Source organism: Spea bombifrons, chromosome 9 (assembly GCF_027358695.1).
Source record: "Spea bombifrons isolate aSpeBom1 chromosome 9, aSpeBom1.2.pri, whole genome shotgun sequence".
Lineage (NCBI taxonomy): Eukaryota > Metazoa > Chordata > Amphibia > Anura > Pelobatidae > Spea > Spea bombifrons.
Genome location: NC_071095.1, coordinates 25,514,255 through 25,586,343, shown reverse-complemented (window position 1 = coordinate 25,586,343; position 72,089 = coordinate 25,514,255).

The window sequence follows — 72,089 nt, the reverse complement described above, 5'->3', positions numbered from 1 at the left end:
CTCTCTTACACTCTGTTACTGTCTCTTACACTCTCTTACACTTTGCTGCTGTCTCTTACACTCTGTTACTGTCTCTTACACTCTGTTACTGTCTCTTACAATCTCTTACACTCTCTTACACTCTCCTACAATCTGCTACTGTCTCTTACACCCTCTTACACTCTGTTACTGTCTCTTACACTCTGTTACTGTCTCTTAAACTCTGATACTGTCTATAGCACTCTCTTACACTCTGTTACTGTCTATTACACTCTGCTACTGTCTCTTACACTCTCTTACACTCTGTTACTGTCTATTACACTCTGCTACTGTCTCTTACACTCTCTTACACTATGTTACACTCTCTTACACTCTGCTGCTGTCTCTTACACTCTCTTACACTCTGCTGCTGTCTCTTACACTCTGTTACTGTCTCTTACACTCTGTTACTGTCTCTTACACTCTCCTACACTCTGTTACTGTCTCTTACACTCTCTTACACTCTGTTGCACTCTCTTACATGCTGTTACACTCTCTTACACTCTGTTACTGTCTCTTACACTCTCTTACACTCTGCTACTGTCTCTTACACTCTGCTACTCTCTGTTTCACTCTGCTTCTGTCTCTTACGCTCTCTTACTGTCTCTTACACTCTACTACACTCTCGTACACTGTTACTGTCTCTTACACTCTGTTACACTCTCTTACACTCTGTTACTGTCTCTTACACTCTCTTACACTCTCCTACACTCTGCTACTGTCTCTTACACCCTCTTACACTCTGTTACTGTCTCTTACACTCTCTTACACTCTGTTACACTCTCTTACACGCTGTTACACTCTCTTACACGCTGTTACACCCTCTTACACACTGTTACTGTCTCTTACACTCTCTTACACTCTGCTACTGTCTCTTACACTCTGTTACTGTATCTTACACTCTGCTACTGTCTCTTACACTCTGTTACTGTCTCTTTCACTCTGCTACTGTCTCTTACACTCTGCTACTATCTCTTACGCTCTGTTACTGTCTCTTACACTCTACTACACTGTCATACACTCTGTTACTGTATCTTACACTCTGTTACTGTCTCGTACACTCTGTTACTGTCTCGTACACTCTGTTACTGTCTCTTACACTCTGTTACTGTCTCCTATACTCTGTTACTGTCTCCTATACTCTGTTACACTCTTACACTCTGCTGCTGTCTCATATACTCTGTTACTGTCTCTTACACTCTGTTACTGTCTCTTACACTCTCTTACACTCTCCTACACTCTGCTACTGTCTCTTACTGTCTCTTACACTCTGTTACTGTCTCTTACACTCTGTTACTGTCTCTTACACACTCCTACACTCTGTTACTGTCTCTTACTGTCTCTTTCAATCTGCTACTGTCTCTTACACTCTGCTACTGTCTCTTACACTCTGCTACTCTCTGTTTCACTCTGCTTCTGTCTCTTACACTCTGTTACTGTCTCTTACACTCTACTACACTCTCGTACACTCTGTTACTGTCTCTTACACTCTGTTACTGTCTCGTTCACTCTGTTACTGTCTCTTACACTCTGTTACATGCTCTTACACTCTGTTACTGTCTCTTACACTCTCTTACACTCTGCTGCTGTCTCTTACACTCTGTTACTGTCTCTTACACTCTGTTACTGTCTCTTACACTCTCTTACACTCTCTTAAACTCTTCCAACACTCTGCTACTGTCTCTTACACTCTCTTACACTCTGCTACTGTCTCTTACACTCTGCTACTGTCTCTTACACTCTGCTACTGTCTCTTACACTCTGCTACTGTCTCTTACACTCTGCTTCTGTCTCTTACACTCTGCTACTGTCTCTTACGCTCTGTTACTGTCTCTTACACTCTATTACACTCTCGTACACTCTGTTACTGTCTCTTACACTCTGTTACTGTCTCGTACACTCTGTTACTGTCTCTTACACTCTCCTACACTGTTACTGTCTCTTACACTCTCTTACACTCTGTTACACTCTCTTACACGCTGTTACACTCTCTTACACGCTGTTACACCCTCTTACACACTGTTACTGTCTCTTACACTCTCTTACACTCTGCTACTGTCTCTTACACTCTGTTACTGTCTCTTACACTCTGTTACTGTCTCTTTCACTCTGCTACTGTCTCTTACACTCTGCTACTATCTTTTACGCTCTGTTACTGTCTCTTACACTCTACTACACTGTCATACACTCTGTTACTGTATCTTACACTCTTATACTGTCTCATACACTCTGTTACTGTCTCTTACACTCTGTTACTGTCTCCTATACTCTGTTACTGTCTCCTATACTCTGTTACACTCTCTTACACTCTGCTGCTGTCTCATATACTCTGTTACTGTCTCTTACACTCTGTTACTGTCTCTTACACTCTCTTACACTCTCCTACACTCTGCTACTGTCTCTTACACCCTCTTACACTCTGTTACTGTCTCTTACACTCTGTTACACTCTCTTACACTCTGTTACTGTCTCTTACATTCTCTTACACTCTGTTACTGTCTCCTATACTCTGTTACTGTCTCCTATACTCTGTTACTGTCTCCTATACACTGTTACACTCTCTTACACTCTGCTACTGTCTCATATACTCTGTTACCATCTCTTACTCTCTGCTGCTGTCTCTTACACAGGTTTACGATGTCTACGCGAAGAGATCCCCAAAGACGTTCACAGTATACTGAGATCATTTGGGACTATGTGATCCTAGAGGACGGTATATGCCATGTGACACTCTCTTACACTCTACTACACTCTACTACTGTTTCTTTCACTCTGCTACTGTCTCTTTCACTCTGTTACTGTCTCTTACACTCTGTTACTGTCTCTTACACTCTGTTACTGTCTCTTAAACTCTGCTACTGTCTATAACACTCTCTTACACTCTGTTTCTGTCTATTACACTCTGCTACTGTCTCTTACACTCTCTTACACTCTGTTACTGTCTATTACACTCTGCTACTGTCTCTTACACTCTCTTACACTATGTTACACTCTCTTACACTCTGCTGCTGTCTCTTACACTCTGTTACTGTCTCTGACGCTCTGTTACTGTCTCTTACACTCTCCTACACTCTGTTACTGTCTCTTACACTCTCTTACACTCTGTTACACTCTCTTACACTCTGTTACTGTCTCTTACACTCTCTTACAATCTGCTACTGTCTCTTACACTCTGCTACTGTCTCTTACACTCTGCAACTCTCTGTTTCACTCTGCTTCTGTCTCTTACACTCTGCTACTGTCTCGTACGCTCTGTTACTGTCTCTTACACTCTACTACACTCTCGTACACTCTGTTACTGTCTCTTACACTCTCTTACACTCTCCTACACTCTGCTACTGTCTCTTACACCCTCTTACACTCTGTTACTGTCTTTTACACTCTCTTACACTCTGTTACACTCTCTTACACGCTGTTACACCCTCTTACACACTGTTACTGTCTCTTACACTCTCTTACACTCTGCTACTGTCTCTTACACTCTGTTACTGTCTCTTTCACTCTGCTACTGTCTCTTACACTCTGCTACTATCTCTTACTCTCTGTTTCTGTCTCTTACACTCTACTACACTGTCATACACTTTGTTACTGTATCTTACAATCTGTTACTGTCTCGTACACTCTGTTACTGTCTCTTACACTCTGTTACTGTCTCCTATACTCTGTTACCGTCTCCTATACTCTCTTACACTCTCTTACACTCTGCTGCTGTCTCATATACTCTGTTACTGTCTCTTACACTCCCTTACACTCTCCTACACTCTGCTACTGTCTCTTACACCCTCTTACACTCTGTTACTATCTCTTACACTCTGTTACACTCTGTTACTGTCTCTTACATTCTCTTACACTCTGTTACTGTCTCCTATACTCTGTTACTGTCTCCTCTACTCTGTTACACTCTCTTACACTCTGCTACTGTCTCATATACTCTGTTACCGTCTCTTACTCTCTGCTACTGTCTCTTACACAGGTTTACGATGTCTACGCGAAGAGATCCCCAAAGACGTTCACGGTATACTGTTATCATTCGGGACTATGTGATCCTAGAGGACGGTATATGCCATGTGACACTCTCTTACACTCTACTACACTCTACTACTGTTTCTTTCTCTCTGCTACTGTCTCTTTCACTCTGTTACTGTCTCTTACACTCTGTTACTGTCTCTTACACTCTGTTACTGTCTCTTAAACTCTGCTACTGTCTATGACACTCTCTTACACTCTGTTACTGTCTATTACACTCTGCTACTGTCTCTAACACTCTCTTACACTCTGTTACTGTCTATTACACTCTGCTACTGTCTCTTACACTCTATTACACTATGTTACACTCTCTTACACTCTGCTGCTGTCTCTTACACTCTGTTGCTGTCTCTTACACTCTGTTACTGTCTCTTACACTCTGTTACTGTCTCTTACACTCTCCTACACTCTGTTACTGTCTCTTACACTCTCTTACACTCTGTTACACTCTCTTACACGCTGTTACACTCTCTTACACTCTGTTACTGTCTCTTACACTCTCTTACAATCTGCTACTGTCTCTTACACTCTGCTACTGTCTCTTACACTCTGCTACTCTCTGTTTCACTCTGCTTCTGTCTCTTACACTCTGCTACTGTCTCTTACGCTCTGTTACTGTCTCTTACACTCTACTACACTCTCGTACACTCTGTTACTGTCTCTTACACTCTGTTACTGTCTCGTACACTCTGTTACTGTCTCTTACGCTCTGTTACACTCTCTTACACTCTGTTACTGTCTCTTACACTCTCTTACACTCTGCTGCTGTCTCTTACACTCTGTTACTGTCTCTTACACTCTGTTACTGTCTCTTACACTCTCTTACACTCTCTTACACTCTCCTACTGTCTCTTACACCCTCCTACACTCTGTTACTGTCTATTACACTCTGTTACTGTCTCTTAAACTCTGCTACTGTCTATAACACTCTCTTACACTCTGTTACTGTCTATTACACTCTGCTACTGTCTCTTACACTCTCTTACACTCTGCTACTGTCTCTTACGCTCTGTTACTGTCTCTTACACTCTGTTACTGTCTTGTACACTCTGTTACTGTCTCTTACACTCTGTTACTGTCTCGTACACTCTGTTACTGTCTCTTACACTCTGTTACACTCTCTTACACTCTGTTACACTCTCTTACACTCTCTTACACTCTGCTGCTGTCTCTTACACTCTGTTACTGTCTCTTACACTCTGTTACTGTCTCTTACACTCTCTTACACTCTCTTACACTCTCCTACACTCTGCTACTGTCTCTTACACCCTCTTACACTCTGTTACTGTCTCTTACACTCTGTTACTGTCTCTTAAACTCTGCTACTGTCTATAACACTCTCTTACACTCTGTTACTGTCTATTACACTCTGCTACTGTCTCTTACACTCTCTTACACTCTGCTGCTGTCTCTTACACTCTGTTACTGTCTCTTACACTCTGTTACTGTCTCTTACACTCTCCTACACTCTGTTACTGTCTCTTACACTCTCTTACACTCTGTTCCACTCTCTTACACGCTGTTACTGTCTCTTACACTCTTTTACTGTCTCTTACACTCTTTTACTGTCTCTTACACTCTCCTACACTCTGTTACTGTCTCTTACACTCTCTTACAGTCTGTTCCACTCTCTTAGACTCTGTTACTGTCTCTTACACTCTTTTACTGTCTCTTACACTCTCCTACACTCTGTTACTGTCTCTTACACTCTCTTACACTCTGTTCCACTCTCTTACACTCTGTTACTGTCTCTTACACTCTCTTACAATCTTCTACTGTCTCTTACACTCTGCTACTGTCTCTTACACTCTGCTACTCTCTGTTTCACTCTGCTTCTGTCTCTTACACTCTGCTACTGTCTCTTACGCTCTGTTACTGTCTCTTACACTCTGTTACTGTCTTGTACACTCTGTTACTGTCTCTTACACTCTGTTACTGTCTCGTACACTCTGTTACTGTCTCTTACACTCTGTTACACTCTCTTACACTCTGTTGCTGTCTCTTACACTCTCTTACACTATGCTGCTGTCTCTTACACTCTGTTACTGTCTCTTACACTCTGTTACTGTCTCTTACACTCTCTTACACTCTCTTACACTCTCGTACACTATGTTACTGTCTCTTACACTCTGTTACACTCTCTTACACTCTGTTACTGTCTCTTACACTCTCTTACACTCTGCTGCTGTCTCTTACACTCTGTTACTGTCTCTTACACTCTGTTACTGTCTCTTACACTCTGCTGCTGTCTCTTACACTCTGTTACTGTCTCTTACACTCTGTTACTGTCTCTTACACTCTCCTACACTCTTTTACACTCTCTTACACGCTGTTACACTCTCTTACACTCTGTTACTGTCTCTTACACTCTCTTACACTCTGCTACTGTCTCTTACACTCTGCTACTGTCTCTTACACTCTGCTACTCTCTGTTTCACTCTGCTTCTGTCTCTTACACTCTGCTACTGTCTCTTACGCTCTGTTACTGTCTCTTACACTCTACTACACTCTCGTACACTATGTTACTGTCTCTTACACTCTGTTACACTCTCTTACACTCTGTTACTGTCTCTTACACTCTCTTACACTCTGCTGCTGTCTCTTACACTCTGTTACTGTCTATTACACTCTGCTACTGTCTCTTACACGCTCTTACACTATGTTAACTCTCTTACACTCTGCTGCTGTCTCTTACACTCTGTTACTGTCTCTTACACTCTCCTACACTCTGTTACTGTCTCTTACACTCTCTTACACTCTGTTACACTCTCTTACATGCTGTTACACTCTCTTACTGTCTCTTACACTCTCTTACACTCTGCTACTGTATCTTACACTCTGCTACTCTCTGTTTCACTCTGCTTCTGTCTCTTACGCTCTCTTACTGTTTCTTACACTCTACTACACTCTCGTACACTCTGTTACTGTCTCTTACACTCTGTTACACTCTCTTACACTCTATTACTGTCTCTTACACTCTCTTACACTCTCCTACACTCTGCTACTGTCTCTTACACCCTCTTACACTCTGTTACTGTCTCTTACACTCTCTTACACTCTGTTACACTCTCTTACACGCTGTTACACTCTCTTACACGCTGTTACACCCTCTTACACACTGTTACTGTCTCTTACACTCTCTTACACTCTGCTACTGTCTCTTACACTCTGTTACTGTATCTTACACTCTGCTACTGTCTCTTACACTCTGTTACTGTCTCTTTCACTCTGCTACTGTCTCTTACACTCTGCTACTATCTCTTACGCTCTGTTACTGTCTCTTACACTCTACTACACTGTCATACACTCTGTTACTGTATCTTACACTCTGTTACTGTCTCGTACACTCTGTTACTGTCTCTTTCACTCTGTTACTGTCTCCTATACTCTGTTACACTCTCTTACACTCTGCTGCTGTCTCATATACTCTGTTACTGTCTCTTACACTCTGTTACTGTCTCTTACACTCTCTTACACTCTCCTACACTCTGCTACTGTCTCTTACATCCTCTTACACTCTGTTACTGTCTCTTACACTCTGTTACACTCTCTTACACTCTGTTATTGTCTCTGACATTCTCTTACACTCTGTTACTGTCTCCTATACTCTGTTACTGTCTCCTATACTCTGTTTCACTCTCTTACACTCTGCTACTGTCTCATATACTCTGTTGCCGTCTCTTACTCTCTGCTCCTGTCTCTTACACAGGTTTACGATGTCTACACGAAGAGATCCCCAAAGACGTTCACAGTATACTGAGATCATTCGGGACTATGTGATCCTGGAGGACGGTATATGCCATGTGACACTCTCTTAAACTCTACTACACTCTACTACACTCTACTACCTTCTACTACTGTTTCTTTCACTCTGCTACTGTCTCTTTCACTCTGTTACTGTCTCTTACACTCTGTTACTGTCTCTTAAACTCTGCTACTGTCTCTTAAACTCTGCTACTGTCTATAACACTCTCTTACGCTCTGTTACTGTCTATTACACTCTCCTACACTCTTTTACACTCTCTTACACGCTGTTACACTCTCTTACACTCTGTTACTGTCTCTTACACTCTCTTACACTCTGCTACTGTCTCTTACACTCTGCTACTGTCTCTTACACTCTGCTACTCTCTGTTTCACTCTGCTTCTGTCTCTTACACTCTGCTACTGTCTCTTACGCTCTGTTACTGTCTCTTACACTCTACTACACTCTCGTACACTATGTTACTGTCTCTTACACTCTGTTACACTCTCTTACACTCTGTTACTGTCTCTTACACTCTCTTACACTCTGCTGCTGTCTCTTACACTCTGTTACTGTCTCTTACACTCTGTTACTGTCTCTTACACTCTGCTGCTGTCTCTTACACTCTGTTACTGTCTCTTACACTCTGTTACTGTCTCTTACACTCTGTTACTGTCTCTTACACTCTCTTACACTCTTTTACACTCTCTTACACGCTGTTACACTCTCTTACACTCTGTTACTGTCTCTTACACTCTCTTACACTCTGCTACTGTCTCTTACACTCTGCTACTGTCTCTAACACTCTGCTACTCTCTGTTTCACTCTGCTTCTGTCTCTTACACTCTGCTACTGTCTCTTACGCTCTGTTACTGTCTCTTACACTCTACTACACTCTCGTACACTATGTTACTGTCTCTTACACTCTGTTACACTCTCTTACACTCTGTTACTGTCTCTTACACTCTCTTACTGTCTCTTACACTCTCTTACACTCTGCTGCTGTCTCTTACACTATGTTACTGTCTCTTACACTCTGTTACTGTCTCTTACACTCTCTTACACTCTCCTCCACTCTGCTACTGTCTCTTACACCCTCTTACACTCTGTTACTGTCTCTTACACTCTGTTACTGTCTCTTAAAATCTGCTACTGTCTATAACACTCTCTTACACTCTGTTACTGTCTATTACACTCTGCTACTGTCTCTTACACTCTCTTACACTCTGTTACTGTCTATTACACTCTGCTACTGTCTCTTACACTCTTACACTATGTTACACTCTCTTACACTGTGCTGCTGTCTCTTACACTCTGTTACTGTCTCTTACACTCTGTTACTGTCTCTTACACTCTCCTACACTCTGTTACTGTCTCTTACACTCTGCTACTCTCTGTTTCACTCTGCTTCTGTCTCTTACACTCTGCTACTGTCTCTTACGCTCTGTTACTGTCTCTTACACTCTACTACACTCTCGTAAACTCTGTTACTGTCTCTTACACTCTGTTACTGTCTCGTACACTCTGTTACTGTCTCTTACACTCTGTTACACTCTTACACTCTGTTACTCTCTCTTACACTCTCTTACACTCTGCTGCTGTCTCTTACACTCTGTTACTGTCTCTTACACTCTGTTACTGTCTCTTACACTCTCTTACACTCTCCTCCACTCTGCTACTGTCTCTTACACCCTCTTACACTCTGTTACTGTCTCTTACACTCTGTTACTGTCTCTTAAACTCTGCTACTGTCTATAACACTCTCTAACACTCTGTTACTGTCTATTACACTCTGCTACTGTCTCTTACACTCTCTTACACTCTGTTGCTGTCTCTTACACTCTGTTACTGTCTCTTACACTCTGTTACTGTCTCTTACACTCTCCTACACTGTTACTGTCTCTTACACTCTCTTACACTCTGTTACACTCTCTTACACGCTGTTACACTCTCTTACACTCTGTTACTGTCTCTTACACTCTCTTACAATCTTCTACTGTCTCTTACACTCTGCTACTGTCTCTTACACTCTGCTACTCTCTGTTTCACTCTGCTTCTGTCTCTTACACTCTGCTACTGTCTCTTACGCTCTGTTACTGTCTCTTACACTCTACTACACTCTCGTACACTCTGTTACTGTCTCTTACACTCTGTTACTGTCTCGTACACTCTGTTACTGTCTCTTACACTCTGTTACACTCTCTTACACTCTGTTGCTGTCTTTTACACTCTTTTACACTCTGCTGCTGTCTCTTACACTCTGTTACTGTCTCTTACACTCTGTTACTGTATCTTACACTCCCTTACACTCTCTTACACTCTCCTACACTCTGCTACTGTCTCTTACACCCTCTTACACTATGTTACTGTCTCTTACACTCTGTTACTGTCTCTTAAACTCTGCTACTGTCTATAACACTCTCTTACACTCTGTTAATGTTTATTACACTCTGCTACTGTCTCTTACACTCTCTTACACTCTGTTACTGTCTATTACACTCTGCTACTGTCTCTTACACTCTCTTACACTATGTTACACTCTCTTACACTCTGCTGCTGTCTCTTACACTCTGTTACTGTCTCTTACACTCTGTTACTGTCTTTTACACTCTCCTACACTCTGTTACTGTCTCTTACACTCTCTTACACTCTGTTACACTCTCTTACATGCTGTTACACTTTCTTACACTCTGTTACTGTCTCTTACACTCTCTTACACTCTGCTACTGTATCTTACACTCTGCTACTGTCTCTTACACTCTGCTACTCTCTGTTTCACTCTGCTTCTGTCTCTTACGCTCTCTTACTGTCTCTTACACTCTACTACACTCTCGTACACTCTGTTATTGTCTCTTACACTCTGTTACACTCTCTTACACTCTATTACTGTCTCTTACACTCTCTTACACTCTCTTACACTCTCCTACACTCTGCTACTGTCTCTTACACCCTCTTACACTTTGTTACTGTCTCTTACACTCTCTTACACTCTGTTACACTATCTTACACGCTGTTACACTCTCTTACACGCTGTTACACCCTCTTACACACTGTTACTGTCACTTACACTCTCTTACACTCTGCTACTGTCTCTTACACTCTGTTACTGTATCTTACACTCTGCTACTGTCTCTTACACTCTGTTACTGTCTCTTTCACTCTGCTACTGTCTCTTACACTCTGCTACTATCTCTTACGCTCTGTTACTGTCTCTTACACTCTACTACACTGTCACACACTCTGTTACTGCATCTTACACTCTGTTACTGTCTCTTACACTCTGTTACTGTCTCCTATACTCTGTTACTGTCTCCTATACTCTGTTACACTCTCTTACACTCTGCTGCTGTCTCATATACTCTGTTACTGTCTCTTACACTCTGTTACTGTCTCTTACACTCTCTTACACTCTCCTACACTCTGCTACTGTCTCTTACACTCTCTTACACTCTGTTACTGTCTCTTACACTCTGTTACACTCTCTTACACTCTGTTACTGTCTCTTACACTCTCTTACACTCTCCTACACTCTGCTACTGTCTCTTACACCCTCTTACACTCTGTTACTGTCTCATACACTCTGTTACACTCTCTTACACTCTGCTGCTGTCTCATATACTCTGTTACACTCTCTTACACTCTGCTACTGTCTCATATACTCTGTTACCGTCTCTTACTCTCTGCTACTGTCTCTTACACAGGTTTACGATGTCTACGCGAAGAGATCCCCAAAGACGTTCACAGTATACTGAGATCATTCGGGACTATGTGATCCTAGAGGACGGTATATGCCATGTGACACTCTCTTACACTCTACTACACTCTACTACACTCTACTACCCTCTACTACTGTTTCTTTCACTCTGCTACTGTCTCTTTCACTCTGCTACTGTCTCTTACACTCTGTTACTGTCTCTTACACTCTGTTACTGTCTCTTAAACTCTGCTACTGTCTATAACACTCTCTTACACTCTGTTACTGTCTATTACACTCTGCTACTGTCTCTTACACTCTCTTACACTCTGTTACTGTCTATTACACTCTGCTACTGTCTCTTACACTGTCTTACACTATGTTACACTCTCTTACACTCTGCTGCTGTCTCTTACACTCTGTTACTGTCTCTTACACTCTCCTACACTCTGTTACTGTCTCTTACACTCTCTTACACTCTGTTACACTCTCTTACACTCTGTTACACTCACTTACACTCTGTTACTGTCTCTTACACTCTCTTACACTCTGCTACTGTCTCTTACACTCTGCTACTGTCTCTTACACTCTGCTACTCTCTGTTTCACTCTGCTTTTGTCTCTTACACTCTGCTACTGTCTCTTACGCTCTGTTACTGTCTCTTACACTCTACTACACTCTCGTACACTCTGTTACTGTCTCTTACACTCTGTTACTGTCTCGTACACTCTGTTACTGTCTCTTACACTCTGTTACACTCTCTTACACTCTGTTACTGTCTCTTACACTCTCTTACACTCTGCTGCTGTCTCTTACACTCTGCTACTGTCTCTTACACTCTCTTACACTATGTTACACTCTCTTACACTCTGCTCCTGTCTCTTACACTCTGTTACTGTCTCTTACACTCTCCTACACTCTGTTACTGTCTCTTACACTCTCTTACACTCTGTTACTGTCTCTTACACTCTCTTACACTCTGCTACTGTCTCTTACACTCTGCTACTGTCTCTTACACTCTGCTACTCTCTGTTTCACTCTGCTTCTGTCTCTTACGCTCTCTTACTGTCTCTTACACTCTCCTACACTCTGTTACTGTCTCTTACACTCTCTTACACTCTGTTACACTCTCTTACATGCTGTTACACTCTCTTACACTCCGTTACTGTCTCTTACACTCTCTTACACTCTGCTACTGTATCTTACACTCTGCTACTGTCTCTTACACTCTGCTACTCTCTGTTTCACTCTGCTTCTGTCTCTTACGCTCTCTTACTGTCTCTTACACTCTACTACACTCTCGTACACTCTGTTACTGTCTCTTACACTCTGTTACACTCTCTTACACTCTATTACTGTCTCTTACACTCTCTTACACTCTCCTACACTCTGCTACTGTCTCTTACACCCTCTTACACTTTGTTACTGTCTCTTACACTCTCTTACACTCTGTTACACTATCTTACACGCTGTTACACTCTCTTACACGCTGTTACACCCTCTTACACACTGTTACTGTCACTTACACTCTCTTACACTCTGCTACTGTCTCTTACACTCTGTTACTGTATCTTACACTCTGCTACTGTCTCTTACACTCTGTTACTGTCTCTTTCACTCTGCTACTGTCTCTTACACTCTGCTACTATCTCTTACGCTCTGTTACTGTCTCTTACACTCTACTACACTGTCACACACTCTGTTACTGCATCTTACACTCTGATACTGTCTCTTACACTCTGTTACTGTCTCCTATACTCTGTTACTGTCTCCTATACTCTGTTACACTCTCTTACACTCTGCTGCTGTCTCATATACTCTGTTACTGTCTCTTACACTCTGTTACTGTCTCTTACACTCTCTTACACTCTCCTACACTCTGCTACTGTCTCTTACACTCTCTTACACTCTGTTACTGTCTCTTACACTCTGTTACACTCTCTTACACTCTGTTACTGTCTCTTACACTCTCTTACACTCTCCTACACTCTGCTACTGTCTCTTACACCCTCTTACACTCTGTTACTGTCTCTTACACTCTGTTACACTCTCTTACACTCTGCTGCTGTCTCATATACTCTGTTACACTCTCTTACACTCTGCTACTGTCTCATATACTCTGTTACCGTCTCTTACTCTCTGCTACTGTCTCTTACACAGGTTTACGATGTCTACGCGAAGAGATCCCCAAAGACGTTCACAGTATACTGAGATCATTCGGGACTATGTGATCCTAGAGGACGGTATATGCCATGTGACACTCTCTTACACTCTACTACACTCTACTACACTCTACTACCCTCTACTACTGTTTCTTTCACTCTGCTACTGTCTCTTTCACTCTGTTACTGTCTCTTACACTCTGTTACTGTCTCTTAAACTCTGCTACTGTCTATAACACTCTCTTACACTCTGTTACTGTCTATTACACTCTGCTACTGTCTCTTACACTCTCTTACACTCTGTTACTGTCTATTACACTCTGCTACTGTCTCTTACACTGTCTTACACTATGTTACACTCTCTTACACTCTGCTGCTGTCTCTTACACTCTGTTACTGTCTCTTACACTCTCCTACACTCTGTTACTGTCTCTTACACTCTGCTACTCTCTGTTTCACTCTGCTTCTGTCTCTTACGCTCTCTTACTGTCTCTTACACTCTACTACACTCTCGTACACTCTGTAACTGTCTCTTACACTCTGTTACACTCTCTTACACTCTGTTACTGTCTCTTACACTCTCTTACACTCTCCTACACTCTGCTACTGTCTCTTACACCCTCTTACACTCTGTTACTGTCTCTTACACTCTCTTACACTCTGTTACACTCTCTTACACGCTGTTACACTCTCTTACACGCTGTTACACCCTCTTACACACTGTTACTGTCTCTTACACTCTCTTACATGCTGTTACACACTGTTACTGTCTCTTACACTCTCTTACATGCTGTTACACTCTCTTATACTCTGTTACTGTCTCTTACACTCTCTTACACTCTGCTACTGTCTCTTACACTCTGCTACTGTCTCTTACACTCTGCTACTCTCTGTTTCAGTCTGCTTCTGTCTCTTACGCTCTCTTACTGTCTCTTACACTCTACTACACTCTCGTACACTCTGTTACTGTCTCTTACACTCTGTTACACTCTCTTACACTCTGTTACTGTCTCTTACACTCTATTACACTCTCCTACACTCTGCTACTGTCTCTTACACCCTCTTACACTCTGTTACTGTCTCTTACACTCTCTTACACTCTGTTACACTCTCTTACACGCTGTTACACTCTCTTACACGCTGTTACACCCTCTTACACACTGTTACTGTCTCTTACACTCTCTTACACTCTGCTACTGTCTCTTACACTCTGTTACTGTATCTTACACTCTGCTACTGTCTCTTACACTCTGTTACTGTCTCTTTCACTCTGCTACTGTCTCTTACACTCTGCTACTATCTCTTACGCTCTGTTACTGTCTCTTACACTCTACTACACTGTCATACACTCTGTTACTGTATCTTACACTCTGTTGCTGTCTCGTACACTCTGTTACTGTCTCGTACACTCTGTTACTGTCTCTTACACTCTGTTACTGTCTCCTATACTCTGTTACACTCTCTTACACTCTGCTGCTGTCTCTTACACTCTGTTACTGTCTCTTACACTCTGTTACTGTCTCTTACACTCTCTTACACTCTCCTACACTCTGCTACTGTCTCTTACACCCTCTTACACTCTGTTACTGTCTCTTACACTCCGTTACACTCTCTTACACTCTGTTACTGTCTCTTACATTCTCTTACACTCTGTTACTGTCTCATATACTCTGTTACTGTCTCCTATACTCTGTTACACTCTCTTACACTCTGCTACTGTCTCATATACTCTGTTACCGTCTCTTACTCTCTGCTCCTGTCTCTTACACAGGTTTACGATGTCTACGCGAAGAGATCCCCAAAGACGTTCACAGTATACTGAGATCATTCGGGACTATGTGATCCTAGAGGACGGTATATGCCATGTGACACTCTCTTACACTCTACTACACTCTACTACAATCTACTACTGTTTCTTTCACTCTGCTACTGTCTCTTTCACTCTGTTACTGTCTCTTACACTCTGTTACTGTCTCTTACACTCTCTTACTGTCTCTTAAACTCTGCTACTGTCTATAACACTCTCTTACACTCTGTTACTGTCTATTACACTCTGCTACTGTCTCTTACACTCTCTTACACTCTGCTGCTGTCTCTTACACTCTGTTACTGTCTCTTACACTCTGTTACTGTCTCTTACACTCTCCTACACTCTGTTACTGTCTCTTACACTCTCTTACACTCTGTTACACTCTCTTACACGCTGTTACACTCTCTTAAACTCTGTTACTGTCTCTTACACTCTCTTACAATCTTCTACTGTCTCTTACACTCTGCTACTGTCTCTTACACTCTGCTACTCTCTGTTTCACTCTGCTTCTGTCTCTTACACTCTGCTACTGTCTCTTACGCTCTGTTACTGTCTCTTACACTCTGTTACTGTCTCGTACACTCTGTTACTGTCTCTTACACTCTGTTACTGTCTCGTACACTCTGTTACTGTCTCTTACACTCTGTTACACTCTCTTACACTCTGTTGCTGTCTCTTACACTCTCTTACACTCTGCTGCTGTCTCTTATACTCTGTTACTGTCTCTTACACTCTGTTACTGTCTCTTACACTCTCTTATACTCTCCTACACTCTGCTACTGTCTCTTACACCCTCTTACACTCTGTTACTGTCTCTTAAACTCTGCTACTGTCTATAACACTCTCTTACACTCTGTTACTGTCTATTACACTCTGCTACTGTCTCTTACACTCTCTTACTGTCTATTACACTCTGCTACTGTCTCTTACACTCTCTTACACTATGTTACACTCTCTTACACTCTGCTGCTGTCTCTTACACTCTGTTACTGTCTCTTACACTCTCCTACACTCTGTTACTGTCTCTTACACTCTCTTACACTCTGTTACACTCTCTTACATGCTGTTACACTCTCTTACACTCTGTTACTGTCTCTTACACTCTCTTACACTCTGCTACTGTATCTTACACTCTGCTACTCTCTGTTTCACTCTGCTTCTGTCTCTTACGCTCTCTTACTGTCTCTTACACTCTACTACACTCTCGTACAATCTGTTACTGTCTCTTACACTCTGTTACACTCTCTTACACTCTGTTACTGTCTCTTACACTCTCTTACACTCTCCTACACTCTGCTACTGTCTCTCACACCCTCTTACACTCTGTTACTGTCTTTTAAACTCTCTTACACTCTCTTACACGCTGTTACACTCTCTTACACGCTGTTACTGTCTCTTACACTCTCTTACACTTTGCTACTGTCTCTTACACTCTGTTACTGTATCTTACACTCTGCTACTGTCTCTAACACTCTGTTACTGTCTCTTTCACTCTGTTACTGTCTCTTACACTCTGTTACTGTCTCTTACACTCTCTTACACTCTCCTACACTCTGCTACTGTCTCTTACACTCTCTTACACTCTGTTACTGTCTCTTACACTCTGTTACACTCTCTTACACTCTGTTACTGTCTCTTACACTCTCTTACACTCTCCTACACTCTGCTACTGTCTCTTACACCCTCTTACACTCTGTTACTGTCTCTTACACTCTGTTACACTCTCTTACACTCTGCTGCTGTCTCATATACTCTGTTACACTCTCTTACACTCTGCTACTGTCTCATATACTCTGTTACCGTCTCTTACTCTCTGCTACTGTCTCTTACACAGGTTTACGATGTCTACGCGAAGAGATCCCCAAAGACGTTCACAGTATACTGAGATCATTCGGGACTATGTGATCCTAGAGGACGGTATATGCCATGTGACACTCTCTTACACTCTACTACACTCTACTACACTCTACTACACTCTACTACCCTCTACTACTGTTTCTTTCACTCTGCTACTGTCTCTTTCACTCTGTTACTGTCTCTTACACTCTGTTACTGTCTCTTAAACTCTGCTACTGTCTATAACACTCTCTTACACTCTGTTACTGTCTATTACACTCTGCTACTGTCTCTTACACTCTCTTACACTCTGTTACTGTCTATTACACTCTGCTACTGTCTCTTACACTGTCTTACACTATGTTACACTCTCTTACACTCTGCTGCTGTCTCTTACACTCTGTTACTGTCTCTTACACTCTCCTACACTCTGTTACTGTCTCTTACACTCTCTTACACTCTGTTACACTCTCTTACACTCTGTTACACTCACTTACACTCTGTTACTGTCTCTTACACTCTCTTACACTCTGCTACTGTCTCTTACACTCTGCTACTGTCTCTTACACTCTGCTACTCTCTGTTTCACTCTGCTTTTGTCTCTTACACTCTGCTACTGTCTCTTACGCTCTGTTACTGTCTCTTACACTCTACTACACTCTCGTACACTCTGTTACTGTCTCTTACACTCTGTTACTGTCTCGTACACTCTGTTACTGTCTCTTACACTCTGTTACACTCTCTTACACTCTGTTACTGTCTCTTACACTCTCTTACACTCTGCTGCTGTCTCTTACACTCTGCTACTGTCTCTTACACTCTCTTACACTATGTTACACTCTCTTACACTCTGCTGCTGTCTCTTACACTCTGTTACTGTCTCTTACACTCTCCTACACTCTGTTACTGTCTCTTACACTCTCTTACACTCTGTTACTGTCTCTTACACTCTCTTACACTCTGCTACTGTCTCTTACACTCTGCTACTGTCTCTTACACTCTGCTACTCTCTGTTTCACTCTGCTTCTGTCTCTTACGCTCTCTTACTGTCTCTTACACTCTACTACACTCTCGTACACTCTGTAACTGTCTCTTACACTCTGTTACACTCTCTTACACTCTGTTACTGTCTCTTACACTCTCTTACACTCTCCTACACTCTGCTACTGTCTCTTACACCCTCTTACACTCTGTTACTGTCTCTTACACTCTCTTACACTCTGTTACACTCTCTTACACGCTGTTACACTCTCTTACACGCTGTTACACCCTCTTACACACTGTTACTGTCTCTTACACTCTCTTACATGCTGTTACACACTGTTACTGTCTCTTACACTCTCTTACATGCTGTTACACTCTCTTACACTCTGTTACTGTCTCTTACACTCTCTTACACTCTGCTACTGTCTCTTACACTCTGCTACTGTCTCTTACACTCTGCTACTCTCTGTTTCAGTCTGCTTCTGTCTCTTACGCTCTCTTACTGTCTCTTACACTCTACTACACTCTCGTACACTCTGTTACTGTCTCTTACACTCTGTTACACTCTCTTACACTCTGTTACTGTCTCTTACACTCTCTTACACTCTCCTACACTCTGCTACTGTCTCTTACACCCTCTTACACTCTGTTACTGTCTCTTACACTCTCTTACACTCTGTTACACTCTCTTACACGCTGTTACACTCTCTTACACGCTGTTACACCCTCTTACACACTGTTACTGTCTCTTACACTCTCTTACACTCTGCTACTGTCTCTTACACTCTGTTACTGTATCTTACACTCTGCTACTGTCTCTTACACTCTGTTACTGTCTCTTTCACTCTGCTACTGTCTCTTACACTCTGCTACTATCTCTTACGCTCTGTTACTGTCTCTTACACTCTACTACACTGTCATACACTCTGTTACTGTATCTTACACTCTGTTGCTGTCTCGTACACTCTGTTACTGTCTCGTACACTCTGTTACTGTCTCTTACACTCTGTTACTGTCTCCTATACTCTGTTACACTCTCTTACACTCTGCTGCTGTCTCTTACACTCTGTTACTGTCTCTTACACTCTGTTACTGTCTCTTACACTCTCTTACACTCTCCTACACTCTGCTACTGTCTCTTACACCCTCTTACACTCTGTTACTGTCTCTTACACTCCGTTACACTCTCTTACACTCTGTTACTGTCTCTTACATTCTCTTACACTCTGTTACTGTCTCATATACTCTGTTACTGTCTCCTATACTCTGTTACACTCTCTTACACTCTGCTACTGTCTCATATACTCTGTTACCGTCTCTTACTCTCTGCTCCTGTCTCTTACACAGGTTTACGATGTCTACGCGAAGAGATCCCCAAAGACGTTCACAGTATACTGAGATCATTCGGGACTATGTGATCCTAGAGGACGGTATATGCCATGTGACACTCTCTTACACTCTACTACACTCTACTACAATCTACTACTGTTTCTTTCACTCTGCTACTGTCTCTTTCACTCTGTTACTGTCTCTTACACTCTGTTACTGTCTCTTACACTCTCTTACTGTCTCTTAAACTCTGCTACTGTCTATAACACTCTCTTACACTCTGTTACTGTCTATTACACTCTGCTACTGTCTCTTACACTCTCTTACACTCTGCTGCTGTCTCTTACACTCTGTTACTGTCTCTTACACTCTGTTACTGTCTCTTACACTCTCCTACACTCTGTTACTGTCTCTTACACTCTCTTACACTCTGTTACACTCTCTTACATGCTGTTACACTCTCTTACACTCTGTTACTGTCTCTTACACTCTCTTACACTCTGCTACTGTATCTTACACTCTGCTACTCTCTGTTTCACTCTGCTTCTGTCTCTTACGCTCTCTTACTGTCTCTTACACTCTACTACACTCTCGTACAATCTGTTACTGTCTCTTACACTCTGTTACACTCTCTTACACTCTGTTACTGTCTCTTACACTCTCTTACACTCTCCTACACTCTGCTACTGTCTCTCACACCCTCTTACACTCTGTTACTGTCTTTTAAACTCTCTTACACTCTCTTACACGCTGTTACACTCTCTTACACGCTGTTACTGTCTCTTACACTCTCTTACACTTTGCTACTGTCTCTTACACTCTGTTACTGTATCTTACACTCTGCTACTGTCTCTAACACTCTGTTACTGTCTCTTTCACTCTGTTACTGTCTCTTACACTCTGTTACTGTCTCTTACACTCTCTTACACTCTCCTACACTCTGCTACTGTCTCTTACACTCTCTTACACTCTGTTACTGTCTCTTACACTCTGTTACACTCTCTTACACTCTGTTACTGTCTCTTACACTCTCTTACACTCTCCTACACTCTGCTACTGTCTCTTACACCCTCTTACACTCTGTTACTGTCTCTTACACTCTGTTACACTCTCTTACACTCTGCTGCTGTCTCATATACTCTGTTACACTCTCTTACACTCTGCTACTGTCTCATATACTCTGTTACCGTCTCTTACTCTCTGCTACTGTCTCTTACACAGGTTTACGATGTCTACGCGAAGAGATCCCCAAAGACGTTCACAGTATACTGAGATCATTCGGGACTATGTGATCCTAGAGGACGGTATATGCCATGTGACACTCTCTTACACTCTACTACACTCTACTACACTCTACTACCCTCTACTACTGTTTCTTTCACTCTGCTACTGTCTCTTTCACTCTGTTACTGTCTCTTACACTCTGTTACTGTCTCTTAAACTCTGCTACTGTCTATAACACTCTCTTACACTCTGTTACTGTCTATTACACTCTGCTACTGTCTCTTACACTCTCTTACACTCTGTTACTGTCTATTACACTCTGCTACTGTCTCTTACACTGTCTTACACTATGTTACACTCTCTTACACTCTGCTGCTGTCTCTTACACTCTGTTACTGTCTCTTACACTCTCCTACACTCTGTTACTGTCTCTTACACTCTCTTACACTCTGTTACACTCTCTTACACTCTGTTACACTCACTTACACTCTGTTACTGTCTCTTACACTCTCTTACACTCTGCTACTGTCTCTTACACTCTGCTACTGTCTCTTACACTCTGCTACTCTCTGTTTCACTCTGCTTTTGTCTCTTACACTCTGCTACTGTCTCTTACGCTCTGTTACTGTCTCTTACACTCTACTACACTCTCGTACACTCTGTTACTGTCTCTTACACTCTGTTACTGTCTCGTACACTCTGTTACTGTCTCTTACACTCTGTTACACTCTCTTACACTCTGTTACTGTCTCTTACACTCTCTTACACTCTGCTGCTGTCTCTTACACTCTGCTACTGTCTCTTACACTCTCTTACACTATGTTACACTCTCTTACACTCTGCTGCTGTCTCTTACACTCTGTTACTGTCTCTTACACTCTCCTACACTCTGTTACTGTCTCTTACACTCTCTTACACTCTGTTACTGTCTCTTACACTCTCTTACACTCTGCTACTGTCTCTTACACTCTGCTACTGTCTCTTACACTCTGCTACTCTCTGTTTCACTCTGCTTCTGTCTCTTACGCTCTCTTACTGTCTCTTACACTCTACTACACTCTCGTACACTCTGTAACTGTCTCTTACACTCTGTTACACTCTCTTACACTCTGTTACTGTCTCTTACACTCTCTTACACTCTCCTACACTCTGCTACTGTCTCTTACACCCTCTTACACTCTGTTACTGTCTCTTACACTCTCTTACACTCTGTTACACTCTCTTACACGCTGTTACACTCTCTTACACGCTGTTACACCCTCTTACACACTGTTACTGTCTCTTACACTCTCTTACATGCTGTTACACACTGTTACTGTCTCTTACACTCTCTTACATGCTGTTACACTCTCTTACACTCTGTTACTGTCTCTTACACTCTCTTACACTCTGCTACTGTCTCTTACACTCTGCTACTGTCTCTTACACTCTGCTACTCTCTGTTTCAGTCTGCTTCTGTCTCTTACGCTCTCTTACTGTCTCTTACACTCTACTACACTCTCGTACACTCTGTTACTGTCTCTTACACTCTGTTACACTCTCTTACACTCTGTTACTGTCTCTTACACTCTCTTACACTCTCCTACACTCTGCTACTGTCTCTTACACCCTCTTACACTCTGTTACTGTCTCTTACACTCTCTTACACTCTGTTACACTCTCTTACACGCTGTTACACTCTCTTACACGCTGTTACACCCTCTTACACACTGTTACTGTCTCTTACACTCTCTTACACTCTGCTACTGTCTCTTACACTCTGTTACTGTATCTTACACTCTGCTACTGTCTCTTACACTCTGTTACTGTCTCTTTCACTCTGCTACTGTCTCTTACACTCTGCTACTATCTCTTACGCTCTGTTACTGTCTCTTACACTCTACTACACTGTCATACACTCTGTTACTGTATCTTACACTCTGTTGCTGTCTCGTACACTCTGTTACTGTCTCGTACACTCTGTTACTGTCTCTTACACTCTGTTACTGTCTCCTATACTCTGTTACACTCTCTTACACTCTGCTGCTGTCTCTTACACTCTGTTACTGTCTCTTACACTCTGTTACTGTCTCTTACACTCTCTTACACTCTCCTACACTCTGCTACTGTCTCTTACACCCTCTTACACTCTGTTACTGTCTCTTACACTCCGTTACACTCTCTTACACTCTGTTACTGTCTCTTACATTCTCTTACACTCTGTTACTGTCTCATATACTCTGTTACTGTCTCCTATACTCTGTTACACTCTCTTACACTCTGCTACTGTCTCATATACTCTGTTACCGTCTCTTACTCTCTGCTCCTGTCTCTTACACAGGTTTACGATGTCTACGCGAAGAGATCCCCAAAGACGTTCACAGTATACTGAGATCATTCGGGACTATGTGATCCTAGAGGACGGTATATGCCATGTGACACTCTCTTACACTCTACTACACTCTACTACAATCTACTACTGTTTCTTTCACTCTGCTACTGTCTCTTTCACTCTGTTACTGTCTCTTACACTCTGTTACTGTCTCTTACACTCTCTTACTGTCTCTTAAACTCTGCTACTGTCTATAACACTCTCTTACACTCTGTTACTGTCTATTACACTCTGCTACTGTCTCTTACACTCTCTTACACTCTGCTGCTGTCTCTTACACTCTGTTACTGTCTCTTACACTCTGTTACTGTCTCTTACACTCTCCTACACTCTGTTACTGTCTCTTACACTCTCTTACACTCTGTTACACTCTCTTACACGCTGTTACACTCTCTTACACTCTGTTACTGTCTCTTACACTCTCTTACAATCTTCTACTGTCTCTTACACTCTGCTACTGTCTCTTACACTCTGCTACTCTCTGTTTCACTCTGCTTCTGTCTCTTACACTCTGCTACTGTCTCTTACGCTCTGTTACTGTCTCTTACACTCTGTTACTGTCTCGTACACTCTGTTACTGTCTCTTACACTCTGTTACTGTCTCGTACACTCTGTTACTGTCTCTTACACTCTGTTACACTCTCTTACACTCTGTTGCTGTCTCTTACACTCTCTTACACTCTGCTGCTGTCTCTTATACTCTGTTACTGTCTCTTACACTCTGTTACTGTCTCTTACACTCTCTTATACTCTCCTACACTCTGCTACTGTCTCTTACACCCTCTTACACTCTGTTACTGTCTCTTACACTCTGTTACTGTCTCTTAAACTCTGCTACTGTCTATAACACTCTCTTACACTCTGTTACTGTCTATTACACTCTGCTACTGTCTCTTACACTCTCTTACTGTCTATTACACTCTGCTACTGTCTCTTACACTCTCTTACACTATGTTACACTCTCTTACACTCTGCTGCTGTCTCTTACACTCTGTTACTGTCTCTTACACTCTCCTACACTCTGTTACTGTCTCTTACACTCTCTTACACTCTGTTACACTCTCTTACATGCTGTTACACTCTCTTACACTCTGTTACTGTCTCTTACACTCTCTTACACTCTGCTACTGTATCTTACACTCTGCTACTCTCTGTTTCACTCTGCTTCTGTCTCTTACTGTCTCTTACACTCTACTACACTCTCGTACAATCTGTTACTGTCTCTTACACTCTGTTACACTCTCTTACACTCTGTTACTGTCTCTTACACTCTCTTACACTCTCCTACACTCTGCTACTGTCTCTCACACCCTCTTACACTCTGTTACTGTCTTTTAAACTCTCTTACACTCTCTTACACGCTGTTACACTCTCTTACACGCTGTTACTGTCTCTTACACTCTCTTACACTTTGCTACTGTCTCTTACACTCTGTTACTGTATCTTACACTCTGCTACTGTCTCTAACACTCTGTTACTGTCTCTTTCACTCTGCTACTGTCTCTTACACTCTGCTACTATCTCTTACTCTCTGTTACTGTCTCTTACACTCTACTACACTGTCATACACTCTGTTACTGTATCTTACACTCTGTTACTGTCTCGTACACTCTGTTACTGTCTCTTACACTCTGTTACTGTCTCCTATACTCTGTTACTGTCTCCTATACTCTGTTACACTCTCTTACACTCTGCTGCTGTCTCATATACTCTGTTACTGTCTCTTACACTCTGTTACTGTCTCTTACACTCTCTTACACTCTCCTACACTCTGCTACTGTCTCTTACATCCTCTTACACTCTGTTACTGTCTCTTACACTCTGTTACACTCTCTTACACTCTGTTACTGTCTCTTACATTCTCTTACACTTTGTTACTGTCTCCTATACTCTGTTACTGTCTCCTATACTCTGTTACACTCTCTTACACTCTGCTACTGTCTCATATACTCTGTTACCGTCTCTTACTCTCTGCTACTGTCTCTTACACAGGTTTACGATGTCTACGCGAAGAGATCCCCAAAGACGTTCACAGTATACTGAGATCATTCGGGACTATGTGATGCTAGAGGACGGTATATGCCATGTGACACTCTCTTACACTCTACTACACTCTACTACTGTTTCTTTCACTCTGCTACTGTCTCTTTTACTCTGTTACTGTCTCTTACACTCTGTCACTGTCTCTTACACTTTGTTACTGTCTCTTAAACTCTGCTAGTGTCTATAACACTCTCTTACACTCTGTTACTGTCTATTACACTCTGCTACTGTCTCTTACACTCTCTTTCACTCTGTTACTGTCTATTACACTCTGCTACTGTCTCTTACACTCTCTTGCACTATGTTACACTCTCTTACACTCTGCTGCTGTCTCTTACACTCTGTTACTGTCTCTTCCACTCTGTTACTGTCTCTTACACTCTCCTACACTCTGTTACTGTCTCTTACACTCTCTTACAATCTGCTACTGTCTCTTACACTCTGCTACTGTCTCTTACGCTCTGTTACTGTCTCTTACACTCTACTACACTCTCGTACACTCTGTTACTGTCTCTTACACTCTGTTACTGTCTCGTACACTCTGTTACTGTCTCGTACACTCTGTTACACTCTGTTACTGTATCTTACACTCTCTTACACTCTGCTGCTGTCTCTTACACTCTGTTACTGTCTCTTACACTCTGTTACTGTCTCTTACACTCTCTTACACTCTCTTACACTCTCCTACACTCTGCTACTGTCTCTTACACCCTCTTACACTCTGTTACTGTCTCTTACACCCTCTTACACTCTGTTACTGTCTCTTACACTCTGTTACTGTCTCTTAAACTCTGCTACTGTCTATAACACTCTCTTACACTCTGTTACTGTCTATTACACTCTGCTACTGTCTCTTACACTCTCTTACACTCTGTTACTGTCTATTACACTCTGCTACTGTCTCTTACACTCTCTTACACTATGTTACACTCTCTTACACTCTGCTGCTGTCTCTTACACTCTGTTACTGTCTCTTACACTCTGTTACTGTCTCTTACACTCTCCTACACTCTGTTACTGTCTCTTACACTCTCTTACACTCTATTACTGTCTCTTACACTCTCTTACACTCTGCTACTGTCTCTTACACTCTGCTACTCTCTGTTTCACTCTGCTTCTGTCTCTTACGCTCTCTTACTGTCTCTTACACTCTACTACACTCTCGTACACTCTGTTACTGTCTCTTACACTCTCTTACACTCTCCTAAACTCTGCTACTGTCTCTTACACCCTCTTACACTCTGTTACTGTCTCTTACACTCTCTTACACTCTGTTACACTCTCTTACACGCTGTTACACCCTCTTACACGCTGTTACACCCTCTTACACACTGTTACTGTCTCTTACACTCTCTTACACTCTGCTACTGTCTCTTACACTCTGTTACTGTATCTTACACTCTGCTACTGTCTCTAACACTCTGCTACTGTCTCTTACACTCTGCTACTATCTCTTACGCTCTGTTACTGTCTCTTACACTCTACTACACTGTCATACACTCTGTTACTGTATCTTACACTCTGTTACTGTCTCGTACACTCTGTTACTGTCTCTTACACTCTTTTACTGTCTCCTATACTCTGTTACTGTCTCCTACACTCTGTTACACTCTCTTACACTCTGCTACTGTCTCATATACTCTGTTACCGTCTCTTACTCTCTGCTCCTGTCTCTTACACAGGTTTACGATGTCTACACGAAGAGATCCCCAAAGACGTTCACAGTATACTGAGATCATTCGGGACTATGTGATCCTAGAGGACGGTATATGCCATGTGACACTCTCTTAAACTCTACTACACTCTACTACACTCTACTACCCTCTACTACTGTTTCTTTCACTCTGCTACTGTCTCTTTCACTCTGTTACTGTCTCTTACACTCTGTTACTGTCTCTTAAACTCTGCTACTGTCTCTTAAACTCTGCTACTGTCTATAACACTCTCTTACACTCTGTTACTGTCTATTACACTCTGCTACTGTCTCTTACACTCTCTTACACTATGTTACACTCTCTTACACTCTGCTGCTTTCTCTTACACTCTGTTACTGTCTCTTACAATCTGTTACTGTCTCTTACACTCTCCTACACTCTGTTACTGTCTCTTACACTCTCTTACACTCTGTTACACTCTCTTACATGCTGTTACACTCTCTTATACTCTGTTACTGTCTCTTACACTATCTTACACTCTGCTACTGTCTCTTACACTCTGCTACTGTCTCTTACACTCTGCTACTCTCTGTTTCACTCTGCTTCTGTCTCTTACGCTCTGTTACTGTCTCTTACACTCTACTACACTCTCGTACAATCTGTTACTGTCTCTTACACTCTGTTACTGTCTCGTACACTCTGTTACTGTCTCTTACACTCTGTTACACTCTCTTACACTCTGTTACTGTCTCTTACACTCTCTTACACTCTGCTGCTGTCTCTTACACTCTGTTACTGTCTCTTACACTCTGTTACTGTCTCTTACACTCTCTTACACTCTCCTCCACTCTGCTACTGTCTCTTACACCATCTTACACTCTGTTACTGTCTCTTACACTCTGTTACTGTCTCTGAAACTCTGCTACTGTCTATAACACTCTCTTACACTCTGTTACTGTCTATTACACTCTGCTACTGTCTCTTACACTCTCTTACACTCTGTTACTGTCTATTACACTCTGCTACTGTCTCTTACACTCTCTTACACTATGTTACACTCTCTTACACTGTGCTGCTGTCTCTTACACTCTGTTACTGTCTCTTACACTCTGTTACTTTCTCTTACACTCTCCTACACTCTGTTACTGTCTCTTACACTCTGCTACTCTCTGTTTCACTCTGCTTCTGTCTCTTACACTCTGCTACTGTCTCTTATGCTCTGTTACTGTTTCTTACACTCTACTACACTCTCGTACACTCTGTTACTGTCTCTTACACTCTGTTACTGTCTCGTACACTCTGTTACTGTCTCTTACACTCTGTTACACTCTCTTACACTCTGTTACTGTCTCTTACACTCTCTTACACTCTGCTGCTGTCTCTTACACTCTGTTACTGTCTCTTACACTCTGTTACTGTCTCTTACACTCTCTTACACTCTCCTCCACTCTGCTACTGTCTCTTACACCCTCTTACACTCTGTTACTGTCTCTTACACTCTGTTACTGTCTCTTAAACTCTGCTACTGTCTATAACACTCTCTTACACTCTGTTACTGTCTATTACACTCTGCTACTGTCTCTTACACTCTCTTACACTCTGCTGCTGTCTCTTACACTCTGTTACTGTCTCTTACACTCTCCTACACTCTGTTACTGTCTCTTACACTCTCTTACACTCTGTTACACTCTCTTACACTCTGTTACACTCTCTTACACGCTGTTACACTCTCTTACACGCTGTTACACTCTCTTACACTCTGTTACTGTCTCTTACACTCTCTTACAATCTTCTACTGTCTCTTACACTCTGCTACTGTCTCTTACACTCTGCTACTCTCTGTTTCACTCTGCTTCTGTCTCTTACACTCTGCTACTGTCTCTTACGCTCTGTTACTGTCTCTTACACTCTACTACACTCTCGTACACTCTGTTACTGTCTCTTACACTCTGTTACTGTCTCGTACACTCTGTTACTGTCTCTTACACTCTGTTACACTCTCTTACACTCTGTTGCTGTCTTTTACACTCTCTTACACTCTGCTGCTGTCTCTTACACTCTGTTACTGTCTCTTACACTCTGTTACTGTCTCTTACACTCTCTTACACTCTCTTACACTCTCCTACACTCTGCTACTGTCTCTTACACCCTCTTACACTCTGTTACTGTCTCTTACACTCTGTTACTGTCTCTTAAACTCTGCTACTGTCTATAACACTCTCTTACACTCTGTTACTGTCTATTACACTCTGCTACTGTCTCTTACACTCTGTTACTGTCTCTTACACTCTGTTACTGTCTCTTACACTCTCCTACACTCTGTTACTGTCTCTTACACTCTGTTACTGTCTCTTACACTCTGTTACTGTCTCTTAAACTCTGCTACTGTCTATAACACTCTCTTACACTATGTTACACTCTCTTACACTCTGCTGCTGTCTCTTACACTCTGTTACTGTCTCTTACACTCTGTTACTGTCTCTTACACTCTCCTACACTCTGTTACTGTCTCTTACACTCTCTTACACTCTGTTACACTCTCTTACATGCTGTTACACTCTCTTACACTCTGTTACTGTCTCTTACGCTCTCTTACACTCTGCTACTGTATCTTACACTCTGCTACTGTCTCTTACACTCTGCTACTCTCTGTTTCACTCTGCTTCTGTCTCTTACGCTCTCTTACTGTCTCTTACACTCTACTACACTCTCGTACACTCTGTTACTGTCTCTTACACTCTCTTACACTCTGCTACTGTCTCTTGCACTCTGCTACTCTCTGTTTCACTCTGCTTCTGTCTCTTCCGCTCTCTTACTGTCTCTTACACTCTACTACACTCTCGTACACTCTGTTACTGTCTCTTACACTCTGTTACACTCTGTTACACACTCTTACACTCTGTTACTGTCTCTTACACTCTCTTACACTCTCCTACACTCTGCTACTGTCTCTTACACCCTCTTACACTCTGTTACTGTCTCTTACACTCTCTTACACTCTATTACACTCTCTTACACGCTGTTACACTCTCTTACACGCTGTTACACCCTCTTACACACTGTTACTGTCTCTTACACTCTCTTACACTCTGCTACTGTCTCTTACACTCTGTTACTATATCTTACAATCTGTTACTGTCTCGTACACTCTGTTACTGTCTCTTACACTCTGTTACTGTCTCCTATACTCTGTTACTGTATCCTATACTCTGTTACACTCTCTTACACTCTGCTGCTGTCTCATATACTCTGTTACTGTCTCTTACACTCTGTTACTGTCTCTTACACTCTCTTACACTCTCCTACACTCTGCTACTGTCTCTTACACCCTCTTACACTCTGTTACTGTCTCTTACACTCTGTTACACTCTCTTACACTCTGTTACTGTCTCTTACACAGGTTTACGATGTCTACGCGAAGAGATCCCCAAAGACGTTCACAGTATACTGAGATCATTCGGGACTATGTGATCCTAGAGGACGGTATATGCCATGTGACACTCTCTTACACTCTACTACACTCTACTTCTGTTTATTTCACTCTGCTACTGTCTCTTTTACTCTGTTACTGTCTCTTACACTCTGTCACTGTCTCTTACACTCTGTTACTGTCTCTTAAACTCTGCTACTGTCTATAACACTCTCTTACACTCTGTTACTGTCTCTTACACTCTCTTACACGCTGTTACACTCTCTTACATTCTGTTACTGTCTCTTACACTCTGTTACTGTCTCTTACACTCTGTTACTGTCTCTTACACTCTGTTACTGTCTCTTACACTCTCCTACACTCTGTTACTGTCTCTTACACTCTCTTACACGCTGTTACACTCTCTTACACTCTGTTACTGTCTCTTACACTCTCTTACAATCTGCTACTGTCTCTTACACTCTGCTACTGTCTCTTACGCTCTGTTACTGTCTCTTACACTCTACTACACTCTCGTACACTCTGTTACTGTCTCTTACACTCTGTTACTGTCTCGTACACTCTGTTACTGTCTCGTACACTCTGTTACTGTCTCGTACACTCTGTTTCTGTATATTACACTCTCTTACACTCTGCTGCTGTCTCTTACACTCTGTTACTGTCTCTTACACTCTGTTACTGTCTCTTACACTCTCTTACACTCTCTTACACTCTCCTACACTCTGCTACTGTCTCTTACACCCTCTTACACTCTGTTACTGTCTCTTACACTCTGTTACTGTCTCTTAAACTCTGCTACTGTCTATAACACTCTCTTACACTCTGTTACTGTCTATTACACTCTGCTACTGTCTCTTACACTCTCTTACTCTCTGTTACTGTATATTACACTCTGCTACTGTCTCTTACACTCTCTTACACTATGTTACACTCTCTTACACTCTGCTGCTGTCTCTTAAACTCTCCTACACTCTGTTACTGTCTCTTACACTCTCTTACACTCTGTTACTGTCTCTTACACTCTCTTACACTCTGCTACTGTCTCTTACACTCTGTTACTGTATCTTACACTCTGCTACTGTCTCTAACACTCTGCTACTGTCTCTTACACTCTGCTACTATCTCTTACGCTCTGTTACTGTCTCTTACACTCTACTACACTGTCATACACTCTGTTACTGTATCTTACACTCTGTTACTGTCTCGTACACTCTGTTACTGTCTCTTACACTCTTTTACTGTCTCCTATACTCTGTTACTGTCTCCTACACTCTGTTACACTCTCTTACACTCTGCTACTGTCTCATATACTCTGTTACCGTCTCTTACTCTCTGCTCCTGTCTCTTACACAGGTTTACGATGTCTACACGAAGAGATCCCCAAAGACGTTCACAGTATACTGAGATCATTCGGGACTATGTGATCCTAGAGGACGGTATATGCCATGTGACACTCTCTTAAACTCTACTACACTCTACTACACTCTACTACCCTCTACTACTGTTTCTTTCACTCTGCTACTGTCTCTTTCACTCTGTTACTGTCTCTTACACTCTGTTACTGTCTCTTAAACTCTGCTACTGTCTCTTAAACTCTGCTACTGTCTATAACACTCTCTTACACTCTGTTACTGTCTATTACACTCTGCTACTGTCTCTTACACTCTCTTACACTATGTTACACTCTCTTACACTCTGCTGCTTTCTCTTACACTCTGTTACTGTCTCTTACAATCTGTTACTGTCTCTTACACTCTCCTACACTCTGTTACTGTCTCTTACACTCTCTTACACTCTGTTACACTCTCTTACATGCTGTTACACTCTCTTATACTCTGTTACTGTCTCTTACACTATCTTACACTCTGCTACTGTCTCTTACACTCTGCTACTGTCTCTTACACTCTGCTACTCTCTGTTTCACTCTGCTTCTGTCTCTTACGCTCTGTTACTGTCTCTTACACTCTACTACACTCTCGTACAATCTGTTACTGTCTCTTACACTCTGTTACTGTCTCGTACACTCTGTTACTGTCTCTTACACTCTGTTACACTCTCTTACACTCTGTTACTGTCTCTTACACTCTCTTACACTCTGCTGCTGTCTCTTACACTCTGTTACTGTCTCTTACACTCTGTTACTGTCTCTTACACTCTCTTACACTCTCCTCCACTCTGCTACTGTCTCTTACACCATCTTACACTCTGTTACTGTCTCTTACACTCTGTTACTGTCTCTGAAACTCTGCTACTGTCTATAACACTCTCTTACACTCTGTTACTGTCTATTACACTCTGCTACTGTCTCTTATACTCTCTTACACTCTGTTACTGTCTATTACACTCTGCTACTGTCTCTTACACTCTCTTACACTATGTTACACTCTCTTACACTGTGCTGCTGTCTCTTACACTCTGTTACTGTCTCTTACACTCTGTTACTTTCTCTTACACTCTCCTACACTCTGTTACTGTCTCTTACACTCTGCTACTCTCTGTTTCACTCTGCTTCTGTCTCTTACACTCTGCTACTGTCTCTTATGCTCTGTTACTGTTTCTTACACTCTACTACACTCTCGTACACTCTGTTACTGTCTCTTACACTCTGTTACTGTCTCGTACACTCTGTTACTGTCTCTTACACTCTGTTACACTCTCTTACACTCTGTTACTGTCTCTTACACTCTCTTACACTCTGCTGCTGTCTCTTACACTCTGTTACTGTCTCTTACACTCTGTTACTGTCTCTTACACTCTCTTACACTCTCCTCCACTCTGCTACTGTCTCTTACACCCTCTTACACTCTGTTACTGTCTCTTACACTCTGTTACTGTCTCTTAAACTCTGCTACTGTCTATAACACTCTCTTACACTCTGTTACTGTCTATTACACTCTGCTACTGTCTCTTACACTCTCTTACACTCTGCTGCTGTCTCTTACACTCTGTTACTGTCTCTTACACTCTCCTACACTCTGTTACTGTCTCTTACACTCTCTTACACTCTGTTACACTCTCTTACACTCTGTTACACTCTCTTACACGCTGTTACACTCTCTTACACGCTGTTACACTCTCTTACACTCTGTTACTGTCTCTTACACTCTCTTACAATCTTCTACTGTCTCTTACACTCTGCTACTGTCTCTTACACTCTGCTACTCTCTGTTTCACTCTGCTTCTGTCTCTTACACTCTGCTACTGTCTCTTACGCTCTGTTACTGTCTCTTACACTCTACTACACTCTCGTACACTCTGTTACTGTCTCTTACACTCTGTTACTGTCTCGTACACTCTGTTACTGTCTCTTACACTCTGTTACACTCTCTTACACTCTGTTGCTGTCTTTTACACTCTCTTACACTCTGCTGCTGTCTCTTACACTCTGTTACTGTCTCTTACACTCTGTTACTGTCTCTTACACTCTCTTACACTCTCTTACACTCTCCTACACTCTGCTACTGTCTCTTACACCCTCTTACACTCTGTTACTGTCTCTTACACTCTGTTACTGTCTCTTAAACTCTGCTACTGTCTATAACACTCTCTTACACTCTGTTACTGTCTATTACACTCTGCTACTGTCTCTTACACTCTCTTACACTCTGTTACTGTCTATTACACTCTGGTACTGTCTCTTACACTCTCTTACACTCTGCTGCTGTCTCTTACACTCTGTTACTGTCTCTTACACTCTCCTACACTCTGTTACTGCCTCTTAAACTCTGTTACACTCTCTTACGCGCTGTTACACTCTCTTACACTCTGTTACTGTCTCTTACACTCTCTTATAATCTGCTACTGTCTCTTACACTCTGCTACTGGCTCTTACACTCTGCTACTCTCTGTTTCACTCTGCTTCTGTCTCTTACACTCTGCTACTGTCTCTTACACTCTGTTACTGTCTCTTACACTCTACTACACTCTCGTACACTCTGTTACTGTCTCTTACACTCTGTTACACTCTCTTACACTCTGTTACTGTCTCTTCCACTCTCTTCCACTCTCCTATACTCTGCTACACTCTGCTACTGTCTCTTACACCCTCTTACACTCTGTTACTGTCTCTTACACTCTCTTACACGCTGTTACACTCTCTTACACGCTGTTACACCCTCTTACACACTGTTACTGTCTCTTACACTCTCTTACACTCTGCTACTGTCTTTTACACTCTCTTACACTCTGCTACTGTCTCTTACACTCTGTTACTGTCTCTTTCACTCTGCTACTGTCTCTTACACTCTGCTACTATCTCTTACGCTCTGTTACTGTCTCTTACACTCTACTACACTGTCATACACTCTCTTACTGTATCTTACACTCTGTTACTGTCTCGTACACTCTGTTACTGTCTCTTACACTCTGTTACTGTCTCTTACACTCTGCTACTGTCTATAACACTCTCTTACACTCTGTTACTGTCTCTTACACTCTCTTACACTCTGTTACACTCTCTTACACACTGTTACACTCTTTTACACTCTGTTACTGTCTCTTACACTTTCTTACAATCTGCTACTGTCTCTTACACTCTGCTACTGTCTCTTACACTCTGCTAATCTCTGTTTCACTCTGCTTCTGTCTCTTACACTCTGCTACTGTCTCTTACGCTCTGTTACTGTCTCTTACACTCTACTACACTCTTGTACACTCTGTTACTGTCTCTTACACTCTGTTACAATCTCTTACACTCTGTTACTGTCTCTTACACTCTCTTACACTCTGCTGCTGTCTCTTACACTCTGTTACTGTCTCTTACACTCTGTTACTGTATCTTACACTCTCTTACACTCTCCTACACTCTGCTACTGTCTCTTACACCCTCTTACACTCTGTTACTGTCTCTTACACTCTGTTACTGTCTCTTAAACTCTGCTACTGTCTATAACACTCTCTTACACTCTGTTACTGTCTATTACACTCTGCTACTGTTTCTTACACTCTCTTACACTCTGTTACTGTCTATTACACTCTGCTACTGTGTCTTACACTCTCTTACACTCTGCTGCTGTCTCTTACACTCTGTTACTGTCTCTTACACTCTGTTACTGTCTCTTACACTCTCTTACACTCTCTTACACTCTCCTACACTCTGCTACTGTCTCTTCTACCCTCTTACACTCTGTTACTGTCTCTTACACTCTCTTATACTCTCTTACACTCTCCTAAACTCTGCTACTGTCTCTTACACCCTCTTACACTCTGTTACTGTCTCTTACACTCTGTTACTGTCTCTTAAACTCTGCTACTGTCTATAACACTCTCTTACACTCTGTTACTGTCTATTACACTCTGCTACTGTCTCTTACACTCTATTACACTCTGTTACTGTCTATTACACTCTGGTACTGTCTCTTACACTCTCTTACACTCTGCTGCTGTCTCTTACACTCTGTTACTGTCTCTTACACTCTCCTACACTCTGTTACTGCCTCTTACACTCTGTTACACTCTCTTACGCGCTGTTACACTCTCTTACACTCTGTTACTGTCTCTTACACTCTCTTATAATCTGCTACTGTCTCTTACACTCTGCTACTGGCTCTTACACTCTGCTACTCTCTGTTTCACTCTGCTTCTGTCTCTTACACTCTGCTACTGTCTCTTACACTCTGTTACTGTCTCTTACACTCTACTACACTCTCGTACACTCTGTTACTGTCTCTTACACTCTGTTACACTCTCTTACACTCTGTTACTGTCTCTTCCACTCTCTTCCACTCTCCTATACTCTGCTACACTCTGCTACTGTCTCTTACACCCTCTTACACTCTGTTACTGTCTCTTACACTCTCTTACACTCTCTTACACGCTGTTACACCCTCTTACACACTGTTACTGTCTCTTACACTCTCTTACACTCTGCTACTGTCTTTTACACTCTCTTACACTCTGCTACTGTCTCTTACACTCTGTTACTGTCTCTTTCACTCTGCTACTGTCTCTTACACTCTGCTACTATCTCTTACGCTCTGTTACTGTCTCTTACACTCTACTACACTGTCATACACTCTCTTACTGTATCTTACACTCTGTTACTGTCTCGTACACTCTGTTACTGTCTCTTACACTCTGTTACTGTCTCTTACACTCTGCTACTGTCTATAACACTCTCTTACACTCTGTTACTGTCTCTTACACTCTCTTACACTCTGTTACACTCTCTTACACACTGTTACACTCTTTTACACTCTGTTACTGTCTCTTACACTTTCTTACAATCTGCTACTGTCTCTTACACTCTGCTACTGTCTCTTACACTCTGCTAATCTCTGTTTCACTCTGCTTCTGTCTCTTACACTCTGCTACTGTCTCTTACGCTCTGTTACTGTCTCTTACACTCTACTACACTCTTGTACACTCTGTTACTGTCTCTTACACTCTGTTACAATCTCTTACACTCTGTTACTGTCTCTTACACTCTCTTACACTCTGCTGCTGTCTCTTACACTCTGTTACTGTCTCTTACACTCTGTTACTGTATCTTACACTCTCTTACACTCTCCTACACTCTGCTACTGTCTCTTACACCCTCTTACACTCTGTTACTGTCTCTTACACTCTGTTACAGTCTCTTAAACTCTGCTACTGTCTATAACACTCTCTTACACTCTGTTACTGTCTATTACACTCTGCTACTGTTTCTTACACTCTCTTACACTCTGTTACTGTCTATTACACTCTGCTACTGTGTCTTACACTCTCTTACACTCTGCTGCTGTCTCTTACACTCTGTTACTGTCTCTTACACTCTGTTACTGTCTCTTACACTCTCTTACACTCTCTTACACTCTCCTACACTCTGCTACTGTCTCTTCTACCCTCTTACACTCTGTTACTGTCTCTTACACTCTGTTACTGTCTCTTAAACTCTGCTACTGTCTATAACACTCTCTTACACTCTGTTACTGTCTATTACACTCTGCTACTGTCTCTTACACTCTCTTACACTCTGTTACTGTCTATTACACTCTGCTACTGTCTCTTACACTCTCTTACACTCTGCTACTGTCTCTTACACTCTGTTACTGTCTCTTACACTCTCCTACACTCTGTTACTGTCTCTTACACTCTCTTACACTCTGTTACACTCTCTTACGCGCTGTTACACTCTCTTACACTCTGTTACTGTCTCTTACACTCTCTTACAATCTGCTACTGTCTCTTACACTCTGCTACTGGCTCTTACACTCTGCTACTCTCTGTTTCACTCTGCTTCTGTCTCTTACACTCTGCTACTGTCTCTTACACTTTGTTACTGTCTCTTACACTCTACTACACTCTCGTACACTCTGTTACTGTCTCTTACACTCTGTTACACTCTCTTACACTCTGTTACTGTCTCTTACACTCTCTTACACTCTCCTACACTCTGCTACTGTCTCTTACACCCTCTTACACTCTGTTACTGTCTCTTACACTCTCTTACACTCTGTTACACTCTCTTACACGCTGTTACACTCTCTTACACGCTGTTACACCCTCTTACACACTGTTACTGTCTCTTACACTCTCTTACACTCTGCTACTGTCTCTTACACTCTGTTACTGTATCTTACACTCTGCTACTGTCTATTACACTCTGTTACTGTCTCTTTCACTCTGCTACTGTCTCTTACACTCTGCTACTATCTCTTACGCTCTGTTACTGTCTCTTACACTCTACTACACTGTCATACACTCTGTTATTGTATCTTACACTCTGTTACTGTCTCGTACACTCTGTTACTGTCTCTTACACTCTGTTACTGTCTCCTATACTCTGTTACTGTCTCCTATACTCTGTTACACTCTCTTACACTCTGCTGCTGTCTCATATACTCTGTTACTGTCTCTTACACTCTGTTACTGTCTCTTACACTCTCCTACACTCTGCTACTGTCTCTTACACCCTTTTACACTCTGTTACTGTCTCTTACACTCAGTTACACTCTCTTACACTCTGTTACTGTCTCTTACATTATCTTACACTCTGTTACTGTCTCCTATACTCTGTTACTGTCTCCTATACTCTGTTACACTCTCTTACACTCTGCTGCTGTCTCATATACTCTGTTACTGTCTCTTACACTCTGTTACTGTCTCTTACACTCTCCTACACTCTGCTACTGTCTCTTACACCCTTTTACACTCTGTTACTGTCTCTTACACTCAGTTACACTCTCTTACACTCTGTTACTGTCTCTTACATTATCTTACACTCTGTTACTGTCTCCTATACTCTGTTACTGTCTCATATACTCTGTTACCGTCTCATACTCTCTGCTCCTGTCTCTTACACAGGTTTACGATGTCTACGCGAAGAGATCCCCAAAGACGTTCACAGTATACTGAGATCATTCGGGACTATGTGATCCTAGAGGACGGTATATGCCATGTGACACTCTCTTACACTCTCTTACACTCTACTACACTCTACTACCCTCTACTACTGTTTCTTTACCTCTGCTACTGTCTCTTTCACTCTGTTACTGTCTCTTACACTCTTTTACTTCTCTTACACTCTGTTACTGTCTCTTAAACTCTGCTACTGTCTATAACACTCTCTTACACTCTGTTACTGTCTATTACACTCTGCTACTGTCTCTTACACTCACTTACACTCTGTTACTGTCTATTACACTCTGCTACTGTCTCTTACACTCTCTTACACTCTGCTGCTGTCTCTTACACTCTGTTACTGTCTCTTACACTCTGTTACTGTCTCTTACACTCTCCTACACTCTGTTACTGTCTCTTACACTCTCTTACACTCTGTTACACTCTCTTACATGCTGTTACACTCTCTGACACTCTGCTGCTGTCTCTTACACTTTGTTACTGTCTCTTACACTCTGTTACTGTCTCTTACACTCTCCTACACTCTGTTACTGTCTCTTACACTCTCTTACAATCTGCTACTGTCTCTTACACTCTGCTACTGTCTCTTACACTCTGCTACTCTCTGTTTCACTCTGCTTCTGTCTCTTACACTCTGCTACTGTCTCTTACGCTCTGTTACTGTCTCTTACACTCTACTACACTCTCGTGCACTCTGTTACTGTCTCTTACACTCTGTTACTGTCTCGTACACTCTGTTACTGTCTCTTACACTCTGTTACTCTCTCTTACACTATGTTACTGTCTCTTACACTCTCTTACACTCTGCTGCTGTCTCTTACACTCTCTTACACTCTGCTACTGTCTCTTACACCCTCTTACACTCTGTTACTGTCTCTTACACTCTGTTACTGTCTCTTAAACTCTGCTACTGTCTATAACACTCTCTTACACTCTGTTACTGTCTATTACACTCTGCTACTGTCTCTTACACTCTCTTACACTCTGTTACTGTCTATTACACTCTGCTACTGTCTCTTACACTCTCTTACACTCTGTTACTGTCTATTACACTATGTTACTGTCTCTTACACTCTCTTACACTCTGTTACTGTCTATTACACTCTGCTACTGTCTCTTACACTCTCTTACACTCTGTTACTGTCTATTACACTCTGCTACTGTCTCTTACACTCTCTTACACTCTGTTACTGTCTATTACACTATGTTACTGTCTCTTACACTCTGTTACACTCTCTTACACTCTGTTACTGTCTCTTACACTCTCTTACACTCTGCTACTGTCTCTTACACTCTCTTACACTCTGTTACTGTCTATTACACTCTGCTACTGTCTCTTACACTCTCTTACACTCTGCTGCTCTCTTACACTCTGTTACTGTCTCTTACACTCTGTTACTGTCTCTTACACTCTCCTACACTCTGTTACTGTCTCTTACACTCTGTTACACTCTCTTACACGCTGTTACTGTCTATTTCACTCTGCTACTGTCTCTTACACTCTCTTACACTCTGTTACTGTCTATTACACTCTGCTACTGTCTCTTACACTCTCTTACACTATGTTACACTCTCTTGCACTCTGCTGCTGTCTCTTACACTCTGTTACTGTCTCTTACACTCTGTTACTGTCTCTTACACTCTCCTACACTCTGTTACTGTCTCTTACACTCTCTTACACTCTCTTACACTCTCTTACACTCTCCTACACTCTGCTACTGTCTCTTACACCTTCTTACACTCTGTTACTGTCTCTTACACTCTGTTACTGTCTCTTAAACTCTGCTACTGTCTATAACACTCTCTTACACTCTGTTACTGTCTATTACACTCTGCTACTGTCTCTTACACTCTCTTACACTCTGTTACTGTCTATTACACTCTGCTACTGTCTCTTACACTCTCTTACACTATGTTACACTCTCTTACACTCTGCTGCTGTCTCTTACACTCTGTTACTGTCTCTTACACTCTGTTACTGTCTCTTAAACTCTCTTACACTCTTTTACTGTCTCTTACACTCTCTTACACTCTGTTACACTCTCTTACACGCTGTTACACTCTCTTACACTCTGTTACTGTCTCTTACACTCTCTTACAATCTGCTACTGTCTCTTACACTCTGCTACTGTCTCTTACACTCTGCTACTCTCTGTTTCACTCTGCTTCTGTCTCTTACACTCTGCTACTGTCTCTTACGCTCTGTTACTGTCTCTTACACTCTACTACACTCTCGTACACTCTGTTACTGTCTCTTACACTCTGTTACTGTCTCGTACACTCTGTTACTGTCTCTTACACTCTCTTACACTCTATTACACTCTCTTACACGCTGTTACACTCTCTTACACGCTGTTATACCCTCTTACACACTGTTACTGTCTCTTACACGCTCTTACACTCTGCTACTGTCTCTTACACGCTGTTACTGTATCTTACACTCTGCTACTGTCTCTTACACTCTGTTACTGTCTCTTTCACTCTGCTACTGTCTCTTACACTCTGCTACTATCTCGTACGCTCTGTTACTGTCTCTTTCACTCTGCTACTGTCTCTTACACTCTGCTACTATCTCGTACGCTCTGTTACTGTTTCTTACACTCTACTACACTGTCATACACTCTGTTACTGTATCTTACACTCTGTTACTGTCTCGTACACACTGTTACTGTCTCTTACACGCTCTTACACTCTGCTACTGTCTCTTACACGCTGTTACTGTATCTTACACTCTGCTACTGTCTCTTACACTCTGCTACTGTCTCTTACACGCTGTTACTGTATCTTACACTCTGCTACTGTCTCTTACACTCTGTTACTGTCTCTTTCACTCTGCTACTGTCTCTTACACTCTGCTACTATCTCGTACGCTCTGTTACTGTTTCTTACACTCTACTACACTGTCATACACTCTGTTACTGTATCTTACACTCTGTTACTGTCTCGTACACTCTGTTACTGTCTCTTACACTCTGTTACTGTCTCCTATACTCTGTTACACTCTCTTACACTCTGCTGTTGTCTCATATACTCTGTTACTGTCTCTTACACTCTGTTACTGTCTCTTACACTCTCTTACACTCTCCTACACTCTGCTACTGTCTCTTACACCCTCTTACACTCTGTTACTGTCTCTTACACTCTGTTACACTCTCTTACACTCTGTTACTGTCTCTAACATTCTCTTACACTCTGTTACTGTCTTGTATACTCTGTTACTGTCTCCTATACTCTGTTACACTCTCTTACACTCTGCTACTATCTCATATACTCTGTTACCGTCTCTTGCTCTCTGCTACTGTCTCTTACACAGGTTTACGATGTCTACGCGAAGAGATCCCCAAAGACGTTCACAGTATACTGAGATCATTTGGGACTATGTGATCCTAGAGGACGGTATATGCCATGTGACACTCTCTTACACTCTACTACACTCTGCTAAACTCTACTACTGTTTCTTTCACTCTGCTACTGTCTCTTTCACTCTGTTACTGTCTCTTACACTCTGTTACTGTCTCTTACACTCTGTTACTGTCTCTTAAACTCTGCTACTGTCTATAACACTCTCTTACACTCTGTTACTGTTTATTACACTCTGCTACTGTCTCTTACACTCTCTTACACTCTGTTACTGTCTATTACACTCTGCTACTGTCTCTTACACTCTCTTACACTATGTTACACTCTCTTACACTCTGCTGCTGTCTCTTACACTCTGTTACACTCTGTTACACTCTCTTACATGCTGTTACACTCTCTTACACTCTGTTACTGTCTCTTACACTCTCTTACACTCTGCTACTGTCTCTTACACTCTGCTACTGTCTCTTACACTCTGCTACTCTCTGTTTCACTCTGCTTCTGTCTCTTACGCTCTCTTACTGTCTCTTACACTCTACTACACTCTCGTAGACTCTGTTACTGTCTCTTACACTCTCTTACACTCTCCTACACTCTGCTACTGTCTCTTACACCCTCTTACACTCTGTTACTGTCTCTTACACTCTCTTACACTCTGTTACACTCTCTTACACGCTGTTACACTCTCTTACACGCTGTTACACCCTCTTACACTCTGTTACTGTATCTTACACTCTGCTACTGTCTCTTACACTCTGTTACTGTCTCTTTCACTCTGCTACTGTCTCTTACACTCTGCTACTATCTCTTACGCTCTGTTACTGTCTCTTACACTCTACTACACTGTCATACACTCTGTTACTGTATCTTACACTCTGTTACTGTCTCATACACTCTGTTACTGTCTCTTACACTCTGTTACTGTCTCCTATACTCTGTTACTGTCTCCTATACTCTGTTACACTCTCTTACACTCTGCTGCTGTCTCATATCCTCTGTTACTGTTTCTTACACTCTGTTACTGTCTCTTACACTCTCTTACACTCTCCTACACTCTGCTACTGTCTCTTACACCCTCTTACACTCTGTTACTGTCTCTTACACTCTGTTACACTCTCTTACACTCTGTTACTGTCTCTTACATTCTCTTACACTCTGTTACTGTCTCCCATACTCTGTTACAGTCTCCTATACTCTGTTACACTCTCTTACACTCTGCTACTGTCTCATATACTCTGTTACCGTCTCTCACTCTCTGCTACTGTCTCTTTCACAGGTTTACGATGTCTACGCGAAGAGATCCCCAAAGACGTTCACAGTATACTGAGATCATTCGGGACTATGTGATCCTAGATGACGGTATATGCCATGTGACACTCTCTTACACTCTACTACACTCTACTACACTCTACTACTGTTTCTTTCACTCTGCTACTGTCTCTTTCACTCTGTTACTGTCTCTTACACTCTGTTACTGTCTCTTACACTCTGTTACTGTCTCTTAAACTCTGCTACTGTCTATAACATTCTCTTACACTCTGTTGCTGTCTATTACACTCTGCCAATGTCTCTTACACTCTCTTACACTCTGTTACTGTATATATATATACAGTTCAGTTACGTTACCTTACGTTACATGTCGCGACCAAGACGCCGCGCACTCACTCGCCTGCAGAAGCAACGAGCTGGGAGGAAAGAAAGGAAGGAAGGAAGACTGTATATTACACTCTGCTACTGTCTCTTACACTCTCTTACACTATGTTACACTCTCTTACACTCTGCTGCTGTCTCTTACACTCTGTTACTGTCTCTTACACTCTCTTACACTCTGTTACACTCTCTTACACGCTGTTACACTCTCTTACACTATCTTACAATCTGCTACTGTCTCTTACACTCTGCTACTGTCTCTTACACTCTGCTACTGTCTCTTACACTCTGCTACTCTCTGTTTCACTCTGCTTCTGTCTCTTACACTCTGCTACTGTCTCTTACGCTCTGTTACTGTCTCTTACACTCTACTACACTCTCGTACACTCTGTTACTGTCTCTTACACTCTGTTACTGTCTCGTACACTCTGTTACTGTCTCTTACACTCTTTTATACTCTCTTACACTCTGTTACTGTCTCTTACACTCTCTTACACTCTGCTGCTGTCTCTTACACTCTGTTACTGTCTCTTACACTCTCTTACACTCTCTTACACTCTCCTACACTCTGCTACTGTCTCTTACACCCTCTTACACTCTGTTACTGTCTCTTACACTCTGTTACTGTCTCTTAAACTCTGCTACTGTCTAGAACACTCTCTTACACTCTGTTACTGTCTATTACACTCTTCTACTGTCTCTTACACTCTCTTACACTCTGTTACTGTCTATTACACTCTGCTACTGTCTCTTTCACTCTCTTACACTATGTTACACTCTCTTACACTCTGCTGCTGTCTCTTACACTCTGTGACTGTCTCTTACACTCTGTTACTGTCTCTTACACTCTCCTACACTCTGTTACTGTCTCTTACACTCTCTTACACTCTGTTACATTCTCTTACATGCTGTTACACTCTCTTACACTCTGTTGCTGTCTCTTACACTCTCTTACACTCTGCTACTGTCTCTTACACTCTGCTACTCTCTGTTTCATTCTGCTTCTGTCTCTTATGCTCTCTTACTGTCTCTTACACTCTACTACACTCTCGTACACTCTGTTACTGTCTCTTACACTCTGTTACACTCTCTTACACTCTGTTACTGTCTCTTACACTCTCTTACACGCTGTTACACTCTCTTACACGCTGTTACACTCTCTTACACGCTGTTACACCCTCTTACACACTGTTACTGTCTCTTACACTCTCTTACAGTCTGCTACTGTCTCTTACACTCTGTTACTGTCTCGTACGCTCTGTTACTGTCTCTTACACTCTGTTACTGTCTCCTATACTCTGTTACTGTCTCCTATACTCTGTTACACTCTCTTACACTTTGCTGCTGTCTCATATACTCTGTTACTGTCTCTTACACTCTGTTACTGTCTCTTACACTCTCCTACACTCTGCTACTGTCTCTTACACCCTCTTACACTCTGTTACTGTCTCTTACACTCTGTTACTGTCTCGTACACTCTGTTACTGTCTCTTACACTCTTTTACACTCTCTTACACTATGTTACTGTCTCTTACACTCTCTTACACTCTGCTGCTGTCTCTTACACTATGTTACTGTCTCTTACACTCTGTTACTGTCTCTTACACTCTCTTACACTCTCCTACACTCTGCTACTGTCTCTTACACCCTCTTACACTCTGTTACTGTCTCTTACACTCTGTTACTGTCTCCTATACTCTGTTACTGTCTCCTATACTCTGTTACACTCTCTTACACTCTGCTGCTGTCTCATATCCTCTGTTACTGTTTCTTACACTCTGTTACTGTCTCTTACACTCTCTTACACTCTCCTACACTCTGCTACTGTCTCTTACACCCTCTTACACTCTGTTACTGTCTCTTACACTCTGTTACTGTCTCTTAAACTCTGCTACTGTCTATAACACTCTCTTACACTCTGTTACTGTCTATTACACTTTGCTACTGTCTCTTACACTCTCTTACACTCTGTTACTGTCTATTACACTCTGCTACTGTCTCTTACACTCTCTTACACTATGTTACACTCTCTTACACTCTGCTGCTGTCTCTTACACTCTGTTACTGTCTCTTACACTCTGTTACTGTCTCTTACACTCTCCTACACTCTGTTACTGTCTCTTACACTCTCTTACACTATGTTACACTCTCTTACATGCTGTTACACTCTCTTACACTCTGTTACTGTCTCTTACACTCTCTTACACTCTGCTACTGTTTCTTACACTCTGCTACTGTCTCTTACACTCTGCTACTCTCTGTTTCACTCTGCTTCTGTCTCTTACGCTCTCTTACTGTCTCTTACACTCTACTACACTCTCGTACATTCTGTTACTGTCTCTTACACTCTGTTACACTCTCTTACACTCTGTTACTGTCTCTTACACTCTCTTACACTCTCCTACACTCTGCTACTGTCTCTTACACCCTCTTACACTCTGTTACTGTCTCTCACACTCTCTTACACTCTGTTACACTCTGTTACACTCTCTTACACGCTTTTACACTCTCTTACACGCTGTTACACCCTCTTACACACTGTTACTGTCTCTTACACTCTCTTACACTCTGCTACTGTCTCTTACAGTCTGTTACTGTATCTTACACTCTGCTACTGTCTCTTACACTCTGTTACTGTCTCTTTCACTCTGCTACTATCTCTTACGCTCTGTTACGGTCTCTTACACTCTACTACACTGTCATACACTCTGTTACTGTATCTTACACTCTGTTACTGTCTCGTATACTCTGTTATTGTCTCTTACACTCTACTACACTGTCATACACTCTGTTACTGTCTCTTACACTCTCTTACAGTCTGCTACTGTCTCTTACACTCTGTTACTGTCTCTTTCACTCTGCTACTGTCTCTTACACTCTGCTACTATCTCTTACGCTCTGTTACTGTCTCTTACACTCTACTACACTGTCATACACTCTGTTACTGTATCTTACACTCTGTTACTGTCTCGTACGCTCTGTTACTGTCTCTTACACTCTGTTACTGTCTCCTATACTCTGTTACTGTCTCCTATACTCTGTTACACTCTCTTACACTTTGCTGCTGTCTCATATACTCTGTTACTGTCTCTTACACTCTGTTACTGTCTCTTACACTCTCCTACACTCTGCTACTGTCTCTTACACCCTCTTACACTCTGTTACTGTCTCTTACACTCTGTTACTGTCTCGTACACTCTGTTACTGTCTCTTACACTCTTTTACACTCTCTTACACTCTGTTACTGTCTCTTACACTCTCTTACACTCTGCTGCTGTCTCTTACACTCTGTTACTGTCTCTTACACTCTGTTACTGTCTCTTACACTCTCTTACACTCTCCTACACTCTGCTACTGTCTCTTACACCCTCTTACACTCTGTTACTGTCTCTTACACTCTGTTACTGTCTCCTATACTCTGTTACTGTCTCCTATACTCTGTTACACTCTCTTACACTCTGCTGCTGTCTCATATACTCTGTTACTGTCTCTTACACTCTGTTACTGTCTCTTACACTCTCCTACACTCTGCTACTGTCTCTTACACTCTCTTACACTCTGTTACACTCTCTTACACGCTGTTACACTCTCTTTTACTCTGTTACTGTCTCTTACACTCTCTTACAATCTGCTACTGTCTCTTACACTCTGCTACTGTCTCTTACACTCTGTTACTCTCTGTTTCACTCTGCTTCTGTCTCTTACACTCTGCTACTGTCTCTTACGCTCTGTTACTGTCTCTTACACTCTACTACACTCTCGTACACTCTGTTACACTCTCTTACACGCTGTTACACCCTCTTACACACTGTTACTGTCTCTTTCACTCTCTTACACTCTGCTACTGTCTCTTACACTCTGTTACTGTATCTTACACTCTGCTACTGTCTCTTTCACTCTGCTACTGTCTCTTACACTCTGCTACTATCTCTTACGCTCTGTTACTGTCTCTTACACTCTACTACACTGTCATACACTCTGTTACTGTATCTTACACTCTGTTACTGTCTCGTACACTCTGTTGCTGTCTCTTACACTCTGTTACTGTCTCCTATACTCTGTTACTGTCTCCTATACTCTGTTACACTCTCTTACACTCTGCTGCTGTCTCATATACTCTGTTACTGTCTCTTACACTCTGTTACTGTCTCTTACACTCTCTTACACCCTCTTACACTCTGCTACGGTCTCTTACACCCTCTTACACTCTGTTACTGTCTCTTACACTCTGTTACACTCTCTTACACTCTGTTACTGTCTCTTACATTCTCTTACACTCTGTTACTGTCTCCTATACTCTGTTACACTCTCTTACACTCTGCTACTGTCTCATATACTCTGTTACCGTCTCTTACTCTCTGCTACTGTCTCTTACACAGGTTTACGATGTCTACGCGAAGAGATCCCCAAAGAAGTTCACAGTATACTGAGATCATTCGGGAGTATGTGATCCTAGAGGACGGTATATGCCATGTGACACTCTCTTACACTCTACTACACTCTACTACTGTTTCTTTCACTCTGCTACTGTTTCTTTCACTCTGTTACTGTCTCTTACACTCTGTTACTGTCTCTTAAACTCTGCTACTGTCTATAACACTCTCTTACACTCTTTTACTATCTATTACACTCTGCTACTGTCTCTTACACTCTCTTACACTCTGTGACACTCTCTTACACGCTGTTACACTCTCTTACACGCTGTTACACCCTCTTACACACTGTTACTGTCTCTTACACTCTCTTACACTCTGCTACTGTCTCTTACACTCTGTTACTGTATCTTACACTCTACTACTGTCTCTTACACTCTGTTACTGTCTCTTTCACTCTGCTACTGTCTCTTGCACTCTGCTACTATCTCTTACGCTCTGTTACTGTCTCTTACACTCTACTACACTGTCATACACTCTGTTACTGTCTCGTACACTCTGTTACTGTCTCTTACACTCTGTTACTGTCTCTTACACTCTGTTACTGTCTCCTATACTCTGTTACTGTCTCCTATACTCTGTTACACTCTCTTACACTCTGCTGCTGTCTCATATACTCTGTTACTGTCTCTTACACTCTGTTACTGTCTCTTACACTCTCCTACACTCTGCTACTGTCTCTTACACCCTCTTACACTCTGTTACTGTCTCTTACACTCTATTACACTCTCTTACACTCTGTTACTGTCTCTTACATTCTCTTACACTCTGTTACTGTCTCCTATACTCTGTTACTGTCTCCTATACTCTGTTACACTCTCTTACACTCTGCTACTGTCTCATATACTCTGTTACCGTCTCTTACTCTCTGCTACTGTCTCTTTTACAGGTTTACGATGTCTACGCGAAGAGATCCCCAAAGACGTTCACAGTATACTGAGATCATTCGGGACTATGTGATCCTAGAGGACGGTATATGCCATGTGACACTCTCTTACACTCTACTACACTCTACTACTGTTTCTTTCACTCTGCTACTGTTTCTTTCACTCTGTTACTGTCTCTTACACTCTGTTACTGTTTCTTACACTCTGTTACTGTCTCTTAAACTCTGCTACTGTCTATAACACTCTCTTACACTCTGTTACTGTCTATTACACTCTGCTACTGTCTCTTACACTCTCTTACACTCTGTTACTGTCTATTACACTCTGCTACTGTCTCTTACACTCTCTTACACTATGTTACACTCTCTTACACTCTGCTGCTGTCTCTTACACTCTGTTACTGTCTCTTACACTCTGTTACTGTCTCTTACACTCTCTTACACTCTGTTACACTCTCTTACACGCTGTTACACTCTCTTACACTCTGTTACTGTCTCTTACACTCTCTTACAATCTGCTACTGTCTCTTACACTCTGCTACTCTCTGTTTCACTCTGCTTCTGTCTTTTACACTCTGCTACTGTCTCTAACGCTCTGTTACTGTCTCTTACACTCTACTACACTCTCGTACACTCTGTTACTGTCTCTTACACTCTGTTACTGTCTCTTACACTCGCTTACACTCTGCTGCTGTCTCTTACACTTTGTTACTGTCTCTTACACTTTGTTACTGTCTCTTACACTCTGTTACTGTCTCTTACACTCTCTTACACTCTCCTACACTCTGCTACTGTCTCTTACACCCTCTTACACTCTGTTACTGTCTCTTACACTCTGTTACTGTCTCTTAAACTCTGCTACTGTCTATAACACTCTCTTACACTCTGTTACTGTCTATTACACTCTGCTACTGTCTCTTACACTCTCTTATACTCTGTTACTGTCTATTACACTGCTACTGTCTCTTACACTCTCTTACACTATGTTACACTCTCTTACACTCTGCTGCTGTCTCTTACACTCTGTTACTGTCTCTTACACTCTGTTACTGTCTCTTGCACTCTGTTACTGTCTCTTACACTCTCCTACACTCTGTTACTGTCTCTTACACTCTCTTACACTCTCTTACATGCTGTTACACTCTCTTACACTCTGTTACTGTCTCTTACACTCTCTTACACTCTGCTACTGTCTCTTACACTCTGCTACTGTCTCTTACACTCTGCTACTCTCTGTTTCACTCTGCTTCTGTCTCTTACGCTCTCTTACTGTCTCTTACACTCTCGTACACTCTGTTACTGTCTCTTACACTCTCTTACACTCTCTTACACTCTGTTACTGTCTCTTACACTCTCCTACACTCTGCTACTGTCTCTTACACCCTCTTACACTCTGTTACTGTCTCTTACACTCTCCCACACGCTGTTACACTCTCTTACACGCTGTTACACCCTCTTACACACTGTTACTGTCTCTTACACTCTCTTACACTCTGCTACTGTCTCTTACACTCTGTTACTGTATCTTACACTCTGCTACTGTCTCTTACACTCTGTTACTGTCTCTTTCACTCTGCTACTGTCTCTTACACTCTGCTACTATCTCTTACGCTCTGTTACTGTCTCTTACGCTCTACTACACTGTCATACACTCTGTTACTGTATCTTACACTCTGTTACTGTCTCTTACACTCTGTTACTGTCTCTTACACTCTCTTACACTCTCCTACACTCTGCTACTGTCTCTTACATCCTCTTACACTCTGTTACTGTCTCCTATTCTCTGTTACACTCTCTTACACTCTGCTACTGTCTCATATACTCTGTTACCGTCTCTTACTCTCTGCTACTGTCTCTTACACAGGTTTACGATGTCTACGCGAAGAGATCCCCAAAGACGTTCACAGTATACTGAGATCATTCGGGACTATGTGATCCTAGAGGACGGTATATGCCATGTGACACTCTCTTACACTCTACTACACTCTACTACTGTTTCTTTCACTCTGCTACTGTCTCTTTCACTCTGTTACTGTCTCTTACACTCTGTTACTGTCTCTTACACTCTGTTACTGTCTCTTAAACTCTGCTACTGTCTATTACACTCTCTTAGACTCTGTTACTGTCTATTACACTCTGCTACTGTCTCTTACACTCTCTTACACTCTGTTACTGTCTATTACACTCTGCTACTGTCTCTTACACTCTCTTACACTATGTTACACTCTCTTACACTCTGCTGCTGTCTCTTACACTCTGTTACTGTCTCTTACACTCTGTTACTGTCTCTTACACTCTCCTACACTCTGTTACTGTCTCTTACACTCTCTTACACTCTGTTACACTCTCTTACATGCTGTTACACTCTCTTACACTCTGTTACTGTCTCTTACACTCTGCTACTGTCTCTTACACTCTCTTACACTCTGTGACACTCTCTTACACGCTGTTACACTCTCTTACACGCTGTTACACCCTCTTACACACTGTTACTGTCTCTTACACTCTCTTACACTCTGCTACTGTCTCTTACACTCTGCTACTGTCTCTTACACTCTGCTACTCTCTGTTTCACTCTGCTTCTGTCTCTTATGCTCTCTTACTGTCTCTTACACTCTACTACACTCTCGTACACTCTGTTACTGTCTCTTACACTCTGTTACACTCTCTTACACTCTGTTACTGTCTCTTACACTCTCCTACACTCTGCTACTGTCTCTTACACCCTCTTACACTCTGTTACTGTCTCTTACACTCTCTTACACTCTGTTACACTCTCTTACACTCGGTTACACTCTCTTACACGCTGTTACACTCTCTTACACGCTGTTACACCCTCTTACACACTGTTACTGTCTCTTACACTCTCTTACACTCTGCTACTGTCTCTTACACTCTGTTACTGTATCTTACACTCTGCTACTGTCTCTTACACTCTGTTACTGTCTCTTTCACTCTGCTACTTTCTCTTACACTCTGCTACTATCTCTTACGCTCTGTTACTGTGTCTTACACTCTACTACACTGTCATACACTCTGTTACTGTCTCGTACACTCTGTTACTGTCTCGTACACTATGTTACTGTCTCTTACACTCTGTTACTGTCTAATATACTCTGTTACTGTCTCCTATACTCTGTTACACTCTGCTGCTGTCTCATATACTCTGTTACTGTCTCTTACACTCTGTTACTGTCTCTTACACTCCGTTACACTCTCTTACACTCTGTTACTGTCTCTTACATTCTCTTCCACTCTGTTACTGTCTCCTATACTCTGTTACTGTCTCCTATACTCTGTTACACTCTCTTACACTCTGCTGCTGTCTCATATACTCTGTTACTGTCTCTTACACTCTGTTACTGTCTCTTACACTCTCTTACACTCTCCTACACTCTGCTACTGTCTCTTACACCCTATTACACTCTGTTACTGTCTCTTACACTCTCTTACACTCTGTGACACTCTCTTACACGCTGTTACACTCTCTTACACGCTGTTACACCCTCTTACACACTGTTACTGTCTCTTACACTCTCTTACACTCTGCTACTGTCTCTTACACTCTGTTACTGTATCTTACACTCTGCTACTGTCTCTTACACTCTGTTACTGTCTCTTTCACTCTGCTACTGTCTCTTGCACTCTGCTACTATCTCTTACGCTCTGTTACTGTCTCTTACACTCTACTACACTGTCATACACTCTGTTACTGTATCTTACACTCTGTTACTGTCTCGTACACTCTGTTACTGTCTCTTACACTCTGTTACTGTCTCCTATACTCTGTTACTGTCTCCTATACTCTGTTACACTCTCTTACACTCTGCTGCTGTCTCATATACTCTGTTACTGTCTCTTACACTCTGTTACTGTCTCTTACACTCTCTTACACTCTCCTACACTCTGCTACTGTCTCTTACACCCTCTTACACTCTGTTACTGTCTCTTACACTCTATTACACTCTCTTACACTCTGTTACTGTCTCTTACATTCTCTTACACTCTGTTACTGTCTCCTATACTCTGTTACTGTCTCCTATACTCTGTTACACTCTCTTACACTCTGCTACTGTCTCATATACTCTGTTACCGTCTCTTACTCTCTGCTACTGTCTCTTTTACAGGTTTACGATGTCTACGCGAAGAGATCCCCAAAGACGTTCACAGTATACTGAGATCATTCGGGACTATGTGATCCTAGAGGACGGTATATGCCATGTGACACTCTCTTACACTCTACTACACTCTACTACTGTTTCATTCACTCTGCTACTGTCTCTTTCAATCTGTTACTGTCTCTTACACTCTGTCACTGTCTCTTACACTCTGTTACTGTCTCTTAAACTCTGCTACTGTCTATAACACTCTCTTACACTCTGTTACTGTCTATTACACTCTGCTACTGTCTCTTACACTCTCTTACACTATCTTACACTCTCTTACACTCTGCTGCTGTCCCTTACACTCTGTTACTGTCTCTTACACTCTGTTACTGTCTCTTACACTCTCCTAACCTCTGTTACTGTCTCTTACACTCTCTTACACTCTGTTACACTCTCTTACACGCTGTTACACTCTCTTACACTCTGTTACTGTCTCTTACACTCTCTTACAATCTGCTACTGTCTCTTACACTCTACTACTCTCTGTTTCACTCTGCTTCTGTCTCTTACACTCTGCTACTGTCTCTTACGCTCTGTTACTGTCTCTTACACTCTACTACACTCTCGTACACTCTGTTACTGTCTCTTACACTCTGTTACTGTCTCGTACACTCTGTTACTGTCTCTTACACTCTGTAACACTCTCTTACACTCTGTTACTGTCTCTTACACTCTCTTACACTCTGCTGCTGTCTCTTACACTCTGTTAATGTCTCTTACACTCTGTTACTGTCTCTTACACTCTCTTACACTCTCTTACACTCTCCTACACTCTGCTACTGTCTCTTACACCCTCTTACACTCTGTTACTGTCTCTTACACTCTGTTACTGTCTCTTAAACTCTGCTACTGTCTATAACACTCTCTTACACTCTGTTACTGTCTAGTACACTCTGCTACTGTCTCTTACACTCTCTTACACTCTGTTACTGTCTATTACACTCTGCTACTGTCTCTTACACTATGTTACACTCTCTTACACTCTGCTGCTGTCTCTTACACTCTGTTACTGTCTCTTGCACTCTGTTACTGTCTCTTACACTCTCCTACACTCTGTTACTGTCTCTTACACTCTCTTACACTCTGTTACATTCTCTTACATGCTGTTACACTCTCTTACACTCTGTTACTGTCTCTTACACTCTCTTACTGTCTCTTACACTCTGCTACTGTCTCTTACACTCTGCTACTCTCTTTTTCACTCTGCTTCTGTCTCTTACGCTCTCTTACTATCTCTTACACTCTACTACACTCTCGTACACTCTGTTACTGTCTCTTACACTCTGTTACACTCTCTTACACTCTGTTACTGTCTCTTACACTCTCTTACACTCTCCTACACTCTGCTACTGTCTCTTACACCCTCTTACACTCTGTTCCTGTCTCTTACACTCTCTTACACTCTGTTACACTCTCTTACACGCTGTTACACTCTCTTACACGCTGTTACACCCTCTTACACACTGTTACTGTCTCTTATACTCTCCTACACTCTGCTACTGTCTCTTACACCCTCTTACACTCTGTTACTGTCTCTTACACTCTCTTACACTCTGTGACACTCTCTTACACGCTGTTACACTCTCTTACACGCTGTTACACCCTCTTACACACTGTTACTGTCTCTTACACTCTCTTACACTCTGCTACTGTCTCTTACACTCTGTTACTGTATCTTACACTCTGCTACTGTCTCTTACACTCTGTTACTGTCTCTTTCACTCTGCTACTGTCTCTTGCACTCTGGTACTATCTCTTACGCTCTGTTACTGTCTCTTACACTCTACTACACTGTCATACACTCTGTTACTGTATCTTACACTCTGTTACTGTCTCGTACACTCTGTTACTGTCTCTTACACTCTGTTACTGTCTCCTATACTCTGTTACTGTCTCCTATACTCTGTTACACTCTCTTACACTCTGCTGCTGTCTCATATACTCTGTTACTGTCTCTTACACTCTGTTACTGTCTCTTACACTCTCTTACACTCTCCTACACTCTGCTACTGTCTCTTACACCCTCTTACACTCTGTTACTGTCTCTTACACTCTATTACACTCTCTTACACTCTGTTACTGTCTCTTACATTCTCTTACACTCTGTTACTTTCTCCTATACTCTGTTACTGTCTCCTATACTCTGTTACACTCTCTTACACTCTGCTACTGTCTCATATACTCTGTTACCGTCTCTTACTCTCTGCTACTGTCTCTTTTACAGGTTTACGATGTCTACGCAAAGAGATCCCCAAAGACGTTCACAGTATACTGAGATCATTCGGGACTATGTGATCCTAGAGGACGGTATATGCCATTTGACACTCTCTTACACTCTACTACACTCTACTACTGTTTCTTTCACTCTGCTACTGTTTCTTTCACTCTGTTACTGTCTCTTACACTCTGTTACTGTCTCTTACACTCTGTTACTGTCTCTTAAACTCTGCTACTGTCTATAACACTCTCTTACACTCTGTTACTGTCTATTACACTCTGCTACTGTCTCTTACACTCTCTTACACTCTGTTACTGTCTATTACACTCTGCTACTGTCTCTTACACTCTCTTACACTATGTTACACTCTCTTACACTCTGCTGCTGTCTCTTACACTCTGTTACTGTCTCTTACACTCTGTTACTGTCTCTTACACTCTCTTACACTCTGTTACACTCTCTTACACGCTGTTACACTCTCTTACACTCTGTTACTGTCTCTTACACTCTCTTACAATCTGCTACTGTCTCTTACACTCTGCTACTCTCTGTTTCACTCTGCTTCTGTCTTTTACACTCTGCTACTGTCTCTTATGCTCTGTTACTGTCTCTTACACTCTACTACACTCTCGTACACTCTGTTACTGTCTCTTACACTCTGTTACTGTCTCTTACACTCTCTTACACTCTGCTGCTGTCTCTTACACTTTGTTACTGTCTCTTACACTTTGTTACTGTCTCTTACACTCTGTTACTGTCTCTTACACTCTCTTACACTCTCTTACACTCTCCTACACTCTGCTACTGTCTCTTACACCCTCTTACACTCTGTTACTGTCTCTTACACTCTCTTACACTCTGTTACACTCTCTTACACTCTGTTACACTCTCTTACACGCTGTTACACTCTCTTACACGCTGTTACACCCTCTTACACACTGTTACTGTCTCTTACACTCTCTTACACTCTGCTACTGTCTCTTACACTCTGTTACTGTATCTTACACTCTGCTACTGTCTCTTACACTCTGTTACTGTCTCTGTCACTCTGCTACTGTCTCTTACACTCTGCTACTATCTCTTACTCTCCGTTACTGTCTCTTACACTCTACTACACTGTCATACACTCTGTTACTGTATCTTACAATCTGTTACTGTCTCGTACACTCTGTTACTGCCTCTTACACTGTGTTACTGTCTCCTATACTCTGTTACTGTCTCCTATACTCTGTTACACTCTCTTACACTCTGCTGCTGTCTCATATACTCTGTTACTGTCTCTTACACTCTGTTACTGTCTCTTACACTCTCTTACAATCTCTTACACTCTCCTACACTCTGCTACTGTCTCTTACACCCTCTTACACTCTGTTACTGTCTCTTACACTCTGTTACACTCTCTTACACTCTGTTACTGTCTCTTACATTCTCTTACACTCTGTTACTGTCTCCTATACTCTGTTACTGTCTCCTATACTCTGTTACACTCTCTTACACTCTGCTACTGTCTCATATACTCTGTTACCGTCTCTTACTCTCTGCTACTGTCTCTTACACAGGTTTACGATGTCTACGCGAAGAGATCCCCAAAGACGTTCACAGTATACTGAGATCATTCGGGACTATGTGATCCTAGAGGACGGTATATGCCATGTGACACTCTCTTACACTCTACTACACTCTACTACACTCTACTACTGTTTCATTCACTCTGCTACTGTCTCTTTCAATCTGTTACTGTCTCTTACACTCTGTCACTGTCTCTTACACTCTGTTACTGTCTCTTAAACTCTGCTACTGTCTATAACACTCTCTTACACTCTGTTACTGTCTATTACACTCTGCTACTGTCTCTTACACTCTCTTACACTCTGTTACTGTCTATTACACTCTGTTACTGTCTCTTACACTCTGTTACTGTCTCTTACACTCTCCTACACTCTGTTACTGTCTCTTACACTCTGTTACTGTCTCTTACACTCTGTTACTGTCTCTTACACTCTCCTACACTCTGTTACTGTCTCTTACACTCTCTTACACTCTGTTACACTCTCTTACACGTTGTTACACTCTCTTACACTCTGTTACTGTCTCTTACACTCTCTTACAATCTGCTACTGTCTCTTACACTCTGCTACTGTCTCTTACACTCTGCTACTGTCTCTTACGCTCTGTTACTGTCTCTTAAACTCTGCTACTGTCTCTTAAACTCTGCTACTGTCTATAACACTCTCTTACACTCTGTTACTGTCTCTTACACTCTCTTACACTATGTTACACTCTCTTGCACTCTGCTGCTGTCTCTTACACTCTGCTACTGTCTCTTACACTCTGTTACTGTCTCTTACACCCTCTTACACTCTGTTACTGTCTCTTACACTCTGTTACTGTCTCTTAAACTCTGCTACTGTCTATAACACTCTCTTACACTCTGTTACTGTCTATTACACTCTGCTACTGTCTCTTACACTGTCTTACACTCTGTCACTGTCTATTACACTCTGCTACTGTCTCTTACACTCTCTTACACTATGTTACATGCTCTTACATTCTGCTGCTGTCTCTTACACTCTGTCACTGTCACTTACACTCTGTTACTGTCTCTTACACTCTCCTACACTCTGTTACTGTCTCTTACACTCTCTTACACTCTGTTACACTCTCTTACATGCTGTTACACTCTCTTACACTCTGTTACTGTCTCTTAGACTCTCTTACACTCTGCTACTGTCTCTTACACTCTGCTACTGTCTCTTACACTCTCTTACACTCTGCTGCTGTCTCTTACACTCTGTTACTGTCTCTTAAACTCTGTTACTGTCTCTTACACTCTCCTACACTCTGTTACTGTCTCTTACACTCTCTTATACTCTGTTACACTCTCTTACACGCTGTTACTGTCTATTACACTCTGCTACTGTCTCTTACACTCTCTTACACTCTGTTACTGTCTATTACACTCTGCTACTATCTCTTACACTCTCTTACACTCTCTTACACTATGTTACACTCTCTTGCACTCTGCTGCCGTCTCTTACACTCTGTTACTGTCTCTTACACTCTGTTACTGTCTCTTACACTCTCCTACACTCTGTTACTGTCTCTTACACTCTCCTACACTCTGTTACTGTCTCTTACACTCTCTTACATGCTGTTACACTCTCTTACACTCTGTTACTGTCTCTTACACTCTCTTACACTCTGCTACTGTCTCTTACACTCTGCTACTCTCTGTTTCACTCTGCTTCTGTCTCTTACGCTCTCTTACTGTCTCTTACACTCTACTACACTCTCGTACACTCTGGTACTGTCTCTTACACTCTGTTACACTCTCTTACACTCTGTTACTGTCTCTTACACTCTCTTACACTCTCCTACACTCTCCTACACTCTGCTACTGTCTCTTACACCCTCTTACTCTCTGTTACTGTCTCTTACACTCTCTTACACTCTGTTACACTCTCTTACACGCTGTTACACTCTCTTACACGCTGTTACACCCTCTTACACACTGTTACTGTCTCTTACACTCTCTTACACTCTGCTACTGTCTCTTACACTCTGTTACTGTATCTTACACTCTGCTAGTGTCTCTTACACTCTGTTACTGTCTCTTTCACTCTGCTACTGTCTCTTGCACTCTGCTACTATCTCTTACGCTCTGTTACTGTCTCTTACACTCTACTACACTGTCATACACTCTGTTACTGTATCTTACACTCTGTTACTGTCTCGTACACTCTGTTACTGTCTCTTACACTCTGTTACTGTCTCCTATACTCTGTTACTGTCTCCTATACTCTGTTACACTCTCTTACACTCTGCTGCTGTCTCATATACTCTGTTACTGTCTCTTACACTCTGTTACTGTCTCTTACACTCTCTTACACTCTCCTACACTCTGCTACTGTCTCTTACACCCTCTTACACTCTGTTACTGTCTCTTACACTCTATTACACTCTCTTACACTCTGTTACTGTCTCTTACATTCTCTTACACTCTGTTACTGTCTCCTATACTCTGTTACTGTCTCCTATACTCTGTTACACTCTCTTACACTCTGCTACTGTCTCATATACTCTGTTACCGTCTCTTACTCTCTGCTACTGTCTCTTTTACAGGTTTACGATGTCTACGCGAAGAGATCCCCAAAGACGTTCACAGTATACTGAGATCATTCGGGACTATGTGATCCTAGAGGACGGTATATGCCATGTGACACTCTCTTACACTCTACTACACTCTACTACTGTTTCATTCACTCTGCTACTGTCTCTTTCAATCTGTTACTGTCTCTTACACTCTGTCACTGTCTCTTACACTCTGTTACTGTCTCTTAAACTCTGCTACTGTCTATAACACTCTCTTACACTCTGTTACTGTCTATTACACTCTGCTACTGTCTCTTACACTCTCTTACACTATCTTACACTCTCTTACACTCTGCTGCTGTCCCTTACACTCTTTTACTGTCTCTTACACTCTGTTACTGTCTCTTACACTCTCCTAACCTCTGTTACTGTCTCTTACACTCTCTTACACTCTGTTACACTCTCTTACACGCTGTTACACTCTCTTACACTCTGTTACTGTCTCTTACACTCTCTTACAATCTGCTACTGTCTCTTACACTCTGCTACTCTCTGTTTCACTCTGCTTCTGTCTCTTACACTCTGCTACTGTCTCTTACGCTCTGTTACTGTCTCTTACACTCTACTACACTCTCGAACACTCTGTTACTGTCTCTTACACTCTGTTACTGTCTCGTACACTCTGTTACTGTCTCTTACACTCTGTAACACTCTCTTACACTCTGTTACTGTCTCTTACACTCTCTTACACTCTGCTGCTGTCTCTTACACTCTGTTAATGTCTCTTACACTCTGTTACTGTCTCTTACACTCTCTTACACTCTCTTACACTCTCCTACACTCTGCTACTGTCTCTTACACCCTCTTACACTCTGTTACTGTCTCTTACACTCTGTTACTGTCTCTTAAACTCTGCTACTGTCTATAACACTCTCTTACACTCTGTTACTGTCTAGTACACTCTGCTACTGTCTCTTACACTCTCTTACACTCTGTTACTGTCTATTACACTCTGCTACTGTCTCTTACACTATGTTACACTCTCTTACACTCTGCTGCTGTCTCTTACACTCTGTTACTGTCTCTTGCACTCTGTTACTGTCTCTTACACTCTCCTACACTCTGTTACTGTCTCTTACACTCTCTTCCACTCTGTTACATTCTCTTACATGCTGTTACACTCTCTTACACTCTGTTACTGTCTCTTACACTCTCTTACTGTCTCTTACACTCTGCTACTGTCTCTTACACTCTGCTACTCTCTTTTTCACTCTGCTTCTGTCTCTTACGCTCTCTTACTGTCTCTTACACTCTACTACACTCTCGTACACTCTGTTACTGTCTCTTACACTCTGTTACACTCTCTTACACTCTGTTACTGTCTCTTACACTCTCTTACACTCTCCTACACTCTGCTACTGTCTCTTACACCCTCTTACACTCTGTTCCTGTCTCTTACACTCTCTTACACTCTGTTACACTCTCTTACACGCTGTTACACTCTCTTACACGCTGTTACACCCTCTTACACACTGTTACTGTCTCTTATACTCTCCTACACTCTGCTACTGTCTCTTACACCCTCTTACACTCTGTTACTGTCTCTTACACTCTCTTACACTCTGTGACACTCTCTTACACGCTGTTACACTCTCTTACACGCTGTTACACCCTCTTACACACTGTTACTGTCTCTTACACTCTCTTACACTCTGCTACTGTCTCTTACACTCTGTTACTGTATCTTACACTCTGCTACTGTCTCTTACACTCTGTTACTGTCTCTTTCACTCTGCTACTGTCTCTTGCACTCTGCTACTATCTCTTACGCTCTGTTACTGTCTCTTACACTCTACTACACTGTCATATACTCTGTTACTGTATCTTACACTCTGTTACTGTCTCGTACACTCTGTTACTGTCTCTTACACTCTGTTACTGTCTCCTATACTCTGTTACTGTCTCCTATACTCTGTTACACTCTCTTACACTCTGCTGCTGTCTCATATACTCTGTTACTGTCTCTTACACTCTGTTACTGTCTCTTACACTCTCTTACACTCTCCTACACTCTGCTACTGTCTCTTACACCCTCTTACACTCTGTTACTGTCTCTTACACTCTATTACACTCTCTTACACTCTGTTACTGTCTCTTACATTCTCTTACACTCTGTTACTTTCTCCTATACTCTGTTACTGTCTCCTATACTCTGTTACACTCTCTTACACTCTGCTACTGTCTCATATACTCTGTTACCGTCTCTTACTCTCTGCTACTGTCTCTTTTACAGGTTTACGATGTCTACGCGAAGAGATCCCCAAAGACGTTCACAGTATACTGAGATCATTCGGGACTATGTGATCCTAGAGGACGGTATATGCCATGTGACACTCTCTTACACTCTACTACACTCTACTACTGTTTCTTTCACTCTGCTACTGTTTCTTTCACTCTGTTACTGTCTCTTACACTCTGTTACTGTCTCTTACACTCTGTTACTGTCTCTTAAACTCTGCTACTGTCTATAACACTCTCTTACACTCTGTTACTGTCTATTACACTCTGCTACTGTCTCTTACACTCTCTTACACTCTGTTACTGTCTATTACACTCTGCTACTGTCTCTTACACTCTCTTACACTATGTTACACTCTCTTACACTCTGCTGCTGTCTCTTACACTCTGTTACTGTCTCTTACACTCTGTTACTGTCTCTTACACTCTCTTACACTCTGTTACACTCTCTTACACGCTGTTACACTCTCTTACACTCTGTTACTGTCTCTTACACTCTCTTACAATCTGCTACTGTCTCTTACACTCTGCTACTCTCTGTTTCACTCTGCTTCTGTCTTTTACACTCTGCTACTGTCTCTTACGCTCTGTTACTGTCTCTTACACTCTACTACACTCTCGTACACTCTGTTACTGTCTCTTACACTCTGTTACTGTCTCTTACACTCTCTTACACTCTGCTGCTGTCTCTTACACTTTGTTACTGTCTCTTACACTTTGTTACTGTCTCTTACACTCTGTTACTGTCTCTTACACTCTCTTACACTCTCTTACACTCTGCTACTGTCTCTTACACCCTCTTACACTCTGTTACTGTCTCTTACACTCTGTTACTGTCTCTTAAACTCTGCTACTGTCTATAACACTCTCTTACACTCTGTTACTGTCTATTACACTCTGCTACTGTCTCTTACACTCTCTTATACTCTGTTACTGTCTATTACACTGCTACTGTCTCTTACACTCTCTTACACTATGTTACACTCTCTTACACTCTGCTGCTGTCTCTTACACTCTGTTACTGTCTCTTACACTCTGTTACTGTCTCTTGCACTCTGTTACTGTCTCTTACACTCTCCTACACTCTGTTACTGTCTCTTACACTCTCTTACACTCTCTTACATGCTGTTACACTCTCTTACACTCTGTTACTGTCTCTTACACTCTCTTACACTCTGCTACTGTCTCTTACACTCTGCTACTGTCTCTTACACTCTGCTACTCTCTGTTTCACTCTGCTTCTGTCTCTTACGCTCTCTTACTGTCTCTTACACTCTACTACACTCTCGTACACTCTGTTACTGTCTCTTACACTCTGTTACACTCTCTTACACTCTGTTACTGTCTCTTACACTCTCTTACACTCTCCTACACTCTGCTACTGTCTCTTACACCCTCTTACACTCTGTTACTGTCTCTTACACTCTCTTACACTCTGTTACACTCTCTTACACTCTGTTACACTCTCTTACACGCTGTTACACTCTCTTACACGCTGTTACACCCTCTTACACACTGTTACTGTCTCTTACACTCTCTTACACTCTGCTACTGTCTCTTACACTCTGTTACTGTATCTTACACTCTGCTACTGTCTCTTACACTCTGTTACTGTGTCTTACACTCTACTACACTGTCATACACTCTGTTACTGTCTCGTACACTCTGTTACTGTCTATATATACTCTGTTACTGTCTCCTATACTCTGTTACACTCTGCTGCTGTCTCATATACTCTGTTACTGTCTCTTACACTCTGTTACTGTCTCTTACACTCCGTTACACTCTCTTACACTCTGTTACTGTCTCTTACATTCTCTTCCACTCTGTTACTGTCTCCTATACTCTGTTACTGTCTCCTATACTCTGTTACACTCTCTTACACTCTGCTGCTGTCTCATATACTCTGTTACTGTCTCTTACACTCTGTTACTGTCTCTTACACTCTCTTACACTCTCCTACACTCTGCTACTGTCTCTTACACCCTATTACACTCTGTTACTGTCTCTTACACTCTCTTACACTCTCTTACACGCTGTTACACTCTCTTACACACTGTTACTGTCTCTTACACACTGTTACTGTCTCTTACACTCTCTTACACTCTGCTACTGTCTCTTACACTCTGTTACTGTATCTTACACTCTGCTACTGTCTCTTACACTCTGTTACTGTCTCTTTCACTCTGCTACTGTCTCTTGCACTCTGCTACTATCTCTTACGCTCTGTTACTGTCTCTTACACTCTACTACACTGTCATACACTCTGTTACTGTATCTTACACTCTGTTACTGTCTCGTACACTCTGTTACTGTCTCTTACACTCTGTTACTGTCTCCTATACTCTGTTACTGTCTCCTATACTCTGTTACACTCTCTTACACTCTGCTGCTGTCTCATATACTCTGTTACTGTCTCTTACACTCTGTTACTGTCTCTTACACTCTCTTACACTCTCCTACACTCTGCTACTGTCTCTTACACCCTCTTACACTCTGTTACTGTCTCTTACACTCTATTACACTCTGTTACTGTCTCTTACATTCTCTTACACTCTGTTACTGTCTCCTATACTCTGTTACTGTCTCCTATACTCTGTTACACTCTCTTACACTCTGCTACTGTCTCATATACTCTGTTACCGTCTCTTACTCTCTGCTACTGTCTCTTACACAGGTTTACGATGTCTACGCGAAGAGATCCCCAAAGACGTTCACAGTATACTGAGATCATTCGGGACTATGTGATCCTAGAGGACGGTATATGCCATGTGACACTCTCTTACACTCTACTACACTCTACTACTGTCTCTTTCACTCTGCTACTGTCTCTTTCACTCTGTTACTGTCTCTTACACTCTGTTACTGTCTCTTAAACTCTGCTACTGTCTATAACACACTCTTACACTCTGTTACTGTCTATTACACTCTGCTACTGTCTTTTACACTCTCTTACACTCTGTTACTGTCTATTACACTCTGCTACTGTCTCTTACACTCTCTTACACTCTGTTACTGTCTATTACACTCTGCTACTATCTCTTACACTCTCTTACACTATGTTACACTCTCTTACACACTGCTGCTGTCTCTTACTCTCAGTTACTGTCTCTTACACTCTGTTACTGTCTCTTACACTCTCCTACACTCTGTTACTGTCTCTTACACTCTCTTACACTCTGTTACACTCTCTTACACGCTGTTACACTCTCTTACACTCTGCTACTGTCTCTTACAATCTCTTACAATCTGCTACTGTCTCTTACACTCTGCTACTGTCTCTTACACTCTGCTACTCTCTGTTTCACTCTGCTTCTGTTTCTTACACTCTGCTACTGTCTCTTACGCTCTGTTACTGTCTCTAACACTCTACTACACTCTCGTACACATTGTTACTGTCTCGTACACTCTGTTACTGTCTCTTACACTCTGTTACTGTCTCGTACACTCTGTTACTGTCTCTTACACTCTGTTACACTCTCTTACACTCTGTTACTGTCTCTTACACTCTTACACTCTGCTGCTGTCTCTTACACTCTGTTACTGTCTCTTACACTCTGTTACTGTCTCTTACACTCTCTTACACTCTCCTACACTCTGCTACTGTCTCTTACACCCTCTTACACTCTGTTACTGTCTCTTACACTCTGTTGCTGTCTCTTAAACTCTGCTACTGTCTATAACACTCTCTTACACTCTGTTACTGTCTATTACACTCTGCTACTGTCTCTTACACTCTCTTACACTCTGTTACTGTTTCTTACACTCTGTTACTGTCTCTTACACTCTCTTACACTCTCCTACACTCTGCTACTGTCTCTTACACCCTCTTACACTCTGTTACTGTCTCTTACACTCTGTTACACTCTCTTACACTCTGTTACTGTCTCTTACATTCTCTTACACTCTGTTACTGTCTCCTATACTCTGTTACACTCTCTTACACTCTGCTACTGTCTCATATACTCTGTTACCGTCTCTTACTCTCTGCTACTGTCTCTTACACAGGTTTACGATGTCTACGCGAAGAGATCCCCAAAGACGTTCACAGTATACTGAGATCTTACGGGACTATGTGATCCTAGAGGACGGTATATGCCATGTGACACTCTCTTACACTCTACTACACTCTACTACACTCTACTACTGTTTCTTTCACTCTGCTACTGTCTCTTTCACTCTGTTACTGTCTCTTACACTCTGTTACTTCTCTTACACTCTGTTACTGTCTCTTAAACTCTGCTACTGTCTATAACACTCTCTTACACTCTGTTACTGTCTATTACACTCTGCTACTGTCTCTTACACTCTCTTACACTCTGTTACTGTCTATTACACTCTGCTACTGTCTCTTACACTCTCTTACACTATGTTACACTCTCTTACACTCTGCTGCTGTCTCTTACACTCTGTTACTGTCTCTTACACTCTGTTACTGTCTCTTACACTCTCCTACACTCTGTTACTGTCTCTTACACTCTCTTACACTCTCTTACATGCTGTTACACTCTCTTACACTCTGTTACTGTCTCTTACACTCTCTTACACTCTGCTACTGTCTCTTACAATCTGCTACTGTCTCTTACACTCTGCTACTCTCTGTTTCACTCTGCTTCTGTCTCTTACGCTCTCTTACTGTCTCTTACACTCTACTACACTCTCGTACACTCTGTTACTGTCTCTTACACTCTGTTACACTCTCTTACACTCTGTTACTGTCTCTTACACTCTCTTACACTCTGTTACTGTCTCTTACACTCTGTTACTGTCTCTTACACTCTCTTACACGCTGTTACACTCTCTTACACGCTGTTACACCCTCTTACACACTGTTACTGTCTCTTACACTCTCTTACACTCTGCTACTGTCTCTTACACTCTGTTACTGTATCTTACACTCTGCTACTGTCTCTTACACTCTGTTACTGTCTCTTTCACTCTGCTACTGTCTCTTACACTCTGCTACTATCTCTTACGCTCTGTTACTGTCTCTTACGCTCTACTACACTGTCATACACTCTGTTACTGTATCTTACACTCTGTTACTGTCTCTTACACTCTGTTACTGTCTCCTATACTCTGTTACTGTCTCCTATACTCTGTTACACTCTCTTACACTCTGCTGCTGTCTCATATACTCTGTTACTGTCTCTTACACTTTGTTACTGTCTCTTACACTCTCTTACACTCTCCTACACTCTGTTACTGTCTCTTACACTCTCTTACACTCTCTTACACTCTGCTACTGTCTCTTACATCCTCTTACACTCTGTTACTGTCTCTTACACTCTGTTACACTCTCTTACACTCTGTTACTGTCTCTTACATTCTCTTACACTCTGTTACTGTCTCCTATACTCTGTTACTGTCTCCTATACTCTGTTACACTCTCTTACACTCTGCTACTGTCTCATATACTCTGTTACCGTCTCTTACTCTCTGCTACTGTCTCTTACACAGGTTTACGATGTCTGCGCGAAGAGATCCCCAAAGACGTTCACAGTATACTGAGATCATTCGGGACTATGTGATCCTAGAGGACGGTATATGCCATGTGACACTCTCTTACACTCTACTACACTCTACTACACTCTACTACTGTTTCTTTCACTCTGCTACTGTCTCTTACACTCTGCTACTCTCTGTTTCTCTCTGCTTCTGTCTCTTACGCTCTCTTACTGTCTCTTACACTCTACTTCACTCTCGTACACTCTGTTACACTCTCTTACACTCTGTTACTGTCTCTTACACTCTGCTACTGTCTCTTACACTCTGCTACTGTCTCTTACACTCTGCTACTCTCTGTTTCACTCTGCTTCTGTCTCTTACGCTCTCTTACTGTCTCTTACACTCTACTACACTCTCGTATACTCTGTTACTGTCTCTTACACTCTGGTACACTCTCTTACACTCTGTTACTGTCTCTTACACTCTCTTACACTCTCCTACACTCTGCTACTGTCTCTTCCACCCTCTTACACTCTGTTACTGTCTCTTACACTCTCTTACACTCTGTTACACTCTCTTACACGCTGTTACACTCTCTTACACGCTGTTACACCCTCTTACACACTGTTACTGTCTCTTACACTCTCTTACACTCTGCTACTGTCTCTTACACTCTGTTACTGTATCTTACACTCTGCTACTGTCTCTTACACTCTGTTACTGTCTCTTTCACTCTGCTACTGTCTCTTACACTCTGCTACTATCTCTTACGCTCTGTTACTGTCTCTTACACTCTACTACACTGTCATACACTCTGTTACTGTATCTTACACTCTGTTACTGTCTCGTACACTCTGTTACTGTCTCTTACACTCTGTTACTGTCTCCTATACACTGTTACTGTCTCCTATACACTGTTTCTGTCTCCTATACGCCGTTACACTCTCTTACACTCTCCTACACTCTGCTACTGTCTCTTACACCCTCTTACACTCTGTTACTGTCTCTTACACTCTGTTACACTCTCTTACACTCTGTTACTGTCTCTTACATTCTCTTACACTCTGTTACTGTCTCCTATACTCTGTTACTGTCTCCTATACTCTGTTACACTCTCTTACACTCTGCTACTGTCTCATATACTCTGTTCCCGTCTCTTACTCTCTGCTACTGTCTCTTACACAGGTTTACGATGTCTACGCGAAGAGATCCCCAAAGACGTTCACAGTATACTGAGATGATTCGGGACTATGTGATCCTAGAGGACGGTATATGCCATGTGACACTCTCTTACACTCTACTACACTCTACTACTGTTTCTTTCACTCTGCTACTGTCTCTTTTACTCTGTTACTGTCTCTTACACTCTGTTACTGTCTCTTACACTCTGTTACTGTCTCTTAAACTCTGCTACTGTCTATAACACTCTCTTACACTCTGTTACTGTCTATTACACTCTGCTACTGTCTATTACACTCTCTTACACTCTGTTACTGTCTATCACACTCTGCTACTGTCTCTTACACTCTCTTACACTCTGTTACTGTCTATTACACTCTGCTACTATCTCTTACACTCTCTTACACTGTTACACTCTCTTACACTCTGCTGCTGTCTCTTACACTCTGTTACTGTCTCTTACACTCTCCTACACTCTGTTACTGTCTCTTACACTCTCTTACACTGTGTTACACTCTCTTACACGCTGTTACACTCTCTTACACTCTGTTACTGTCTCTTACACTCTCTTACAATCTGCTACTGTCTCTTACACTCTGCTACTGTCTCTTACACTCTGCTACTCTCTTACACTCTCTTACACTCTGCTACTGTCTCTTACACTCTGTTACTGTCTCTTTCACTCTGCTACTGTCTCTTACACTCTGCTACTATCTCTTACTATCTGTTACTGTCTCTTACACTCTACTACACTGTCATACACTCTGTTACTGTATCTTACAATCTGTTACTGTCTCGTACACTCTTTTACTGTCTCCTATACTCTGTTACTGTCTCCTATACTCTGTTACTGTCTCCTATACTCTGTTACACTCTCTTACACTCTGCTGCTGTCTCATATACTCTGTTACTGTCTCTTACACTCTGCTACTGTCTCTTACACCCTCTTACACTCTGTTACTATCTCTTACACTCTGTTACACTCTCTTACACTCTATTACTGTCTCTTACATTCTCTTACACTCTGTTACTGTCTCCTATACTCTGTTACTGTCTCCTCTACTCTGTTACACTCTCTTACACTCTGCTACTGTCTCATATACTCTGTTACCGTCTCTTACTCTCTGCTACTGTCTCTTACACAGGTTTACGATGTCTACGCGAAGAGATCCCCAAAGACGTTCACAGTACACTGAGATCATTCGGGACTATGTGATCCTAGAGGACGGTATATGCCATGTGACACTCTCTTACACTCTACTACACTCTACTACTGTTTCTTTCACTCTGCTACTGTCTCCTTCACTCTGTTACTGTCTCTTACACTCTGTTACTGTCTCTTACACTCTGCTACTGTCTATAACACTCTCTTACACTCTGTTACTGTCTATTACACTCTGCTACTGTCTCTTACACTCTCTTACACTCTGTTACTGTCTATTACACTCTGCTACTGTCTCTTACACTCTCTTACACTATGTTACACTCTCTTACACTCTGCTGCTGTCTCTTACACTCTGTTACTGTCTCTTACACTCTGTTACTGTCTCTTACACACTCCTACACTCTGTTACTGTCTCTTACACTCTCTTACACTCTGTTACACTATCTTACACGCTGTTACACTCTCTTACACTCTGTTACTGTCTCTTACACTCTCTTACAATCTGCTACTGTCTCTTACACTCTGCTACTGTCTTTTACACTCTGCTACTCTCTGTTTCCTCTGCTTCTGTCTCTTACACTCTGCTACTGTCTCTTACGCTCTGTTACTGTCTCTTACACTCTACTACACTCTCGTACACTCTGTTACTGTCTCTTACACTCTGTTACTGTCTCGTACACTCTGTTACTGTCTCTTACACTCTGTTACACTCTCTTACACACTGTTACTGTCTCTTACACTCTCTTACACTCTGCTGCTGTCTCTTACACTCTGTTACTGTCTCTTACACTCTCTTACACTCTCTTACACTCTCTTACACTCTGCTACTGTCTCTTACACCCTCTTACACTCTGTAACTGTCTCTTACACTCTGTTACTGTCTCATAAACTCTGCTACTGTCTATAACACTCTCTTACACTCTGTTACTGTCTATTACACTCTGCTACTGTCTCTTACACTCTCTTACACTCTGTTACTGTCTATTACACTCTGCTACTGTCTCTTACACTCTCTTACACTATGTTACACTCTCTTACACTCTGCTGCTGTCTCTTACACTCTGTTAATGTCTCTTACACTCTCCTACACTCTGTTACTGTCTCATACACTCTCTTACACTCTGTTACACTCTCTTACACGCTGTTACACTCTCTTACACTCTGTTACTGTCTCTTACACTCTCTTACAATCTGCTACTGTCTCTTACACTCTGTTACTCTCTGTTTCACTCTGCTTCTGTTTCTTACACTCTGCTACTGTCTCTTATGCTCTGTTACTGTCTCTTACACTCTACTACACTCTCGTACACTCTGTTACTGTCTCTTACACTCTGTTACTGTCTCGTACACTCTGTTACTGTCTCTTACACTCTGTTACACTCTCTTACACTCTGTTACTGTCTCTTACACTCTCTTACACTCTGCTGCTGTCTCTTACACTCTGTTACTGTCTCTTACACTCTGTTACTGTCTCTTACACTCTCTTACACTCTCTCACTCTCTCCTACACTCTGCTACTGTCTCTTACACCCTCTTACACTCTGTTACTGTCTCTTACACTCTGTTACTGTCTCTTACACTCTCTTACACTCTGTTACACTCTCTTACACGCTGTTACACTCTCTTACATGCTGTTACACCCTCTTACACACTGTTACTGTCTCTTACACTCTCTTACACTCTGCTACTGTCTCTTACACTCTGTTACTGTCTCTTTCACTCTGCTACTGTCTCTTACACTCTGCTACTATCTCTTACGCTCTGTTACTGTCTCTTACACTCTACTACACTGTCACACACTCTGTTACTGTATCTTACACTCTGTTACTGTCTCGTACACTCTGTTACTGTCTCTTACACTCTGTTACTGTCTCCTATACTATGTTACTGTCTCCTATACTCTGTTACACTCTCTTACACTCTGCTGCTGTCTCATATACTCTGTTACTGTCTCTTACACTCTGTTACTGTCTCTTACACTCTCTTACACTCTCCTACACTCTGCTACTCTCTCTTACAGCCTCGTACACTCTGTTACTGTCTCTTACACTCTGTTACACTCTCTTACACTCTGTTACTGTCTCTTACATTCTCTTACACTCTGTTACTGTCTCCTATACTCTGTTACTGTCTCCTATACTCTGTTACACTCTCTTACACTCTGCTACTGTCTCATACTCTGTTACCGTCTCTTACTCTCTGCTACTGTCTCTTACACAGGTTTACGATGTCTACGCGAAGAGATCCCCAAAGACGTTCACAGTATACTGAGATCATTCGGGACTATGTGATCCTAGAGGACGGTATATGCCATGTGACACTCTACTACACTCTACTACACTCTACTACACTCTACTACTGTTTCTTTCACTCTGCTACTGTCTCTTTCACTCTGTTACTGTCTCTTACACTCTGTTACTTCTCTTACACTCTGTTACTGTCTCTTAAACTCTGCTACTGTCTATAACACTCTCTTACACTCTGTTACTGTCTATTACACTCTGCTACTGTCTCTTACACTCTC